We start from the raw sequence: 72,089 nt of genomic DNA on the forward strand, positions 1-72,089 counted from the left end.
CTTTCTGAATTTTGGTTTTCTCAGGGTATATGCCCAGTAGTGGGATTGCTGGGTCATATGGTAATTCTATTTGTAGTTTTCTAAGGAACCTCCATACTGTTCTCCATAGTGGCTGAACCAATTCACATTCCCACCAGCAGTGCAGGAGTGTTCCCTTTTCTCCACACCCTCTCCAGCATTTATTGTTTCTAGATTTTTTGATGATGACCATTCTGACTGGTGTGAGATGATATCTCATTGTAGTTTTGATTTGCATTTCTCTAATGATTAATGATGTTGAACATTCTTTCATGTGTTTGTTGGCATTCTGTATATCTTCTTTGGAGAAATGTCTATTTAGGCCTTCTGCCCATTTTTGGATTGGGTTGTTTGTTTTATTTGTTATTGATCTGCATGAGCTGCTTGTAAATTTTGGAGATTAATCCAGTTGCTTCATTTGCACATATTTTCTCCCATTCTGAGGGTTGTCTTTTGGTCTTGATTATGGTTTCCTTTGCTGTGCAAAAGCTTTGAAGTTTCATTAGATCCCATTTGTTTATTTTTGTTTTTATTTCTATTACTCTAGGAGGTGGGTCAGAAAGGATCTTGCAGTGAGTTATGTCATAGAGTGTTCTTCCTATGTTTTCCTCTAAGAGTTTTATACTTTCTGGCCTTACATTTAGGTCTTTAATCCATTTTGAGCTTATTTTTGTGTATGGTGTTAGGGAGTGATCTAATCTCATACTTTTACATGTACCTGTCCAGTTTTCCCAGCACAATTTATTGAAGAGGCTGTCCTTTCTCCACTGTACATTCCTGCCTCCTTTATCAAAGATAAGGTGTCCATATGTGCGTGGGTTTATCTCTGGGCTTTCTATTCTGTTACATTGATCTGTCTTTCTGTTTTTGTGCCAGTACCATACTGTCTTGATTACTGTAGCTTTGTAATATAGTCTGAAGTCAGGGAGCCTGATTCCTCCAGCTCCTTTTTTCGTTCTCAAGATTGCTTTAGCTATTCGGGGTCTTTTGTGTTTCCATACAAATTGCGAACTTTTTTGTTCTAGTTCTGTGAAAAATGCCAGTGGTAGTTTGATAGGGATTGCATTGAATCTGTAGATTGCTTTGGGTAGTAGAGTCATTTTCACAATGTTGATTCTTCCCATCCAAGAACATGGTATACCTCTCCATCTATTTGTATCATCTTTAATTTCTTTCATCAGTGTCTTATAATTTTCTGCATACAGGTCTTTCGTCTCCTTAGGTAGGTTTATTCCTAGATATTTTATTCTTTTTGTTGCAATGGTAAATGGGAGTGTTTTCTTGATTTCACTTTCAGATTTTTCATCATTAGTATATAGGAATGCCAGAGATTTCTATGCATTAATTTTGTATCCTGCTACTTTACCAAATTCATTGATTAGCTCTAGTAGTTTTCTGGTAGCATCTTTAGGACTGTCTATGTATCGTATCATGTCATCTGCAAACAGTGACAGCTTTACTTCTTCTTTTCCGATTTGGATTCCTTTTATTTCCTTTTCTTCTGTGATTGCTGTGGCTAAAACTTCCAAAACTATGTTGAATAAGAGTGGTGAGAGTGGGCAACCTTTTCTTGTTCCTGATCTTAGTGGAAATGCTTTCAGTTTTTCACCATTGAGGATGATGTTTGCTGTGGGCTTGTCATATATGGCCTTTATTATGTTGAGGAAAGTTCCCTCTATGCCTACTTTCTGGAGGGTTTTTAACATAAATGGGTGTTGAATTTTGTCGAAAGCTTTCTCTGCATCTATTGAGATGATCATATGGTTTTTCTCCTTCAATTTGTTAATATGGTTTATCACATTGATAGATTTGCGTATATTGAAGAATCCTTGCATTCCTGGAATAAACCCCACTTGATCATGGTGTATGATCCTTTTAGTGTGCTGTTGTTGGATTCTGTTTGCTAGTATTTTGTTGAGGATTTTTGCATCTATGTTTATCAGTGATATTGGCCTGTAGTTTTCTTTCTTTGTGACATCCTTGTCTGGTTTTGGTATCAAGGTGATGGTGGCCTCGTAGAAGGAATTTGGGAGTGTTCCTCCCTCTGCTATATTTTGGAAGATTTCGAGAAGGATAGGTGTTAGCTCTTCTCTAAACGTTTGATAGAATTCACCTGTGAAGCCATCTGGTCCTGGGCTTTTGTTTGTTGGAAGGTTTTTAATCACAGTTTCAATTTCAGTGCTTGTGATTGGTCTGTTCATATTTTCTATTTCTTCCTGATTCAGTCTTGGCAGGTTGTGCATTTCTAAGAATTTGTCCAATTCTTCCAGGTTGTCCATTTTATTGGCATAGAGTTTCTTGTAGTAATCTCTCATGATTATTTTTATTTCTTCAGTGTCAGTTGTTACTTCTCCTTTTTCATTTCTAATTCTATTGATTTGAGTCTTCTCCCTTTTTTTCTTGATGAGTCTGGCTAGTGGTTTATCTATTTTGTTTATATTCTCAAAGAACCAGCTTTTAGTTTTATTGATCTTTGCTATTGTTTCCTTCATTTCTTTTTCATTTATTTCTGATCTGATTTTTATGATTTCTTTCCTTCTGCTAGCTTTGGGGGTTTTTTGTTCTTCTTTCTCTAATTGCTTGAGGTGCAAGGTTAGGTTGTTTCTTCGAGATGTTTCCTGCTTCTTAAGGTGGGCTTGTATTGCTATAAACTTCCCCCTTAGAACTGCTTTAGCTGCATCCCATAGGTTTTGGGTCGTTGTGTCTCCATTGTCATTTGTTTCTAGGTATTTCTTGATTTCCTCTTTGATTTCTTCAGTGATCACTTCATTATTAAGTAGTGTATTGTTTAGCCTCCATGTGTTTGTATTTTTTACAGATCTTTTCCTGTAATTGATATCTAGTCTCATGGCATTGTGGTCGGAAAAGATACTTGATACAATTTCAGTTTTCTTAAATTTACCAAGGCTTGATTTGTGACCCAAGATATGATCTATCCTTGAGAATGTTCCATGAGCACTTGAGAAAAATGTGTATTCTGTTGTTTTTGGATGGAGTGTCCTATAAATATCAATTAAGTCCATCTTGTTTAATATATCATTTAAAGCTTGTGTTTCCTTACTTATTTTCATTTTGGATGATCTGTCCATGGGTGAATGTGGGGTGTTAAAGTCCCCTACTATGAATGTGTTACTGTTGATCTCCCCTTTTATGGTTGTTAGTATTTGCCTTATGTATTGAGGTGCTCCTATGTTGGGTGCATAAATATTTACAATTGTTATATCTTCTTCTTGGATCGATCCCTTGATCATTATGTAGTGTCCTTCTTTGTCCCTTTTAATAGTCCTTATTTTAAAGTCTATTTTGTCTGATATGAGAATTGCTACTCCAGCTTTCTTTTGGTTTCCATTTGCATGGAATATTTTTTTCCATCCCCTTACTTTCAGTCTGTATGTATCTCTAGGTCTGAAGTGGGTCTCTTGTAGACAACATATATAAGGGTCTTGTTTTTGTATCCATTCAGCCAATCTGTGTCTTTTGATGGGAGCATTTAGTCCATTTACATTTAAGGTAATTATCGACATGTATGTTCCTATTCCCATTTTATATATTGTTTTGGGTTCGCTACTATAGGTCGTTTCCTTCTCTTGTGTTTCTTGTCTAGAAAAGTTCCTTTAGCATTTGTTGTAAAGCTGGTTTGGTGGTGCTGAACTCTCTCAGCTTTTGCTTGTCTGTAAAGGTTTTAATTTCTCCATCAAATGTGAATGAGATCCTTGTTGGGTAGAGTAGTCTTGGTTGCAGGCTTTTCTCCTTCATCACTTTCAGTATGTCCTGCCACTCCCTTCTGGCTTGTAGGGTTTCTGCTGAGAGATCAGCTGTTAACCTTATGGGGATTCCCTTGTGTGTTATTTGTTGTTTTTCCCTTGCTGCTTTTAATATGCTTTCTTTGTATTTAATTTTTGACAGTTTGATTAATATGTGTCTTGGCGTGTTTCTCCTTGTATTTATCCTGTATGGGACTCTCTGTGCTTCCTGGACTTGATTAACTATTTCCTTTCCCATATTAGGGAAGTTTTCAACTATAATCTCTTCAAATGTTTTCTCAGTCCCTTTCTTTCTTTCTTCTTCTTCTGGAACCCCTATAATTCGAATGTTGGTGCGTTTCATGTTGTCCCAGAGGTCTCTGAGACTGTCCTCAGTTCTTTTCATTCTTTTTTCTTTAATCTGCTCTGCAGTAGTTATTTCCACTACTTTATCTTCCAGGTCACTTATCCGTTCTTCTGCTTCAGTTATTCTGCTATTGATCCTATCTAGAGTGGTTTTAATTTCATTTATTGCATTGTTCATCATTGCTTGTTTCATCTTTAGTTCTTGTAGGTCCTTGTTAACTGTTTCTTGCATTTTGTCCATTCTACTTCCAAGATTTCGGACCATCCTTACTATCATTATTCTGAATTCTTTTTCAGGTAGATTGCCTATTTCCTCTTCATTTGTTAGGTCTGGTGGGTTTTTATCTTGCTCCTTCATCTGCTGTGTGTTTTTCTGTCTTCCCATTTTGCTTATCTTACTGTGTTTCGGGTCTCCTTTTTGCAGGCTGTACTTTCGTAGTTCCCGTTGTGTTTGATGTCTGTCTCCAGTGGCTAAGGTTGTTTCAGTGGGTTGTGTAGGCTTCCTGGTGGAGGGGACTAGTGCCTGTGTTGTGCTGGATGAGGCTGGATCTTGTCTCTCTAGTGGGCAGGTTCACGTCTGGTGATGTGTTTTGGGGTGTCTGTGGCCTTATTATGATTTTAGGCAGCCTCTCTGCTAATGGGTGGGGTTGTGTTCCTGTTTTGCTAGTTGTTTGGCATAGGTTGTCCAGCACTGTGGCTTGCTGGTCGTTAAGTGAAGCTGAGTGCTGGTGTTAAGATGGAGGTCTCTGGGAGATTTCCACCATTTAATATTATGTGGAGCTGGGAGGTCTCTTGTTGACCAGTGTCCTGATGTTGGCTCTCCTACCTCAGAGGCAGAGCACTGACTCCTGGCTGCAGCACCAAGAGCCTTTCATCCAAACAGCTCAGAATAAAAGGGAGAAAAAGTAGGGAGAATTAGTAGAATTATGAGTAAAGAAAGAGGGAAAGGAGGAAAGGAAGGAAGGAAGAAAGAAGCAAAGAAGGAAAGGAAGGAGGGAGGGAGGGAGGAAGGAAGGAAGGAGGGAAAAAAGGAAAAAAGACAGAAAGAAAGATGATACAGTAAAAATAAAATAAAGTATAATATAGTTATTGAATTAAAAAATATTTAGAAAAAAAAAAAAGGGACGGATAGAACCTTAGGACAAATGTTGGAAGCAAAGCTATACAGAGAAAATCTTACACAGAAGCATACACATACACCTTCACAAAAAGAGGTAAAGGGGGAAAAATCATAAATCCTGCTCCCTGAGACCACCTCCTCAATTTGGGGTGATTCGTTGTCTAAAGGAGGGAAGGAAGGAAGGAAAGAAAGAAAGAACGAAGGTAAAGTATAATAAAGTTATTACAATTAAACTTAATTATTAAGAAAAAGAATTTTTTAAAAAAAATCATGGACGGATAGAGCCCTAGTACAAATGGTGGAAGCAAGAGTATACAGACAAGATCTCACACAGAAGCATACACGTACACATTCACAAAAAGAGGAAAAGGGAAAAAAATCATAGATCTCGCTCCTAAAGTCCACCTCTTCAATTTGGGATCATTCCTTGTCTATTCAGGTATTCCACAGATGCAGGGTATATCAAGCTGATTGTGGAGCTTTAATCCGCTGCTTCTGTGGCTGCTGGGAGAGATTTCCCTTTCTCTTCTTTGTTCTCACAGCTCACAGGAGCTCAGCTTTGGATTTGGCCCTGCCTCTGCATGTAGGTCGCTGGAGGGCGTCTGTTTTTTGCTCAGACAGGACGGGGTTAAAGGAGCCGCTGATTCGGGGCCTCCGGCTCACTCAGGCCGGGGGTTGGGGGATGGAGGAAGGAGGGGCACTGCGTGCGGGGCAGGCCTGCGGCGACAGAGGCAGCGTGACGTTGCGGCAGAGGCCGGTGTGACGTTGCACCAGCCTGAGGCCCGCCGTGCGTTGTCCCGGGGAAGTTGTCCCTGGATCCCGGGAACCTGGCAGTGGCAGACTGCACAGGCTCCGCGGAAGAGGGGTGTGGAGAGTGACCTGTGCTCGCACACAGGCCCCTTGGTGGCGGCAGCAGCAGCCTTAGCGTCTCCCGCCCGGCTCTGGGGTCCGCGGTTTTAGCCGCGGCTCGCGCCCATCTCTGGGGTTTGCGCTTTCAGCCGCGGATCGCGCCCGTCTCTGGGGTTCGCGCTTTTAGCCGCGACTCGCGCGCGTCTCTGGGGTTCGCGCTTTTAGCCGCGGCTCGCGCCCTTCTCTGGAGATCCTTTAAGCAGTGCTCGTAAACCCCTCTCCTCGCGCACCAGGAAACAAAGAGGGAAGAAAAAGTCTCTTGCCTCTTCGGCCGGTGCAGGCTTTTCCCCGAACTCCCTCCCGGCTAGTCGTGGTGCACTAACCCCTTCAGGCTATGTTCAAGCCGCCAACCCCAGTCCTCTCCCTGAGCTCCGTCCAAAACCAAAACCCGAGCCTCAGCTCGCAGCCCCGCCCGCCCCGGCGGGTGAGCAGACAAGCCACTCGGGCTGGTGAGTGCCGGCCAGCACCGATCGTCTGTGCAGGAATCTCCCCGCTTTGCCCTCCGCACCCGTCGCTGTGCATTACTCCGCGGTCCCGTAACTCCCCCCTCTGCCTCCCACAGTCTCCGCCCGCGGAGGGGCTTCCTAGTGTGTGGAAACTTTTCCTCCTTCACAGCTCCCTCCCACTGGTGCAGGTGCCGTCCTTATTCTTTTGTCTCTGTTTTTTCTTTTGCCCTACTCAGTTACATGGGGAGTTTCTTGCCTTTTGGGAGGTCTGAGGTCTTCTGCCAGCCTTCAGTAGGAGTTCTGTAGGAGTTGTTCCACGTGTGGATGTATTTCTGGTGTATCCGTGGGGAGGAAGGCGATCTCCGCGTCTTACTCTTCTGCCATCTTCAAGGTCCCCCTGGAGTTCCTTTAAGCAGCGCTCTTATACCCCTCTCCTCGCGCACCAGGAAACAGAGAGGGAAGAAAAAGTTTCTTGCCTCTTCAGCAGTTGCAGGCTTTTCCCCGAACTCCCTCCCTGCTAGTCGTGGTGCACTAACCCCTTTAGGCTATATTCAAGCCACCAACCCCAGTCCTCTCCTTGTGCTCTGTCCAAAACTGAAACCCGAGCCTTAGCTCGCAGCCCCGCCCGCCCTGGCGGGTGAGCAGACAAGCCTCTCGGGCTGGTGAGTGCCGGTCAGCACCGATCGTCTGTGCAGGAATCTCCCCGCTTTGCCCTCCGCACCTGTCGCTGTGCACTACTCCACGTTTCCGAAGCTCCCCCCTCCACCTTCCGCAGTCTCCGTCCGCGGAGGGGCTTCCTAGTGTGTGGAAACTTTTCCTCCTTCACAGCTCCCTCCCACTGGTGCCGGTGCCATCCTTATTCTTTTGTCTCTGTTTTTTCTTTTTTTCTTTTGCCCTACCCAGGTACGTGGGGAGTTTCTTGACTTTGGGGAGGTCTGAGGTCTTCTGCCAGCCTTCAGTAGGTGTTCTGTAGGAGTTGTTCCCCGTGTAGATGTATTTCTGGTGTATTCGTGGGGAGGAAGGCGATCTCCGTGTCTTACTCTTCCGCCATCTTCAAGGTCCCCCCTCTAGAGTATTTTTAATTTCATTTATTGTGTTGTTCATCATTGCTTGTTTTCTCTTTAGTTCTTCTTGGTCTTTGTTAAATGTTTCTTGCATTTTCTCTATTCTATTTCCAAGATTTTGGGTCATCTTTACTATCATTATTCTGAATTCTTTTTCAGGTAGACTGCCTATTTCATCTTCATTAGGTCTGGTGGGTTTTTACCTTGCTCCTTCACCTGCTGTTTGACTTTCTGTCTTTTCATTTTGCTCATCTTACTGTGTTTGTGGTCTCCTTTCTGCAGGTGGAAAGTTTGTAGGTCTCGTTGTATTTGGTGTCTGTCTCCAGTGTCTGAGGTTGGTTTAGTGGCTTGTGTAGGTTTACTGGTGGAGAGGAGTAGTGCTTGTGCTCTGGTGGATGAGTTTGGATCTTGTCTTTCTGGTGGGCAGGTCCACGTCTGGTGGTGTGTTTTGGGGTGTCTGTGGCCTTATTATGATTTTAGGCAGCCTCTCTTCTAATGGTTTGGGCTGTGTTCCTCTCCTGCTAGTTGTTTGGCATAGGGTGTCCAGCACTGTTTCTTGCTTGTCATTTAGTGAAGCTGGGTGTTGGTGTTGAGATGGAGAGCTCCATGAGATTTTTGCCATTTGATATTATGTGGAGCTGGGAGTTCTATTGTTGACCAGTGTCCTGAATTTGGCTCTCCTATCTCAGTGACACAGCCCTAACGTCTGGCTGGAGCACCAAGAGACTGTCCTCCCCATGGCTCAGAATAAAAGGGAGGAAAAAAAGAAAGAAAGAATGGGGATAATATAAAATAAATAAGATAAAATAAAATTATTAAAATAAAAAATAATTATTAAGAAAAAAAATTTTTAAGTAAAAAAAAAAAACGATGGACAGAACCCTAGGACAAATGGTGGAAGCAAATCAATACAGACAAATTCTCACACAGAAGCATATACATACACACTCACAAAAAGAGGAAAAAATAATCTATCCTGCTCCCAAATTCCACCTCCTGCTTCATTCTTCAGTTGTCACTCTGCTTTGGTTTGTTTTTTGGTTTTGTGGTTTTGTCAGTTTTTTTTTTAATTGTTTGATTTAGTTCTTGGGTTCTTTTGTTTATCTGGTTGTTCTCACACTTTTTGATTTATTTGGTTCTGTTTTTTCTTTTGTGTGTGTGTGTGTGTTTCCTTGTTTCTGTTTGTTGATTTTACTTTTTAACCATTTGTCTGGGGTTTTTTTAGTCTTTTTTTTTTTAATCCCCTTTAAACCCAGAATGAGTGACTTGTGGTGTATTGGTCCCTCAACCAGAAGTTGGGCCTGAGACTCTTGTGTGGGAGCACCAAGTCCATGATGCTAGACCACTAGCGATTTCCTGGCCGCATGGGAGATTAATCACCAAGAGCTCTCACAGAGACCTCTATCTGAATTCAAGACCTGGCCCCAACCAATTTCCAGCAGCCCCCAACTTTGGATGACTCACACAAAACAACAAATACAGGAACACAAAACCCACCCATCAGCATACAGAGTACTTGAAATCATACTAAGCTCACAGACTCCCAAAAACACAACTTGACATAGTCCTGCTTACCAGAAGGAAAAGACTCAGCTCCTCCTACAAGAATGCAGGCAGCAGTCCCTCCCATCAGGAAGACTAGGCAAAGCACTAGACCAAATTCACCACTGGGACAGAAAACAGAAATAAGGGGAACTACAACCCGGTAGCCTGGGGAATGGAGAGAAAAAAAATAATACAAATGAGGCAAAATGAGAAGACAGAGAAATATCTTGCAAGTAAAAGAGCAAGATAAAAACCAACAAGACCAAATAAATGAAGAGGAAATAGGCAAACTACCTGAAAAAGAATTCAGAATAATGATAGTTAAAGATTATCCAAAATCTCAGAAACAGAATAAAGAAAATACAAGAAACATTTAACAAGGACCTAGAAGAAGTAAAGACCAAACAAACAATAATGCACAAACCAATAACTGAAACTAAAAATACACTAGAAGTAATCAATAGCAGAATAACTGAGGCAGAAGAACAGGTAAGTGAGCTGGAAGATAGAATGGTGGAAATAACTGCTACAGAGCAGAATAAAGAAAAAAGAATGAAAAGAACTGAGGACAGTCTCAGAGACCTCTGGGACAACATTAAGTGCACCAACATTCGAATTATATGTGTTCCAGAAGAAGAAAAAAAGAAAGGGTCTGAGAAAATATTTGAAGAGATTACAGTCAACAACTTCCCCAACATGGGAATGAAAATAGTCAATCAAGTCCAGGAAGCATAGGGAGTCTCATACAGTATAAATCCAAAGAGAAACACACAAAAACATATTAATCAAACTAACAAAAATTAAACACAAAGAAAAAGTATTAAAAGCAGCAAGGGAAAAGCAAGAAATAACATACAAGGGAATCCCCATAAGGTTAACAACTGATCTTTTGGCAGAAACTCTACAGGTCAGAAGAGAGTGGCAAGATATATTTAAAGTGATGAAAGGGAAAAAACTACAACCAAGATTACTCTAGCCAGCAAGGATCTCATTCAGGTTCAAAGGAGAAATCAAAAGTTTTACAGACAAGCAAAAGTTAAGGGAATTTAGCACCACCAAACCATTTTATAACAAATGCTAAAGGAACTTCTCTAGGCAGGAAACACAAGAGAAGAAAAAGAACTACAAAAACAAACCCAAGATAATTAAGAAAATGGTAGTAGGAACATATATATCAATAATCACCTTAAATGTAAATGGATTAAATGCCCCAACCAAAACACACAGACTGGCTGAATGGACAACACAAAAACAAGACCTATGTATATGCTGTCGACAAGAGACCCACCACAGATGTAGGGACGCATACAGACTGAAAATGAGGAGATGGAAATAAAATATTCCATGCAAATGGAAATTAAATGAAAGCAGAGTAGCAATACTCCTATCAGAAAAAATAGACTTTAAAATAAAGACTCTTACAAGAGACAAGGAATGACACTACCTAATGATAAAGTGATCAATCCTAGAAGAAGATATAACAATTCTAAATATCTCTGCACCCAACATACAAGCACCTCAATATATAAGACAAATGCTAACAGCCATAAAAGGGAAAATTTACAGTAACACAACAATACTAGCTGACTTTAACACCCAACTTACACCAATGGAAAGATCGTCCAAACAGAAAATAAATAAGGAAACACAAGCTTTAAATGACACATTATGTCAGATGGACTTAATTGATATTTATAGAGCACTCCATCCAAAAACAACAGAGTACACTTTCTTCTGAAGTACTCATGGAACATTCTCCAGGATAGATCATACCTTGGGTCACAAATGAAACCTCAATAAATTTAAGAAAATTGAAATCGTATCAAACATCTTTTCTGAACACAACACTATGAGACTAGATATCAATTACAGGAAATAAAAACTGTAAAAAAAACCCAAACACATGGAAGCTAAATGTTATGCTACTAAACAACCAAGAGTTCACTGAAGAAATCAAAGAGGTAATAAAAGAATACCTAGAAACAAATGACAATGAAAACACAATGACCCAAAACCTATGGGATGCAGCAAGAGCAGATCTAAGAGGGAAGTATATAGCTATACAATCTTACCTCAAGAAACAAGAAAAATCTCAAATAAACAACCTAACTTTACAAATAAAGCAATTAGAAACAGAAGAAGAACAATAACAACAATAGAAAAACCCAAAGTTAGCAGAAGGAAAGGAATCATAAAGATCAGATCAGAAATAAATGAAACAGAAATGAAGGGAACAATAGCAAAGATTAATAAACCTAAAGGTTGGTTCCCTGAGGAGATAATATATATAAACCATTAGCCAGACTCATCAGGAAAAAAAGGGAGAAGACTCAAATCAACAGATTTAGATATGAAAAAGGAGAAGTAAAAATTGACCTTGCAGAAATAAAATGGATCATTAGAGACTACTACAAGCAACTACATGCCAATAAAATGGACAACATGGCAGAAATAGACAAATTCTTAGAAAAACACAACCTTCTGAGACTGAACCAGGAAGAAATAGAGAATATAAACAGACCAATCGTGAGCACTGAAATTGAAACTGTGATTAAAATTCTTCCAACAAACAAAAGCCAAAGGACAGTTGGTTTCACAGACAAATTCTCTCAAACATTTAGAGAAGAGTTAACACCTATCCTTCTCAAACTCTTCTAAAATAGAGCAGAGGCAAGAACACTCCCAAACTCATTCTACAAGGCCACCATCACCCTGATACTAAAACCAGAAAAAGATATCACAAAAGAAGAAAATTACAGTCCAATATCTCTGATGAACTTAGATGCAAAAATCCTCAACTAAATACTAGCAAACAGAATCCAACAGCATATTAAAGAATCATACACCATGATCAAGTGGGGTTTATCCCAGTAATGCAAGGATTCTTCAATATACCCAAATCAATGTGATACACCATATTAACAAGTAAAGAATAAAAACAATATGATCATCTCAATAGTTACAGAAAAAGTTTTGGACAAAATTCAACACCCATTTATGATAAAATCTCTCCATAAGGTGGGCATAGAAGGAACTTACCTCAACATAATAAGAGACGTGTATGACAAACCTACAGCCAACATTGTTCTCAATGGTGAAAAACTGAAAGCATTTCCTCTAAGATCAGGACCAAGACAAGGTTGCCCACTCTCGTCACTATTATTTAACATAGTTATGGAAGTTGTAGCCACAGCAATCAGAGAAGAAAACATGTGCCACACCCTACTGACTCCACTCTTCAGATATATGCTCACTAGAGGATATGCACCAAGAGAAATGCACAAGAATGTCCTTAGCAGAATTACTCATAAGAGATGAATGTTCATGAAGAGTGGGAGGGGAACGTTATATAAATTACATACAATGGAATATTCTCCTACACTGTAGAGAAAAAGAACAAACTACAGCTACATGGTTAGGAAACATAATAGTGAGTCCAAGAAGCTAGATGAAAATAATATGTGACATATAATTTGATTGATATTAAACTATAAAACAGGCAAAATGATCCTATGTTAAAAGTCAGTATAATTACCTTTTGGAGGAAAAGGGGAGTAGAGATTGAAAAGGCTGTAATTAGAGATTGGAAGGTGCTGACAATGCTATCTTGACTTCAGTGGTGATTATCCAAGTGTTCACTTTGTGACGAATAATTAAGCAATGTATTTAAGGGATTTTTTGTGTGTGTATTTTTTTTGTTTGTTTTTGTGTGTTCGACTTTTGCGTTTGTGTTTTGTACATTGTCAGTATGTATGTTATGATTTAAATAAAGCAAAACAAACAAAAACTTTTGTAGCAAAACACATTACCCATAGAGGAAAGATCAGAAGGTAGTGGAAATGACTCATCTGATGGTGGGTCAGAAGTCCCTCTTTCTTGGTTTCCAGAGCTCTCTGGATGCTTTTCCTTCCTAAGCCTTAGATTCTCAGGTCTTCCTTTGATTCTGGGAGCTACACTGATTTTTCCAGTAAAGCCATCTGTTGTTTATTTATCAGAATCAGTTTCAGTTGCTAATAACCAAAATGCCCTCTCTTATACAACTTTGAAATGGTATAATTTTATCTGTTTTGAATATCTTCTACTAACAAAGTTCCAACTGAAGATTGTAATTCAGTTATACAAGCTTTTGTATTACACACACATTTAAAATTTTTCATCAATTCAATTTATAAATCAATGTAATTCCAATTAAAACCTCTAGTGAGTGATTTTTGGAGGTTGACACATGATTCCATAGTTTATTGAGATAATTAAGGCCTTCCATTGGCCATAATTTTGAACAAATGGATAGTAAGGAAGCAATTCTCTACTGAACATTAAAATATTTGCAGTGCACCAGTAATTCAAACAGTAAAACAAGGAGAGAAACAAAATATATCTGAGGAGTAAACAGTCAATCCTAGTCTGATTTTAGATTCTAAAAACGTTTCATTATACAGAGAGTAATTAGTGGATGAATGAGAATCATTCATAAAAAACTGTTCAAATAACATTGTTTGGGAAGGTAATAAATGAAGATCTATACCTCACACCAAAGCAATCTAAAAGTAGATTTCAACTTTTAAGAGTAAAGGTAATTATAAAATTACCAGAACAAAATATAAATCAATAATAATATTTTCTTGGGATTAGGAAGGACCTATTCTTTATTTTCAAAGGTAGAAACTGTAAAAATGAAAGAATTACTGATTTGACGTCAAAACATTAAATGTTTTTGTACAGGACAAAACGCTATAAATTACATTAAAAGACAAAAACTCAATAAGAAAAAATATTTTCTCCACATACCCCTGACCAAAGATTTATATCTTTAATAGAATAAAACTTACTCTAGGCAATAAGATTAAAAAGGGACATATCCATAGAAAATAAGTAAAACACAAAAAAGAGAAAATTATAAAAGCAGAACCACAAATTTTTGGTAAATATTAAAAATACTCAACTTCTTCATTAATAATATTAATCAGAGAAACCCACATGAAAAAAAAGTTTTTTCCTCAAGATGAGCTTCCAGCAGCCATATCTCTATAACATGCAACTACCCTTGGGTTCAGAGCATTCACAGGTGGATGTTTAACTTATACTGGGAATTTGTCCTTCTTGAACAGTCAGAAGTCAGGAAGCCTGGAAGTTACACGTAAGAGACAGAATCTAAGAGTAATTTGATCTGAGCTGCAACCAATCACTGTGTTCTCCATAGAATACTTACAGACTGCTGCTGTAACCAAGGGACCACTCAGCTCTTTGTACTTGTTAAGATTATTATTTTTTTTAATTGGGTGAAATTTCCAGCAATCTTTACTTTTCCCCACTATATGTTACTCAATTATTTGTCTCCTGATAACCTTGACTAACAAGAATACCCACATTGTTTTTACCTCAATATGCTATAGGGTTTCTAATTAAGTTTTGGTTATTTTTCTAATGTTGGTCCAACCCAGAAGACAAAATATGTTAAAAGCACTTTGCTATATGGAGATTTGCAATCTCAATTACTCACATTTGATTTCTTTAAGTTCATGATTCTGGGCTCCTTCCTCCATGAGGACACATTTTCTTCCAGAAAACTCTTCAGTCTTTGTGCAGTGTCAAATGCCCTCTCCCTCAATATCACCAACACAACCTGTTGATAAAATAGGCTATTCATCTCTTACAACAGTAAATGAGAATCCTACCTGGGCAGACCTTTGGAATGTCACCAAAGGGAAAAAGCAAGGAAGGGATTTATTAAGAATGTGAAGTTTGGTTTAAGACAAATATTTCAAAGTGGGAATTTGATTAGGATTCGAGAAGTCCTTTTGATGATGGCCATTCTGACTGGTATGAGGTGATACCACACTATAGTTTTACTTTGCATTTTCTAATAATTAGTGATTTTGAGCATATTTTCTTGTGCTTTTTGGCCATCTATATGTCTTCCTTGGGAAAATGTCTATTTAGGTCTTCTACCCACATTTTGATTGGGTTGTTTGCTTTTTGATATTTAGCTACATAAGCTGTTTGTATATTTTGGAGATTAATCCCTTGTTGTTCATTTCATTTGCAAATATTTTCTCCCACTCTGTGGGTTGTCTTTTCATTTTGTTTATGGTTTTCTTTGCTGTGCAAAAGTTTTTATTTTCACTACTCTAGAAGATGGATCCAAAAAGATATTGCTGTGATTTATGTCAGAGAGTGTTCTATGTTTTCCTCTAAGAGTTTTACAGTATCCAGTCTTACATTTAGGCCTTTAATGTATTTTGAGTTTATTTTTGTGTACTGTGATAGAGAGAATGTTCTAATTTTATTCTTTTACATGTAGTTTTCCCAAAACCACTTATTGAAGAGACTGTCTTTTCACCATTTTATATTATTTCCTCCTTTGTCATAAATTGACCTTAGGTGTGTGGGTTTATCTCTGGATTTTGTATCCTGTTCCATTGATCTATATTTCTATTTTTGTGCCAGTAACGTACTGTTTTAATGACTGTCGCTTTGTAGTACAGTCTGAAGTCAGGGAGCCTGATTCAGCCAGCTCTGTTTTTCTTTCTCAAGATTGCTATGGATATTTGGGGTCTTTCGTGTTTCCATACAAATTGTAAAACTTTTGTTTTAATTCTGTGAAAAAAACTATTGGTAATTTGATAGGAATTTAATTGAATCTGTAGATTACTTTGGGTAGTATTGTCATTTTGACAATATTGATTGTTCCAATCCAAGAACATAGTGTATCTCTCCATCTGTTTGTGTCATCTTTTGTTTTGCTCATCAGTATCTTATAGTTTTCTGAGTACAGGTATTTTACCTCCTTAGGTGGGTTTATTCCTAGGTATTTTATTTTTTGATCTGATAGTAAATGGGATTGTTTCCTTAATTTCTCTTTCTGATATTTTGCTGTCAGTGTGTAGGAATGCAAGAGATTTCTGCACATCAATGTTCTATCCTGTAACTTTACCAAATTCATTGATGAGCTCTAGTAGTTTTCTGGTAGCATCTTTAGGATTTTCTATGTATAGTATCATGTCATCTGCAAACTGACAGTTTTACTCCTTCTTTTCCAATTTGTATTCCTTTTATTTCTTTTTCTTCTGTGATTGCTGTGGCTAGGACTTCCAAAACTATGTTGAATAATAGTGGCAAGAGTGGACATCCTTGTTTTGTTCCTAATTTTAGAGAAGTGCTTTCGGTTTTTCACCATCAAGAATGAGGTTAGCTGTGGGTTTGTCATATATTGCCTTTATTATGTTGATGTAGGTTCCCTCTATGCCCACTTTCTGGAAAGTTTTTATCATAAATCAGTGTTGAATTTTGTTTAAAACTTTTTCTGCATCTATTGAGATGATGATATGTTTTTTGTTCTTCAGTTTGTTAACGTGGTGTATCACACTGATTGATTTGCAAATATTGAAGAAGCCTTACATCCCTGGGATAAAAGCCACTTGATCATAGTGTCTGATCCTTTTAATGTATTGTTGGATTCTGTTTGCTAATTTCTTGAGGATTTTTGAATCTATGTTCATCAGTGATATTGGCCTGTAATTTTCTTTTTTTGTAACATATTTTTCTGGTTTTGGTATCAGGGTGATTGTGGCTTCATACAATGAGCTTGGGAGTGTTCCCTCCTCTGTAATTTTTGGAGGAGTTTCAGAAAGATAGGTGTTAACTCTTCTCTAATTGTTTGATAGAATTAATCTGTGAAGTCATCTGGTCCTGGACTTTTGTTTCTTGACAGTTTTTAAGTCATAGCTTCAATTTCAGTACTTGTGATTGGTCTATTCATATTTTCTATTTTTTCCTGGTTCAATCTTGATAGGTTGTAACTTCTAAGAATTTGTCCATTTCTTCTAGGTTGCCCATTTTATAGGCATACGTTTGCTTGTAGTAGTCTCTGATTATCTTTTGTATTTCTGTAGTGTCAGTTGTAATTTTTCATTTCTAATTTTATTGATTTGAGTCCTCTACTTTTTTTTCTTGATGAGTCTGGCTAAAGTTTTATCCATTTAGTTTATCTTCTCAAAGAACCAGCTTTTAGTTCATTGAGCTTTGCTATTGTTTTCTTTCTCTCTATTTCATTTATTTCTGCTCTGATCTTGATGATTTCTTTTCTTCTACTAACTTCAAGTGTTTTTGTTTTTTTTTTTTTTCTTCTTTCTCTAAGGCTACAAACAATAAATGCTGGAGAGGGTCTGGAGAAAAAGAACTCTCCTACCCTGCTGGTGGGAGTGTAAATTGGTATAGACGCTATGGAAAACAGTATGGAGGTTCCTTAAAAAACTAAAAATAGAGCTACAATATCAGGCAACAATCCCACTCCTGGGCATATACCTGCAGAAAACCATAGTAGAAAAGATACATGCACCCCAATGTTCATCATAACACTTTTAACAATAACCAGGACATGGATTCAACCTAAATGTTCATTGATGGTTGAATGGATAAAGATGTGATACGTATATACAATGGCCTATTGCTCAGCCATATAAAAGAATGAAATAATGCCACATGCAGCAACATGGATGGATCTAGAGATTGTCATTCTGAGTGAAGTTACTCAGACAGAGAAAGACAAATATCATATGATATCACTTACATGTGGAATGTAAAAAAAAAAAAAAAACTGGTACAAATGAACCTATTTACAAAACAGAAATAGAGTCACAGATATAGAAAAAAAGAAAACAGTTATGGTTACCAAGTAGGAAAGGGGATAGGATAAGTTGGGAGATTGAGATTGACATATACACACTATTATATATAAAATAGATAACTAATAAGGACCTAATGTATAGAACAGGGAACTCTACTCAATACTGTGTAATGACCTATATGGGAAAATAAGCTAAATAAGAGTGGATATATGTATATATATATAACTGATTCACTTTTCTGTACAGCAGAAAATAACAAAACATTGTAAATCAAGTATATTCCAATAAAAATTTATTTCAAAACAGATTAGAAAAGGATTATGGTAGCATGGGAGAACTGATGAAAATAAAAAGGCAAAATTCAATTGAAAAGTTGATGAGTCTTTTGAGGAGTTCTTGTAATGAATAATCAGGTAATTTACATGAGGGAGAATTTCCTGGAATAATATTGTTATGCTAATGAGGAAAACAGAATAGTAATGTCATGTTTTATAGTCAGTAAGCTGGTGGTGGGAGAGAGTAGGTTCCTTCAGTCCTTAGTGCCCATCTGTTTATGGGGATATATGAGTTTGTTTGAGCTATAGGCTTCTAGCATCCTGATCTACCAAGTTTTCCAGACATAATATAATAGCCCTAAACTCCTCTTTAGGCTCATTCTAGAACTCTCGTTACTGACGGCTTTGAGAGAGAGAGAGAGAGAGAGAGAGAGAGAGAGAGAGAGAGAGAGAGAAAGATAATTTTCTAGCATGAAAGAACAATTACACACAAGGGTGTAGAGTGAGAAATTAAAAGTATTTTGCTAAGGACAATGTGAATCGAATAGCCACAATGGAACCTTTATTTAGGGAAATAAACAAAATTAATGAAAATATGATACAGTACACCTGCCCATATTTTACCACTAATTTTCTATATGAACTTAAATGTTTGAGTTCTTGACATTAGGTAAAATTTTCCACAATTGCAAAAGAAATTCTTCAGACTATATTTCCTTTTAGTTTTGCTATGCTCCAGTAGCTTATGAAAGCTAATATTCTGGTAACAGTGAATACCTTCCAGATGGGCATTTGGCCAAACATTATTTTTCTCTCTTTCTATCATAAGTATTTTTATTGACTAAAGGAGGAAAATAGTATCCCAACAACAGATAAGCAATGTTTCAGTTTATTGCCAAAGGTTATATTTTAATACTTTGGAAAAGGGAAGTCAAGTTAACTATAAGGTTTTTTCTGATTAATATGATGAAAATCTAAAAACATCTGACCTAGCTCATTAACACCTTGATGAAGACAGAAGAATCTCTTATACTCAATTTCCAGAGAACAAGTGCTGTTTGTGGCATTTTGATTTTTCCAGCTAGAGAACAGTGAGGTCCATAAAGTAAAATTTGCATGTCTATAGGTCAGTGTGAATGTGGCAATCGTCAACAAAAGAATTGGGGTACTAAGGACCTTATGGATTACCTTATGAAAGGCAAATTGCCAGTTGGTACTGTATCTCTTCCTCTCTTCTATTTTCCTCTTCTCCCTCTCAATACAGCTCTATCATTGCCTTGCAAGTACACAATATAAGTCTACTACTACCTAAAAGACAGGTGCCCAATGAAGGTGGTTTAGAATGCCAAATATTATATTTATTGAGAAAATTATTCTTAGAGATCATCAAAGTTGATAGAAACACTGAGAAAAAAAAAAACATAATCTTTACTCCTGGGAAGCCAAAGGATTTAGCTGATTATGATGAAAAGGAGTTTATTAGAAAATTTTTTTAGATAGCCCATAGAATTGTTAGGAAGGCTGGAGAACCAGGCTCAAACAGCCAGGACCACAACAAGATGCTGAAATATGTCCCCCTGTGTTTATGAGCTAGGAGTTCCACGTTTAAGTCTCTGATTCTCTTACTTCCAGAGATAGAAAAAGAGCTACCATCAGGTTCCTCTTAAGCTCTTGAGTCAAAGTCTTGACTGTGTGTCTGATTTATGGGATCCAGTCCACTTTCCCAGACCACAGATGTGAGATAACTTGAAAAGCAGATAATCCAGTATTTTTATCTTTCATAGGGGGACATATTTTCTCCCACGAAGCGTCACAAAGTAGGAAATCCCCCAAACAGGTAATGTTGTCAGATTTCTAACGGTCAAAATGAATGGTGCATGTTTACAGGGAGTTTACAGTTTACACTTTGGTGGACAAAAAATCAAAGGCCTGGGTAAAGTTGTAACAGTGTAGAAACTGCTGTTAGAAAAAAGAATGATTGACTCAGACTGAAGTAGTAAAGAAATAATACCTGTAGTATGGAACAGGTAAAGCAAATACGAATTATTAAGAGTATCATCTAGATAAATAACTTAAGAAAGGACATTTCAAGAAAAGGACATAGCACAAGGAAAGACACAGTGGCCTGAAGCAATAGGTGGAGAAGTGTCCAATTTTACATTATTCTTTTAATGGGTTGCATGACTTACTTGATTATATCTATTAAGGACAAGAAACAATTGAATCTTAAAATGCACCCTGAAGGACATTTGGTATTATGGTAAAAACTGTCACTGAAATGCAGTTGAAAATTCACATGTTGTAGGACCTATATAAAAGAGCTATGTGAAACTGAAATTGATCAAAAAGATTGGATTTTTGCTTTCAAGAAGTTTATTTTGTCAACACAAGACAGCATGAAACCCACAGTAAATATTAATTTGACATAAGGATTCTCTGTTTCTTGAACTTCATATCTGTAATTATATTTTCTCAACATACCCTTTTTTGCTACTATAAATAATCATATTTTATATTTAAACATGTATTTCTATACCTAAAATGTTTCCTATCCCTGAATGCCAAATAGATTCTTACCTAGTATTCTGAATATATTCTTCAATTAGGAGTCTTTTGTGGATTCTTTTATGGGCTCCTGACTTGGAATTTTATTGGGTTCTTCTAGTGTGACCAAGAATGTTCTTAAATTTTGGATCTGTTAGATGTTATCAACTCAAGCATGCAAGATGCTAATGTGTAAACTGATTATCTGATTTTTGCAAATTTATGTAAAAAATATCTGTGATATTGCCTTTTTCACTGGAGACTCTTAATGGCTCTATACTTTAAAGTCAAATAATGTTTTCAGTGAAAGAACACTAAGACTGATTGGAGCTTTTGGCGAGTGCTGTTTGTCTGGTGACTTATGAAATTAAATTGTCTAGGAAAATTACTTTCTTCACCATTTTAGAAAGTTATAGTCATAAATGAATTTGACCTTTTAATTTTTCTCCTTGTTGTCAGCCTAGCAAAGAAAAGAATGTTTGTAAATTGTCTATCATTTTGCCCCTACAAAACAGATGAATCTAGGAAACAGATCAAGAAGGCTAAGATGATAAAAAGCCAGCTTGATAAGGTATGCACAGTCTATATATACAATTATCAAAGAAGATGACACTTGGGATAATAACTTATTGATATAGAGTTGAATTAGCCTGATACAGAGTGTTAGAGATAATCACATGCCAGAAGAAGATAATGTAATATGAACCAGTTTTCTAAGAGAAAGAGTGAAACTTCTAACATGTGAACCTACAATCATCTGAAAAATACCAGAGTAAAGCCTAGAAGGAAATAAACACTGTTATGTGTCAGTAAGCCTAACCAATTATAAATTTATGAGTTGACCATGATTAGACTTGGACCATCAATAAATATTGATAGAATAAGAAAATAAATGGTTCATGAAATGAATGAATAGATGCACTCAACATATATTTACTGTCTTCTATGTTCTGCCTTAAAAAAATGCACAACATGAGAGTTGTGAGTTCAGTTTTACTTTGGGCAAAATGAGGACTATAACCCAGGAGACAGCATCTCAGATAGCTCTGAGAAACTGCTCCAAAGAGGTAGGGCAGAGGGTCAGTATATATGTGATTTTGGTGAAGGGGGCGTACATGCAATCAAACACATATTTTTTTGCAGAAGGTTTCTGCTAGTCTCATGAAGGTTACTGCTAGTCACAAGGAGCAGACGTCACCATGAAGGATTTTCATGCCTTTTTAGACACGATGAGATGTAAGAATTGGCCTCATAAGGTCATCTCCTGAAAATATTTAACTATCTGAAGACCTTTTCTGACAGTTTTTCCCAGAGCACAGAGTGCCTGATTTCTGCTTTCCACCCTGAACTCCTTTCAGGGGTTGTTGAAAGTCAGTGGCTGCAGCAGCTCATGACTTAATCCTTATAGAGTTAGATGCCAAGTGCCAATGGTAAGTGCCCATTTGTAGTTGACATATGGCTGCACAAAATGCCCAGTTTTAAAGGCAAATTGATGAGATAAACATACTTCATTTGGTGTTTTTAAACAGTTTAAATTGAAACATGTTTAAGATATTATTCTATTGACACAGAAATGATATGTCAGAATTTATGCCTTAGTTCTCATATCTACTTACAATCATCCTGTGGTGAGTTCATCCACACAAGTTTACATATCATCTATATGCTTATAGTTCCCAAATACATAGCTGCAAACCAGAACTTTCTTAAACAAGTAAAAATCCAATTGCCCACTCAACATCTTCTCTCAGTCTGATAGACACTTAAAACTTAGCATGCCCAAACTAATTTCATGATTATTCCTTTCAAATAATATGTGTGTTAAAGGATAATTTTCAAAATATAGTAAAATAATGACTTTCATAGAGATATAAAATGACCACCTGTTAAACAGTGTATTTAACTCATTATTAATCAGGTAATCAGTAGGATGTTACAAGCAGTTCAAAGGATAATACAATGAGTAGACACATGTATGCATCAGGAATATTGAAAGTAATGTGCAAATTAAGGCATAACTATCTTCCAGCAGGAAAAGAAAGTCAACTGAATCGCTACTGGACAGAGTTTGTATGTCCACAGACAAGTGTTATTTTGCAGGACTATCATTTATACACAACTTAGGAAGTTTTAAATTCATTTAAAGCTCAAAAGCTTAAAAGACTCAAATCCAACCCTAGAATCAGAATCAGATAACCTGCAGGAATGTTCTCTAGAGTGCATAGTTAAGAATGAGGGAAAAAGAGGGGGAAGGTGGCAGAAGAGTAAGACACGGAGATCACCTTGCTCCCCACAGATACACCAGAAATACATCGACACGGGGAACAAATCCTACAGAACACCTACTGAATGCTGGTAGAAGACCTCAGACCTCCCAAAAGGCAAGAAACTCCCCACGTACCTGGGTAGGGCAAAAGAAAAAAGAAAAAACAGAGACAAAAGAATAAAGATGGGACCAGCACTACTGGGACGGAGCTCTGAAGGAGGAAAGGTATCCACACACTAGGAAGACCCTTTGTGGGCGGAGACTGTGGATGGCGGAGGGGGAAGCTTCGGAACTGCGGAAGACAGCACAGCAACAGGGGTGCGGAGGTCAAAATGGAGAGATTCCCGCACAGACGATAGGTGCCAACCTGCACTCACCAGCCCGAGAGGCTTGTCTGCTCACCTGCCGCGGAGGGCAGGGCTGGGAGCTGAGGCTTGGGTTTCGGTAGGAGCTCAGGGAGAGTACTGGGATTGGTGGCATAAACACAGCCTGCAGGGGTTTAGTGCACCACAGCTAGCCGGGAGGGAGTCCGGGGAGAAGTCTGGAGCTGCCGAAGTGGCAAGAGACATTTTCTTCTCTTGCGCGAGGAGAGGGGATTAAGAGCGCTGCTTAAAGGAGCTCCAGAGATGGGTGCAAGCCGTGGTTAACAGTGTGGACTGCAGAGACGGGCATGAGATGCTAAGGCTGCTGCTGCCACCACCAAGAAGCCTGTGTGCCAGCACAGGTCACTTTCCAGACCTCCCTTCCAGGGAGCCTGTGCAGCCCTCCACTGCCATAATCCCGGGATCCAGGGAAAATTTCACCAGGAGAATGCATGGCGCACCTCAGGCTGGTGCAACGTCCCACCAGCCTCTGCCACCTCAGGCTTATCCCGCATCCACACCCCACCCCTCCCAACCCCCGGCCTGAGTGAGCCAGAGCCCCCGAGTCAGCTGTGCCTTTAACCCCGTCCTGTCTGAGCAAAGAACAGACGCCCTACAGCGTACTACACGGAGATGGAGCGAAATCAAAAGCTGAGCCCCGGACGCTCTGAGAACAAAGAAGAGAAAGGGAAATCTTTTCCAGGAGCAGCAGATTAAATCTCCACAAACAACTTGATGTACCCTGCATCTGTGGAATACATGAATAGACAACGAATCATCCCAAATTGAGAAGGTGGATTTTGAGAGCAAGATTATTTTTTCCCCTTTTCCTCTTTTTGTAAGTGTGTATGTGCATGTTTCTGTGTGAGATTTTGTCTATATAGCTTTGCTTTCACCATTTGGCCTTTGGTTCTATCCATCTGGTTTTAATTGCTTGTTTATGTGTTTTTTTACTTACAAAATTTTTTAATACTTATTTTTTATTTTAATAACATTACTTTATTTTATTTTATCCTCTTTCTTTCTTTCTTTCTCCTTTCTACGTTTTCTCCCTTTTATTCTGAGCTGTGTGGATGAAAGGCTCTTGGTGCTGCAGTCAGGAGTCAGTGCTGTGCTTCTGAGGTGAGAGAGCCAACTCCAGGACACTGGTCCACAAGACGCCTCCCAGCTCCACGTAATATCAAATGGTGAAAACTTCCCAGAGATCTCCATTTCAACACCAGCACCCAGCTTCACTCAACGACCAGCAAGCTACACTTCTGGACACTTTATGCCAAACAACTAGCAAAACAGGAACACAACCACACCCATCAGGAAAGAGGCTGCCTAAAATCATAATAAGTCCACAGACACCCCAAAACACACCACGAGACGTGGACCTGCCCACCAGAGAGACAAGATCCAGCCTCACCCACCAGAACACAGGCACTAGTCCCCTCCCCCAGGAAGCCTACACAGCCAACTGAACCAACTTTAACCAGTGGGGACAGACACCAAAAACAACGGGAAGTACGAACCTGCAGCCAGCAAAAAGGAGACCCCAAGCACAGTAAGATAAGCAAAATGAGAAGACAGGAAAATACACAGTAGATGAAGGAGCAAGATAAAAACCCAGCAGACCTAACAAATGAAGAGGTAATAGGCAGTCTACCTGAAAAAGCATTCAGAATAATGATAGTAAAGATGATCCAAAATCTTGGAAATAGAATAGACAAAATGCAAGAAACAGTTAACAAGGACCTAGAAGAACTAAAGAGGAAACAGGCAACAATGAACAACACAAAAAATGAAATTAAAAATAATCTAGATGGGATCAGTAGCATAATATCTGAGGCAGAAGAACGGATAAGTGACCTGGAAGATAAAATAGTGGAAATAACTACTGCAGAGCAGAATAAAGAAAAAAGAATGAAAAGAACTGAGGACAGTATCAGAGACCTTTGGGACAACATTAAACGTCCCAACATTCGAATTATAGGAGTTCCAGAAGAAGAAGAGAAAAAGAAAGGGACTGAGAAAATATTTGAAGAGGTTAAAGTGGAAAGCTTCCCTAATTTGTAAAGGAAATAGTTAATCAAGTCCAGGAAACACAGAGACTCCCATACAGGATAAATCCAAGGAAAAACCCACCAAGACACATATTAATCAAACTGTCAAAAATTAAATACAAAGAAAATATATTAGAAGCAGCAAGGGAAAAACAGCAAATAACACACAAGGGAATCCCCATAAGGTTAAAAGATGATCTTTCAGCAGAAACTCGGCAAGCCAGATAGGACTGGCAGGACATATCTAAAGTGATTAAGGAGAAAAACCTACAACCAGGATTACTCTACCCAGCAAGGATCTCATTCAGATTTCATGCAGAACTTAAAAACTTTACAGACAAGCAAAAGCTAAGAGGATTCAGCACCACCAAGCCAGCTTTACAACAAATGCTAAAGGAACTTCTCTAGGCAAGAAACACAAGAGAAGGAAAAACTCTACAATAACGAATCCAAAACAATTAAGAAAATGGGAATAAGAACATACATATCAATAATTACTTTAAATGTAAATTGATTAAATGCACCCACCAAAAGACAAAGACTGGCTGAATGGATGCAAAAACAAGGCCCATATATATGCTGTCTACAAGAGACCCACGTCAGACCTAGACACACATACAGACTGAAAGTAAGGGGATGGAAAAAGATATTCCATGGAAATGGAAACCAAAAGAAAGCTGAAGTAGCAATCCTCATATCAGACAAAATACACTTTAAAATATAGACTATTAGAAGAGACAAAGAAGGACACTACATAATGATCAAGAGATTGATCCAAGAAGAATATATAACAATTGTAAATATTTATGCACCCAACATAGGTGAACCTCAATACGTATGGCAAATACTAACATCCATAAAAAGGGAAACTGACAATAACACATTCATAGTAGTGGACTTTAACACCCCACTTTCACCAATAGACAGATCATCCAAAATGAAAATAAATAAGGAAACACAAGCTTTAAATGATACATTAAACAAGATGGACTTAATTGATATTTATAGGCCATTCCATCCAAAAACAACAGAATACACATTTTTCTCAAGTGTTCATGGAACATCCTCCAGGATTGATCATATCTTGGGTTACAAATCATGTCTTGGTAAATTTAAGAAAATTGAAATCATATCAAGTATCCTTTTCGACCACAACACTATGAGACTAGATATCAATTACAGGAAAATATCTGTTAAAAATACAAACACATGGAGGCTAAACAATACACTACTTAATAACGAAGTGATCACTGAAGAAATTAAAGAGGAAATCAAAAAATACCTAGAAACAAATGACAATGGAGACATGATGACCCAAAACCTATGGGATGTAGTGTGGGAAGCCGTTGTTCTGCCTGTCGCAGATAACGGGAAGCCGTTGTTCTGCCATGTCACAGATAACGGTTATCAGGGAGTAGCCCAAAGGCTATGTGGCACACATGCGCCACGACGAGCCAATATGCTAATAAAGGCTCAGAATTGCAACCAATAAATTGTGAACAGCACATATCTTGTTGAGTTAACCAGCCAACCACAGGGTGCCACAGGTTATAGTGCATTATAAAAAGCCAGTGTGAACAAAGCTCGGGGTCTTCCTTCCATCTGTCTGAAACCAAGCTGTACTCCAATAAAGTGTGATACGAGAAGAATCTAGCGTGTGGTGACTCGTCATTCTGCTGGTCAGAAGCGGCTTGCCGCAAGTGGTGCTGAAACCCGGGACTTCGCACCCCGCGTGGGAGACCGATTCAGAACTCGACACACGGAGTGGACCGTCGGTGAGTAGTCCAGGTATGTTTTGATCCCATGACGCTCAAGATTTTTATTGTTGCTTTCGTCCTTTTGTGGTTCTCGCATTTTTGTCTGCGTGTAGCTGCGGGTCCATCGGCCTGACCGAGTGTGTCTCCCCTGGCCATTAGATAGATCAGAGACGTTATGGGGAACAGTTCATCTACGGAACCGTCTGCTGGATTTCATGAACCCATTCAAGCTCTTTTGAACAGCCGAGGACTTAAGCTTTCGCACAAAGCTATTAGTAAGTTATTGCAGGATATTGATGGTGCCGCTCCATGGTTTGCGGTATCCGGAAGCCTGACTGTTCCATCTTGGGAAAAATTGGGGAAGGACCTAGCTGATCGTCATAAAATGGGGGAACTCTCTCGAGGCACGGTTCCGTTATGGAGAATGATACATTCGTGCTTAAGAGAAGGGAAATGCGAAGATATTGTACAGATGGGCTGTAAAGCTCTTAGCATATATCAAGATAGTGCGTCAGAAAGTGAAAATATAGGGACTACGGTAGATAGGCCTAAGAATCCTAGGAAAAAGAGAGAAGAACAAAGAGAAAAATCGGATGCAACGCCAGGATTGTATCCACTTTTAGATGAATTTAAAGTGCTTTATTTGTCTCAGGATGAGTTGAATCCCAAGGAGGAGGCGGATCTGGAAGAAGCAGCTGCCGAATATGAAAGAGGACGAAATGGCGGTTCCCCATGTGCTCGTCCGCCATTTTGTGCCTCTGCGGGTGCTCGTCCGCCATTTTGTGCTTCTGCTAAATCAAAAGCTTTAACATGTACTCAGACTTCCGCTTTTACTGCTAGCGCCCCCCCCTGGTGCTGCGGTACGGGAATCGCCAAAGTGTACATTCATACCCAGAGAAGTCTTGTCTCAGGTACCCACAGCTTTTCCGGTGTTTGAAGACCCAGCCACGCGTCAAAGACATTATGAGATGGTGGATCATAAAATACTTAAGGATCTTGCAGAGGCTGCCAGGGGATATGGGATTACTGCTAATTATACCTTGATGCTATTGCAGCGCCTTACACGAAATGCATTGACGCCCACAGATTGGCATGATATTGCTCGTGCTTGCCTGTCCATGGGGCAATATTTAGATTGGAAATCAATTGTGGCTGACTTGGCGTACAGCCAGGCGAGAGAGAATGCCGCCAATGGGCAACCTGCCTGGAATGCCGAGATGCTGCTAGGACAGGGCCAGTGGTTAAATAATCAGACGGTGTTTCCGACAGAGGTTTATGGCCAAATAAACCAGATTGGCATGCAAGCATGGCGTGCCCTCCCAAATAAAGGAGAAGTTACAGGGAATTTGACTAAGATTATACAGGGAAGCACCGAGCCATTTTCTGATTTTGTAGCTAGGATGATGGAAGCTGCGGGCAGGATTTTTGGAAGTATAGATGATGCTTTGCCTCTAGTAAAACAGTTACTTTATGAACAAAGCACAAAGGAGTGCCGCAGGGCAATAACGCCTATTAAAGGAAAGTCTTTGGAAGCATGGATGAAGATGTGTAGAGAAATTGGAGGGCCTTTATCTAATGCTGGGTTAGCGGCAGCAGTAATGGCTGCCACCAATAATGCAAAGCCCTCTGGAAAATCAGGGGTTTGTTTCCAGTGTGGGAGGCCTGGACACATTAAGAGACAATGTAGAGAAATGAGCAAAAAACCAAATATGCCACCTCAAAAGACTCCAGGAACCTGTCCTAGATGTAAAAAAGGGAAGCATTGGGCAAATGAATGTAGATCCGTTAAGGATATTAATGGACAACCCATCCCGTCCGCTACAGCGTTTGCAGACTCAAGGAATGCTTATGCCTCCAGTTCAAAAAACGGGATGAAGGGCCCCCGGTCTCAGGGCCCGAAAATTTTTGGGGCCCACGAGATTGTGAGTTTTCAACCACCCAAACCCCGAGGCGAGCCACGTCAGGATCCGCAGGGTTGGACCTCCGTGCCACCTCCAGAATGGTACTAACAATGACTATGGGTGTACAGCCTGTGGAGACCGATATGAAAGGACCACTACCTAAAGGGACGGTCGGATTGGTGTTGGGCCGATCCTCCTCTGCTCTAAAAGGGCTCATAGTCTTACCCGGGGTAATTGATTCTGATTATACTGGAATAATTAAGGTCATGTGCCAATCCCCAAAAGGAGTAGCTATTATAAATCCCGGTGATCGAATTGCCCAATTGTTGGTGTTGCCATCTCTTCATGAAAAATACCCTGCTCACTCCAAGGACCGAGGAGATCGCGGATTTGGATCTACTGGGGTTGATCTGGCCTGTTTATCATTGTCTCTTGATGATCGTCCTATGATGGATTTAATTATAGAAGGAAAGGTATTTTCCGGTCTGGTTGATACCGGAGCTGATCGCAGTATTATTACTGCCACCTACTGGCCAAAATCCTGGCCTTTACAGACCTCCTCTCAGACCTTACAGGGTTTAGGATACGCCAAAGCACCCCGAATTAGCTCTAAAACACTGACCTGGATTTTTGAAGATCAGAAAGGGAAGTTTCAACCCTTTGTGGTTGAAGGATTGCCACTTAATCTGTGGGGAAGGGATGTGCAAAGCCAGATGAAATTGAAACTTACTAATGATTATTCCGAGACTGCACAGCAAATGCTGCTTAGGTCTGGTTTTATACCGGGCAGAGGGATAGGGAAAAATTTACAAGGTATCGCTGCTCCTATAGAAGCTCAGGGAAACCCCTGTCGCAGGGGGCTGGGTTTTTCTCAGGGGTCACTGAGTTAATGATTCCTATTACATGGAAGACCACGATGCCCGTGTGGATTCCTCAGTGGCCGTTGTCTAAGGAGAAATTGGAAGCAGCGTCACAACTTGTGGAGGAACAATTACAATTGGGACACTTGGAACCCTCTCAATCACCCTGGAATACTCCTATTTTTGTTATTAAAAAGAAGTCGGGGAAGTGGCGCTTACTCCATGATTTGAGAGCAATAAATCAACAAATGCAAATTATGGGACCCATACAGCGCGGTCTACCGGCCTTGACAGCCATCCCGCGAGGGTGGCCTGTTATAGCTGTTGATATAAAAGATTGCTTTTTTTCCATTCCATTGAATAGCAAAGACAAAGAGAGGTTTGCCTTTACATTACCCTCAATTAATCATGAAAGGCCTGATAAGAGGTATCAATGGGTCATGCTTCCTCAGGGTATGGCCAATAGCCCTACCATGTGTCAACTTTATGTTGACACTGCCTTACAGCCAGTACGGGATAAGTTCCCGGATGTTAAAATTATTCATTATATGGATGATGTTTTGCTGTCAGCCCCTAGCATGACACTGCTTGAGCAGGTTTTAGGAGATTTATCAATGAATTTGGAGACTAGAGGTTTATATTTGGCCCCTGAAAAAATTCAAAAGGGAGATGCCATTAACTTTTTAGGAGCTGTTATAAACAAAACCAAAATAGTGCCTCAAAAAATTGAAATTAGAACCAGCCATTTGGTAACTTTGAATGATTTTCAGAAATTGCTTGGGGATATTAATTGGCTTCGACCGTATTTGAGTCTGACTCGCTTTGAATTACAACCCTTGTTTGCTGTATTGGAAGGTAATCCTGATCTTAATTCCCCGCGTCAGTTGACCCCCGAGGCCCGAACAGCTCTTCAGAAGGTGGAACAGGCTCTTATGAAAGCACAATTACAGCGTTATGACAGTACCTTGCCTATTTGGATGTGTGTTCTTCCAACCTTAGGATTTCCAACAGGTGTTCTTTGGCAAGATGGGCCCTTGCTTTGGATTCATACCAAGTCCCTAGGGATGAAGACACTGTCTCACTATCCATCTATGGTTGCTGAGGTTGCCTTCTTGGGTATTAAACAATGTGTTTCCGCCTTTGCAATGTTGCCGGAAAAACTTGTAGTTCCCTATACTAAGGATCAAATAGAAATATTAACTGCTACCACCTCTGAGTGGTCTATACTTATTTATACCTTTTCTGGAACTATTGATAACCATTTGCCCAAGAGTGAAATTTTGAAATTCATTATCCAGCAACCTGTCATTTTTCCAAGGGTCACTGTAGAGCGACCACTAAATGATGCCCTGACCATTTATACGGACGGATCAAAATCCGGAAAAGGGGCTTATATGGTTCAGGGTCAGCATCCTGTCGTTATAGACTATCGACCTGATGCTCCTCAAGTGGTGGAATGTCATGTGGTTTTGGAAGTTTTTCAACGCTTTCAAGAACCCTTTAATTTGATCTCTGATTCATTGTATGTGGTTAACGCAGTGAAACATCTCGAAGTGACCCCCCATATTCGATCATCCAGCACAGTGGCATCCTTGTTGGCTGGGATAAGGTTTCAGATATTGCGCCGCCAACACCCCTTTTATGTTACCCATATACGGGCTCATTCCCTGTTGCCTGGTCCAATGGCAAAAGCCAATGAACAAGTTGATGTGGCGACACGTGTTTTCTTATCCTTGGATCCAAAGCAACAAGCACAAGACTTTCATGAGCTATATCATGTATCATCTGCAGTGTTGAGAAAGAAGTTTTTCATTACTAGAGCCGAGGCCAGACATATTGTTAAGTCTTGTTCCACTTGTGCCCAATTTTTGCCGGCCCAAAAGACTGGTGTAAATCCCAGAGGTTTGTCCCCAAACGAGCTGTGGCAGATGGATGTCACTCATGTTCCCTCCTTTGGGAAGCTCCAGTATGTTCATGTGTCTGTGGATACCTATTCCGGGGTGGTACATGCTACCCCTCTCTCTGGAGAACGGGTTCAACATGTTATTACTCATTGCCTTGAAGCCTGGGCAGCCTGGGGCAAGCCTGCTAAACTAAAGACAGATAACGGCCCAGCTTATAGTTCCAAGAGCTTTGCTCTCTTTTGTCACAAAATGCAAATAGAACACGTTACGGGCCTGCCGTACAATCCACAAGGCCAAGGTATAATAGAGCGAACTAATCGCACGCTTAAAGACTTACTTTTAAAACAAAAAGGGGGAATAGCGGAGAATTGCACCCCGAAGCAGAAATTGTCCCTTGCCTTATTTACTATTAATTTTTTGAATTTACATGATGAGAAAGAAACTTCTGCTGAACGCCATATGATACGTGAACAAAAGGATTACGGCAGAGTGATGTGGAAAGATGTGTTGTCTAATCAATGGAACGGCCCGGATCGCGTTGTTGCGCGATCCAGGGGATCTCTTTGTGTTTTTCCGCAGGATCAAGATCCAATTTGGGTCCCAACAAGATTAACAAGAGTCGTGGAAGAGGATCCCAAGGGCGATGATGCTGAGCTGGATGGTGTTGATGAGCCTTTCCCTACTCAAGGCGGAGGACAAGATGTTTTGGGGAATTAGCCGGTCCTGGCCAGTTCCTCTACCGGTCCATTCCCATAGCAGAGTGCTTCCAATATTTTATTCCACCAGTTGTGAGATGAATACAGCCTGCACTGTATCGTTAGATGATAAATGGGTGCACTATAATGCTACAAATTTTGTTGTAAATAATACCCTTTGTTTTAGTTGGAATGCCTCTGTGGACTGCATTCATTTAGCTCGAAAAACCTTGACTGCCTGGAATAACCCGCTTACGGGAAATCAGGTTCCTCTGCCTATGCTAAATGAAGCCTTGACCAAAATATCACAGGGTCAACTTTCTGGCTCTGGTACAGGGAACTCTAGCCAGGATGCAGTGAATGTTACCACCTTACTTTTGAGACATGATGGCGTGGTCCCCCTACCGAACAATACAAAAAATTGCACTGAGTCTAACCGGACCAGGATTGCTCCTTACTGCGCTGCCATTGTCAATACACCTCCAATTTTTACCCCTTGCCAGGCACAAACTTATGCTACATGTCAGCGTACCTCTGGATTTCAGTTTTTCCCAGGTTTGAAGTCTTATGTAGGGAGAAAAAAGACAGATAATAAGACGGTCTGGTACTATGAAGGGTGGCCTTTCTTTTCTTGGCTATTGAGAAATCAAGTAGGGGCAAGTACAGACATTTCCCCTTTTGCTATGTTACAGGATAGTAATGGCACCCTTTTTAATGTTAGTGGAGTGGCAAAAATGTCCAAGGGGACACGATACAAGCTTAATGTGACCTCTTATGTATCTGAGTTATATAATTATTCCAGAGCAGCAGCTTCGGTTTGTGTACAGTCGCCATTTATGTTTTTATTAACTAATGATAGTCAGGATTGTCGTAACAACAGTGTATGCTGGCTATCACAATGTTGGAATGGCTCTGTGACGCAGACCGCCTTATTGGTCAGGGTACCTACCTTTGTGCCCATCCCAGTCCAGGCAGACCCCAATAATTTTCCTCTTTTGAATTTACTGCGCGAAAAGCGAGACTTTGGCATAACAGCTGCCATAGTCGCCGCGGTCGCGATATCTGCTGCTGCAGCGGTCACCGCTGGAGTGACCATGGCTAATCAAGTACAAACTGCACAGGCGGTAAATACTATAGTCTCCCAAACCTCCCGGATCTTGGAGAATCAAAATAAATTTAATAATCTTCTGATGAATGGGATTTTATCACTTAATCAGCGAGTAGACTTGCTGGAAGAAACCGTGGAGGATGTTTACAGCATCCTACAAGTAGGATGTGTACAAAAGCTGGAACATTTCTGTATCACGCCTCTTCCTGTTTCAGATGCCCTGAACCGGAGCAGGGAGATTGGCAATTTCCTGGGAGGCAATTGGTCCCGAGAGGCTGAATTGATGCTGTTAAACCAGAAGATACAGATTAAGACTTTAAATGCTACTAGGCTAGACCCCGTTATGCTTGGGGACTTTACTACCTGGCTGTCCTCTACCTTTACCTTCTTTAAGGAGTGGGTCGGTGTAGGGATGTTTGCAGTGTGTTGCATGGCAGGACTTGTGGTGTGCCTGTGGTTGGTATGTCGTTTGCGAACTCGGACAAAGCGAGATAAGATGTTGTTCACGCAGGCATTGGTGGCCATTAGTAAAGGCGACTCCCCTGGCGCCTGGATCTCCATCTTGAACGACCCGTAGTGATTGCCCTTGCACAAAACGGTTTATGACCATTGCACTTTTGATGGGAATCACGAGGCACATCAGCCCCTGCACTCCGCGGTCTGTATGGACATTGCACGACGGGGAGGGTGATGAGCCAGCTTCTCGAACTAACTCTTGCTCAGCGAGCATCCCATGGGGTGAGCGCTTGTGCGGGCATTGTTTGAGTTCAGCTCCTGGGTCTAAGAAAACAAAAAGGGGGAGATGTGGGAAGCCGTTGTTCTGCCTGTCGCAGATAACGGGAAGCTGTTGTTCTGCCATGTCACAGATAACGGTTATCAGGGAGTAGCCCAAAGGCTATGTGCCACACATGCGCCACGACGAGCCAATATGCTAATAAAGGCTCAGAATTGCAACCAATAAATTGTGAACAGCACATATCTTGTTGAGTTAACCAGCCAACCACAGGGTGCCACAGGTTATAGTGCATTATAAAAAGCCAGTGTGAACAAAGCTCGGGGTCTTCCTTCCATCTGTCTGAAACCAAGCTGTACTCCAATAAAGTGTGATACGAGAAGAATCTAGCGTGTGGTGACTCGTCATTCTGCTGGTCAGAAGCGGCTCGCCGCAATGTAGCAAGAGCAGTTCTAAGAGGGAATTTTATAGCAATACAAGCCCACCTTAAGAAACAAGAAACATCTTGAATAAACAACCTAACTTTGCACTTAAAGAATTAGAGAAAGAAGAACAAAAAACCCCAAAGTTAGCAGAAGGAATGAAATCATAAAGATCAGATCATAAATAAATGAAAAAGAAATGAAGTAAATGATAGCATAGATCAATAAAACTAAAAGCTGGTTATTTGAGAAGATAAACAAAATTGCTAAACGATTAGCCAGACTCACCAAGAAAAAAAGAGAGAAGAATCAAATCAATAGAATTAGAAATGAAAAAGGAGAAGTAACAACTGACACTGCAGAAATACAAAAGATCATGAGAGATTACTACATGCAACTCTATGCCCGTAAAATTGACAACCTGGAAGAAATGGACAGAGAGTTTGAAATGCACAACCTGCTATGACAGAATCAGGAAGAAATAGAAAATATGAAGGGACAAATCACAAGCACTGAAATTGAAACTGTGATTAAAAGTCTTCCAACAAACAAAAGCTCAGGACCAGATGGCTTCACAGGCAAGTTCTTTCAAACATTTACAGAGTTATCAAACTCTTCCAAAATATAGCAGAGGGAGGAATACTCCCAAACTCATTCTATGAGGTGACCATCACCCTGATACCAAAACCAGAGAAGGATGTCACAAAGAAAGAAAACTACAGGCTAATATCACTGATGAACATATATTTAAAAATCTGCAACAAAGTGCTAGCAAACAGGGCTTCCCTCGTGGTGCAGTTGTTGAGAGTCCGCCTGCTGATGCATGGTATAAGGGTTTGTGCCTCGGTCCGGGAAGATCCCAGATGCCACAGGGCTGCTGGGCCCGTGAGCCATGGCCACTGAGCCTGCGTGGCCAGAGCCTGTACTCTGCAGTGGGAGAGGTAACAACAGAGAGGCCTGTGTACCACAAAAACAAACAAACAAAAAAACACTAGCAAACAGAATCCAACAGCACATTAAAAGGATCATACACCATGATCAAGTGAGGTTTATTCCAGTAATGCAAGGATTCTTCAATATACGCAAATCAATCAACGTGATACACCATATTAACAAATTGAAAGAGAAAAAACATATGATCATATCAATAGATGCAGAGAAATCTTGTGACAAAATTGAACCCCCATTTATGGTAAAAACAGAAGAAGTAAAGCTGTCACTATTTGCAGATGGCATGATACTATACATAGAGAATCCTAAAGATGCTACCAGAAAACTATTAGAGCTAATCAATGAATTTGGTAAAGTAGCAGGATACAAAATTAATGCATAGAAATCTCTTGCATTCCTATACACTAATGATGAAAAATCTGAAAGTGAAATCAAGAAAACACTCCCATTTACCATTGCAACAAAAAGAATAAAATATCTAGGAATAAACCTACCTAAGGAGACCAAAGATCTGTATGCAGAAAGTTATAAGACACTGATGTAAGAAATTAAAGATGATACATATAGATGGAGAGATATACCATGTTCTTGGATTGGAAGAATCAACATTGTGAAAATGACTCTACCACCCAAAGCAATCTACAGATTCAATGCAATCCCTACCAAACTACCACTGGCATTTTCCAAAGAACTAGAACAAAAAACTTCACAATTTGTATGGAAATACAAAAGACCCAGAATAGCCAAAGCAATCTTGAGAACGAAAAAAGGAGCTGGAGGAATCAGGCTATACTATAGACTATATTACAAAGCTACAGTAATCAAGACAGTATGGTACTGGCACAAAAACTGGAATATATATCAATGGAACAGTATAGAAAGCCCAGAGATAAACCCACGCACATAGGGTCACCTTATATTTAATAAAGGAGGCAAGAATATACAGTGGAGAAAAGACAGCCTCTTCAATAAGTGGTGCTGAGAAAACAGGGCTGGTATATGTAAAAGTATGAGATTAAAACACTCCCTAACACCATACAAAAAAAATAAGCTCAAAATGGATTAAAGACCTAAATGTAAGGCTGCAAACTTTCAAACTCTTAGAGGAAAACATAGGCAGAACATTCTATGACATAAATCACAGCAAGATACGTTTTGACCCACCTCCTAGAGAAATGGAAATAAAAACAAAAATAAACAAATGGGACCTAATGAAACTTCAATGCTTTTTCACAGCAAAGGAAACCATAGAGAAGATCAAAAAACAACCTTCAGAATGGCAGAAAATATTTGCAAATGAGGCAACTGACAAAGGATTAATCTCCAAAATTTACAATTAGCTCATGCATCTCAATAAGAAAAAAACAAACAACGCAATCCAAAAATGGGCAGAAGATCTAAATAGACATTTCTCCAAAGAAGATATACAAATTGCCAACAAACACATGAAAAAATGCTCAACATCATTAATCATTAGAGAAATGTAAATCAAAACTACATTGAGATATCTCACACCAGTCAGAGTGGCCATCATCAAAAAGTCTAGAAACAATATATGCTAGAGAGGGTGTGGAGAAAAGGGAACACTCTTGCACTGCTGGTGGAAATGTAAATTGGTACAGCCACTATAGAGAACAGTATGGAGGTTCCTTAAAAACTACAAATAGAACTACCATATGACCCAACAGTCCCACTACTGGGCATATACCCTGAGAAAAGCATAATTCAAAAAGAGTCATGTACCAAAATGTTCATTTCAGCTGTATTTACAATATCCAGGAGATGGAAACAACCTAAGTGTTCATCATTGGATGAAGGGATAAAGAAGATATGGCACATATATACAGTGGAATATTACTCAGCCATAAAAAGAAATGAAATTGAGTTATTTTTAATGAGTTGGATGGACCTAGAGTCTGTCATACAGGGTAAAGTAAGTCAGAGAAAGACAAATACCATATGTTAACACATATATATGGAATCTAAGAAAAAAAAGAATGTCACAAAGAACCTAGGGGTAAGACGTGAATAAAGACACAGACCTACTAGATAATGGACTTGAGTATATGGGGAGGGGGAAGGGTAAGCTGTGACAAAGTGAGAGTGGCATGGACATATATACACTACCAAACATAAAATAAATAGCTAGTGGGAAGCAGCCGCATAACACAGGGAGATCAGCTCAGTGTTTGATGACCAGCTAGACGAGTAGGATATGGAGGGTCGGAGGGAGGGAGACACAAGAGAGAAGAGATATGGGAACATATGTATATGTATAACTGATTCACTTTGTTATAAATCAGAAACTAACACACCATTGTAAAACAATTATAGTCCAGTAAAGATGAAAAAAAGAAAAGAATGAGGGAAAATAAAGACATAATCAGATACATTGGGAAAACAAAGCTTACCATTCTCACATCCTTTGCATAAACAATTACTGAAGTATTCACTTCAATTAAAAAAAAATAACTTTGGAATGTTATGGGACAAAAGAAAAAACAAAAGCAAAGAATTAGTAAATCAATTATGTAGACATTTAACTGTGACTATAAAAATTAATAATAATTAACTATGTATAATAAATGTAAAACTAAAGCTACAACTAGCAATGAAAAGGTAAGGAGGGAGGTTTTTGATGGTTAGGTGAAACATGTTTAAGCTCCTTGTGCTGGTCAAGGACAAGGAATTTAAATTTTTAGAAGTATATTATTTAAAAATATATGTTAAACATTTTGTGCTAAATAATTAAGAGACCTGCCTAACTAACTAGAAATATAATCTATAATTCTTAAACCAAAAGAGACTTAAGAGAGTAGAATATGATGAAAATTTCATGCAGACGTAGGACAGTAGAAGAAATTTTTTTTTAAGTTGAAGCAAAGGAAAACAAATAAAAAACAAATCATACTCCAGTAAAAATAAATTAAAATATATCAATAATAACAGTAAATGTAAAGAAATTATTTAATCCTCCCAAATGATTTAGTTTGAAAAAAACTATATAAAAATGATGAAAATCAAGGGAGACAGAAAACTAATCTATGCAACATTGACCTAAGAATGTTGATGCAAAAATTGTAATAACATACAAAAGATACCTTAAAGTAGAATTCCTTATAATAAATATATCATTACATTAATGAATGAGAAAATGTACAAAGAAAATATGTTAATGTAAGCTGACAAAAAACCTTCAAATACATAAGGCAAAATTCTCAGGATTATTTTACAATAGTTTAGTAAATCCATTATCAACTTCAAATATTTTTAAATTCATTTTTATTGTAAGCTATGAATTCTTGCTTATACAAAAATTTAGCAAAGAAATAGAAGAATTGATTATCACAATTAACAACTTAATATATGTTTACATGTGGCCACTTTACATAAATTGATTACATAATAGATTTCAAAGGAAGCTTCAAGCTATATCAAATAATTGATAGCTCATATATAACACATTACTGTAAATCAATTAAATTTGGAACTGACAATTGAGGTTTTTTCCCCAAACACAAATGTTTACAAACTTACAAAAACATTACTAAGTAACTTATGGGTTAAAAAGCATATCAAAATAGAAATTCCAAATAAATAGAAACAAATGAAAATGAAAGTACTTGAGATGCAGCTAAAGTCATTTAAAAGTAAATGCATAGCTTTAAATGAGCTGTGCATTGACTTCAAGAAGCTGAGAAAATGACATGATGTAATTAAACTGGGTATGAAAAATATAATACTAAAGATATGTAGGAATTAATGAAATTTAAAGCCAGAAATAATACAAAGAAGCACCAAAATTACAAGCAGGTTCTTTGTAAATTAAAAAAAATAAATGTATATACTTCTACCAGGATGAATCATTTGTACTTTTTGTCAAAAGTATAAATAAACAATATTAAGAATTAATAAATAGATATAAAACAAAAAGAATAGAATATTTTTAAAATATGATAGTAAAATAAAATCTTTATGATGAATTTGAAAACTTACATGAGATGATTTATTGTCTAACAAAATAATAATAATTACCAATATTGATTTGAGTAGAAATAGAAACTCTTAATACAACCATGGATATTTATGTAGTTGGACCTGTAAAAATAAGATATTTTCCTTTAAAAAGAAGGCAAAATACAACTGGAAAAGATAGTTTTGCCAATGAGTTTGAACCCAACTTCAAGGCAAAGACAATCCCTCTCTCAGAGAGTTAAACAATGAGGGACATACATCCAAATAATTTATCACGAGTGTATAACTTGATTGTAAAACAAGCAAAATGCTTGTGTAATAAAAGAAAACTATAGGTAAATATTACCTATTAACATAGATGTAATATTCCTAAAGGAAATTCTAAGAATGTACTTTTGTATAATGGAAAATACATCATAGTTAAGTAATATATCTTAGGAATTCATTGACAGAAAAATTTTTTATCTTACTTTCCATAGATTAAAAGAAGGAAAGAAACATGTCATTGTAAGAGATATTTTAAGACATTTGAAAAATTCATAACCCATTTATGATTAAAAAAGTCTCAAGTAACAGGGAATAGAGAGAAATATTGTAATATTTAAAAAAATCTTTACCAATAGCATTCATTATACTTATGGTGACACTCTAAATATTTCCATTAAATTGGGACAATAAAGGGAGGCCCATTAGTTTTGCCTCTAAGTCACACTCTACTGGCTGTTCTAATCAATTCAATAAGAAATATGCATTGAATTTATATTCAATATTAATGATCTGAGAGAATTAAGAAGTATAAAAAACAATAAAATAGGTCAGCATGTTTGTGGACTGAAAGCCAACACAGCGACATGAATGGACTTATTAGAGTGTAGAAATTATCTTCTTTTTTACAGATAAAAACTCCTAATTAACAATATAAGGTAACTAAGTATAAATTCAACAAAAGATGTATATGTTTATTTTGGAAAAAATCACAAAGAGTTAAACACAAAGACAGAAGACTTGAACCGTAGAGAAATCCCTTACACATAGAAAGTCTAGTACATTATTCCTGAATGTAAGCTATCAACTACTGTGAAGCACCTACCCAGATCAGGTTTTTTCTTTTAACTATTCTTTCACTTGGGAATGGACATCCCAAGAGACACATTTGTCTTAATAGTAAATGACTTTGTCACCAATGGATAACATCCAGTCAGGAAAAGAAAAAAAGGTCAAGGTGGTGGGAGAAGATTCCCCAACAGTGCAGGAAATAGGGGTGCTTTGCTTTTAGAAATAAGAAAAAGACTGTAATTACTTTACATTTTTTGATCATCATAAGCCAGAAATTAGAACATTTTCAGTAACAAAATTCTCTTCTTCTCCCCAAATAATGTTATTCTGAGGTTTAAACTTTTTGCAGTGGTTACTGAGTTATAATAATATATATGAGCTTTTAATTTAGCACATTTGTTATTTCTTATCTTTAATTAATATTGAATATTAAGGGGAATTTATTTTTTTTAATTCTCTCTTTAACAGTGGCCATCAAAACAGATTTGGTTACATTAATTTGTTTCTAAATATGTTTTTAGGAGTTCAAAATTGTTCCAACTCCCTTCACCTACAATTCACGACTGTGACCCACAGTGGTACCACAGTGATAATAAAAATGAAGAATCAGAACTTGAGTTACTTCAAGTTGTCTAAGTGACTACTTGGAGATGTTATCTGTTTAAAGTGCTTACAGAGACATCTAAAAGTCAGTCAGATCACTCTCCATTAGATTTTTAATTTTTAAGTTTTTTATGCAATTTTTAAAGTTTACTTTTCCTTTACAGTTATTACAAAATAATGGCTGTATTCCCTGTGTTGTACAATACATAATTGAGCTTATCTTACATCCAGTAATAGTTTGTGTCTCCCACTTCCCCACTCCTATATTGCCCGACAGTACTGGTAACCACTAGTGTGTTCTCTATATCTGTGTCTATTTCTTTTTTTGTTATATTCACTAGTTTGTTGTATTTTTTTTAGATTCCACATATACGTGATATCATACAGTATTTGTCTTTTTCTGTTTGCTTATTTCACTTAGCATAATAGCCTCCAAGTCCATCCATGTCACTGAATATGGCAAAATCTCATTCTTTTCTATGGTTAAGTAGCATTCCATTGTATATATGTACTACATCTACTTTATCCATTCATCTGTTGTGGACACGTAGGTTGCATATCTTGGCAATTGTAAATAATGCTGCTATGAACATTGGGTGCATGTATCTTTTTGAATTAGTGTTTGTATTTTTTCACATAGGTACCCGGGAATTGAATTGCTGGGTCATACAGTAGTTCTATTTTTAGTATTTTGAGAAACCTCGATAGTATTTTCCAAAGTGGCTGCACTAACCTACATACCCAAAAACAGTGTACAAGTGTTCCCTTTTCTCCATAGCCTCACCAATAGTTGTTATTTGTGTTCTTTTTTGATGATAGTCATTCTGGCAGGAGTGAGGTGATAAAACCACAATCTCATTGTGGTTTTGATTTGCAATTCTCTGATGATTATTGATGCTGAAACATATTTTCATGTGCCTGTTGGCCATCTGCATTTCCTCTTTGGAAAAATGTCTATATGGTTTTTCTGACCATATTGTAATTGGGTTTTCTGGTTTTTTTTGTTTGTTTGTTTTATTGTGTTTTTTTTTTGTGGTATGTGGGCCTCTCAGTGTTGTGGCCTCCCCCGCCATGGAGCACAGGCTCCAGACGTGCAGGTCCAGTGGCCATGGCCCACAGGCCCAGCCACTCTGTGGCACGTGGGATCCTCCCAGACCGGGGCATGAAACCGTGTCCCCTACATCGACAGGCAGACTCTCAACCACTGCGCCACCAGGGAAGCCCGGGTTTGTTTTTTTTTTAATGTTGAGTTGTATGAGCTGTTTATATATGTTGGACACTAATCCCTTATTGGTCATATTACTTGCAAATATTTCCTCCCATTCAGAGGGTTGTCTTTTCAATTTGTCAATGGTTTCCTTTGCTGTGAAAAAACTTTTAAGTTTAATTAGGTTCCATTTGTTTATTTTTGCTTTTATTTCCTTCATTTTAGGAGACAGATCCAAAAAAAATATTGCTATGATTTATTTCAAAGAGTGTTCTCCCTATGTTTTCCACTAGCAGTTGTATACTATCCAGTCTTACATTTAAGTCTTTAATCCATTTTGAGTTTATTTTTGTGTATGCTGTTAAAGAATACTCTAATTCCATTCTTTTACATGTAGTTGTCTAGTTTTCACAGCACAAAGTATTGAAGAGACTGTATTTTCTCCATTGTATATTCTTGCCTCCACTGTCATAGATTAATGGAGCATAAGTGCATGTGTTTATTTCTGGGCTTTCTACCCTGTTCCATTGATCTATGTGTCTGTTTTTGTGCAAGCACCATAATGTTTTGATTACTGTAGCTTTGTAGTATAGTCTGAAGCCAGGGGGGCATGAGTCCCTCCAGATCTGTTCTTTATCAAGATTGTTTTGGATATGTGGGGTCACTGTTTTGTTCCCATTTAAAATTATTTGCTCTGGTTCTGAGAATAAAAAAGCCTTTGGTGTTTTGATAGGTATTGCAGTGAATCTGTAGATGCCTGGGGTAGTATGGTCATTTTAACAACATTGATTCTTACAATACAAGAACATGGTATATCTTTCCATCTGTTTGTGTTGTCTTCCATTTCTTTCATCAGTGTCTTATAGTTTTTGTAGTACAGGTTTTTGCCTCCTTAGACGGGTTTATTCCTAGGTTTTTTATTCTTTTTGATGGAATCATAAATAGGATTGTTTTCTAATTTCTCTTTATGATATCTCATTGTTAGTGTATAGAACTGCAAGAGATTTCTATGTATTAATTTTGTATCCTGCCAATTTACCAGTTTATTGATGAACTCTAGTAGTTTTCTGTTGGTTTCTTAAGGATTTTCTATGTAAAATATTATGCCATCTGCAAACAGTGACATTTTTAGTTCTGCCTCTCCAATTTGGATTCCTTTTTCTTCTCTGATTGCTGTGGCTAAGACTTCCAAAACTATGTTGAATGAAAGTGGCAAGAGTGGGCAGCCTTGTCTTCTTCCTGATCTCCTAGGGAATGCTTTCATCTTTTCATCATTGAATATGATGTTAGCTGTGGGTTTGTCATATATGCCCTTTATTATGTTGAGGTATGTTTCCTCTATACTCACTTTCTGAAGAGTTTTTATCACAGATGGATGTTAAATTTTACCAAAAGCTTTTTCTGCATCTATTGAGATGATCATATGGATTTTATTCTTCAGTTTGTTAATGTGGTGTATCACACTGATTGATTCGTGGATACTGAAAAAACCTTGCCTCCCTGGGATAAATGCCACTTGATCATGGTGTATGATCCTTTTAATGTATTGTTGGATTCAGTGTTCAAGTATTTTGTTGAGAATTTTTGTATCTATGCTCATCATGACATTGGCCAGTACTTTTCTTTTTTATATCTTTGTCTGGTTTTGGTATTAGAGTGTTTCTTGTTTCATAGAATGAGTTTGGAAGTGTTCCTTCCTCTGCAGTCTTCTGGAATAGTTTCACAAGGATAGATATTAACTCTTCTCTAAATATCTGGTAGAATTCACCTGTGAAGCCACCTGGTCCTTGACTTTTCTTTGTTGGGAGATTTTATACTACTGATTTATTTTCATTACAGGTAATTTTTCTGTTTATATTTTATATTTCTTCCTTGTTCCTTCTTGGGAGATTGTACCCTTCTTTGAAGTCGTCTATTTATTCTAGTTGTCCATTTTGTTGGTGTATTGTTAATTGAGGTAGTGTCTTATGATTCTTTGTATTTCTATGGTGTTGGATGTCACTTTACCTTTTTTATTTCTGATTTCATTTATTTGAGCCCTCTTCCTTTCTTTCTTTGAGTCTGACTACAGTTTTATCATTTTGTTTATCTTTTCAAAGAACCAGATTTCAGTTTCATTGATTTTTTTCTATTTTTTGTCTCTATTTCATTTATTTCTGCTCTTATCTTTATGATTTCTTTCCTTTTACTAACTTTGGGTTTTGTTTGTTTTTCATTTTTTAGTTCCTTCGCGGTTAGGTTGTTTGAGCTTTTTCTTGTTTCTTGAGATAAGCTTGTATTGCTATAAACTGCCCTCTTAGAACTGCTTTTGTTACATCCCATAAGTTTTGGAATGTTGTGTTTTCATTTTCATTTGTCTATAGATACCTTCTTATTTCCTCTTTAATTTCTTCATTGATCCATTGGTTGTTTAGTAGCATATTGTTTAGTCTCCACGTGTTTGTACATTTTTTTTAAACATCTTTATTGGAGTATAATTGTTTCACAATGGTGTGTTAGTTTCTGCTTTATAACAAAGTGAATCAGCTATACATATACATATATCCGCATATCTCCTCTCTCTTGTGTCTCCCTCTCCCCCTCCCTATCCCACCCCTCTAGGTGGTCACAAAGCTCTGAGCTGACCTCCCTGTGCTATGTGGCTGCTTCCCACTAGCTATCTATTTTACATTTGGTGTGTTTGTAATTTTTACAGCATTTTTCTTGTTGTTCATTTCTAGTCTCATAGAATGGTTGTCATAAAAAATGCTTGATATGATTTCAATTTTCTTAAATTTACTGAGGCATGTATTTTGGTCTAGCATGTGATCTATCCTGGAGAATGTTCCTGGAGAAAAAAGTGTGTATTCTACTGCTTTTAGATGGAATGCTCTATATATACCAATTAAGTTCATTTGGTCTAATGTGTCATTTAAGGCCTTTGCTTTCTTATTGATTTCCTGTCTGGGTGATCTGTCCATTGATGAAAGTGGGATGTTAAAATCCCCTACTATTATTGTGTTACTGTGGATTTCTCCTTTTATGTCTGCTAGTATTGAGGTGCACCTATGTTGGGTGCATATATATTTCTAATTGTTATATCTTCTTCTTGGATTGATCCCTTGATCATTATGTAGTGTCCTTCATTTCTTGTAACAGTATTTTAAAGTCTATTTTGTCTGATATAAGTATTTCTACTACAACTTTTTGTTAAATTTTCATTTGCTTGGAATATCTTTTTCTATCTCCTCACTTTCAGTTGATATATGTACCTAGATCTGAAGTGGGCCTTTTGTAGACAGCATATACATGTGTCTTGTTTTTATATCCATTCAGCCAGTCTATATCTTTTGATTGGATTATTTAATCCATTTACATTTAAGATAATTATTGATATGTATGTTCTTATTACTGTTTTGTTTTTATAGGGTTTTTTTTTTTTTGCCTTTTTTTTTTCTCTCTCTTGTGATTTCATGACTATCATTAATGTTGCGTTTGGATTACTTCTTATTTTTTTTGTGTGTATCTATTGTAGATTTTTGATTTGTGGTTACCATGAGATTTATATATAGCAGTCTATATATATGCAAGACTGTTTTAAATTGCTGTTCTCTTAATGTCAAATACATTTCTACATTTGTTCTGTCCTCTTCTCATGATTGCTGGTTTTGATATCAAATTTGTGTGTGGATGATTTCCTACCTTTACTGTATGCTTGCCTTTTGAAATACATTTTAAAAACCCTGCATTTGTACTCTCCTCCTCTCATGATTATTCTTTTTGATATCATATTTTACAAACAATTGTTTTGTGTAACCCTTAACTGCTTATTATGCATATTGATGATTTTAGTAATTTTGTTTTTTACTTCGCTAGTAACTCTGTGTGTGAATGATTTCATATCTTTACTGTATGTTTGTCTTTACCAGTGAGATTTATTATGTTATACTTTTCTTGTTCCTACTTGTGGCCTTTTCTTTTTATGCCTAGAGAAGTTCCTTGAACAACTTTTGTAAAGCTGGTTTGGTGGTGCCAAACTCTTTTAGCTTTTGCTTGTCATTAAAGCTTTTGATTTCTCCATCAAATCTGAAGGAGAACCTTGCTGGGTAAAGTACTCTTGGTTGTAGGGTTTTCCCTTTCTCTTCACTTTAAATATATCATGCCACACACTTCTGGCCTGCAGAGTTTCTGCTGAAAAATCAACTGATAGCTTTATGGGAGCTTCCTTGTATGTTATTTGTTAATTATCCCATGCTGCTTTTAGTATTCTCTCTTTATCTTTACATTTTGTCATTTTTATTATAATACTTCTTGGTGTGTTCCTCTTTGGGTTAATCCTGTATGGAACTCTCTCCCCTTCCAGGACTTGGGTCACTTTTCCTTACCCAGGTAGGGAAGTTTTCAGCTATTATGTCTTTAAACATTTTCTCAGACTCTATCTCTCTCTCTTCTCCTTCTTGAACCCCTATAATGTGATTATTATTGTGTTTGATGTGTGCCAGAGGTCTCTTAATCTCTCCTCTTTTCTTCTCATTCTTTTTTACTATTTATTTTCAGTGACAGTGATTTCCACTACTCAATTTTCCAGCTCACTGATCCATTCCTCTGTATGATTTAGTCTCCTGTTGATTCCTTCTAGAGTATTTTTAATTTCAGTTATTATATTGTTCATCTCTGTTTGGTTGTTCTTTATGTTTTCTAACTTTTGTTAAAAACCTCTAACATATTCTGTGCATCCATTCTTCTCCCAAGATCTTTGATAATCTTTATGATTATTACTTTGAACTTTTTCTCAGGTAGCTTGCCTATCTCCATTTCAGTTAGTTCTTCTTCTGGGCTTTTATCTTTTTCCTTCATCTGGAATCTCTCTCTCTGCAGACTCATTTTATCTAAGTTGCTATTTGTATTTGTTTTTCTTAAAAATCTTTACTGGAGTATAATTGCTTTACAATGGTGTGTTAGTTTCTGCTTTAAAACAAAGTGAATCAGTTATACATATAAATATGTCACCATATCTCTTCCTTCTTGTATCTCCCTCCCTCTCACCCTCCCTATCCCACCCATCTAGCTGGTCACAAAGCACTGAGCTGACCTCCCTGTGCTATGCAGCTGCTTCCCAATAGCTATCTATTTTACATGTGGTACTGCATATATGTACATGCCACTCTTTCACTTTGTCCCAGCTTACGCTACCCCCTCCGCGTATCCTCAAGTCCATTCTCCAGTAGGTGTGAGTCTTTATTCCCATCTTGCCCCAAGGTTATTCATGAGAATTTTTTTTTTTTTAGATTCCATATACATGTGTTAGTGTACAGTATTTGTTTATCTCTTTCTGGCTTACTTCACTGTCTATGACAGTCTATAGGTCCATCCACCTCACTACAAATAACTCAATTTCCTTCCTTTTTATGGCTAAGTAATATTCCATTGTATATATGTGCCACATCTTCTTAATCCATTCGTCTGTTGACGGACACTTAGGTTACTTCCATGTCCTGGCTATTGTAAATAGAGCTGCAATGAACATTTGGTACAAGATAATTTTGAATTATGATTGTCTCAGGGTATATGCCTAGTAGTGGGATTGCTGGGTCATATGATAGTTCTATTTTTACTTTCTTAAGGAACCTCCATACTGTTCTCCATAGTGACTGTATCAATTTACATTCCCAGCAACAGTGCAAGAGTATTCCCTTTTCTCCACACCCTCTCCAGCATTTATTGTTTGTATATTTTTTGATGATGGCCATTCTGACTGGTGTGAGATGATATCTCACTGTAGTTTTGATTTGCATTTCTCTAATGATTAAGGATGGTGAGCATCCTTTCATGTGTTTGCTGGCAATCTGTATATCTTGTTTGGAAAAATGACTATTTAGGTCTTCTGTCCATTTTTGGAATAGGTTGTTTTTTTGATATTAAGCTGCATGAGCTACTTGTAAATTTTGGAGAGTAATCCTTTGTTTGTTGCTTCATTTGCAAATATTTTCTCACATTCTGAGGGTTGTCTTTTCGTCTTGTTTATGGTTTCATTTGCTGTGGCAAAGCTTTTAAGTTTCATTAGGTCCCATTAATTTATTTTTATTTCCATTTCTATAGGAGGTGGGTCAAAAAGGATCTTGCTGTGATTTATGTCATAGAGTGTTCTGCCTATGTTTGGCTCTAAGAGTTTGATAGTGTCTGGCCTTACATTTAGGTCTTTAATCCATTTTGAGTTTATTTTTGTGTATGGAGTTAGGGAGTGTTCTAATTTCATTATTTTACATGTACCTGTCCAGTTTTCCAGCACCACTTATAGAAGATGCTGTCTTTTCTCCACTGTATATCCTTGCCTTGTTTATCAAAGATAAGGTGACCATATGTGTGTGGGTTTATCTCTGGGCTTTCTATCCTGTTCCATTGATCTATATTCCTGTTTTTGTGCCAGTACCATTCTGTCTTGATTCCTGTAGCTTTGTAGTATAGTCTGCAGACAGGGAACCTGATTCCTCCATCTCCATTTTCCTTTCTCAAGACTGCTTTGGCTATTCGGGGTCTTTTGTGTTTCCATACAAGTTATGAATTTTTTTGTTCTAGTTTCTGTGAAAAATGCCAGTAGTAATTTGATAGAGATTGCATTGAATCTGTAGATTGCTTTGGGTAATATTGTCATTTTCACAATGTTGATTCTTCCAATCCAAGAACATGGTATATCTCTCCATTGATTTGTATCATCTTTAGTTTCTTTAATCAGTTTCTTATAATTTTCTGTCTAAAGTTCTTATCTCTCCTTCAGTAGGTTTATTCCTAGATATTCTATTCTTTTTGTTGCAATGATAATTGGGAGTGTTTTTGAAATTTCATTCTCAGAATTTTCATCATTAATATATAGGAATGCCAGAGATTTCTGTGCTTTAATTTTGTATCCTGTTACTTTACCAAATTCATTCATTAGCTCTACTAGTTTTCTGGTGGCATCTTTAGGATTCTCTATGTATAGTATCATATCATCTGCAAACAGTGACAGCTTTATTTCTTCTTTTCCCTTATATAATAGTGGTGAGAGTGAGCAACCTTGTCTTCTTCCTGATCTTAGTAGAAATGGTTTCAGTTTTTCACCATTGGGGACAAGGTTGGCTATGGTTTGTCATATATAGCCTGTATTATGTTTAGGAAATTTCCCTCTATGCTTTCTTTCTGGAGGGTTTTTATCATAAATGGGTGTTAAATTTTGTCAAAAGCTTTCTCTGCATCAATTGAGATGATCATATAGTTTTCCTCCTTCAACTTATTAATATGGTGTATCACATTGATTTGCATATATTGAAGAATGCTTGCATTCCTGGGATAAAACCCACTTGATCATGGTGTATGATCCTTCGAATGTACTGTTGGATTCTGTTTGCCAGTATTTTGTTTAGGATTTTTCTATCTATGTTCATCGGTGATATTGACCTGTAGTTTTATTTCTTTGTGACATATTTGTCTGATTTTGGTATCAGGGTGATGGTGGTCTCAGAGAATGAGTTTGGGGGTGTTCCTCCCTCTGCTATATTTTGGAAGAGTTTGAGAAGGATAGGTGTAAACTCTTCCCTAAATGTTTGATAGAATTCACCTGTAAAGCCATCTGGTCCTGGGCTTTTGTTTGTTGGAAATTTTTAATCACAGTTTCAATTTCAGTGCTTGTCATTGGTCTGTTCATATTTTCTCTTTCTTCCTGGTTCAGACTCAGAAGGTTGTGAATTTCTACAAATTTGTCCATGTCTTCCAGGTTGTCCATTTTATTGGCATATACTTGCTTGTAGTGATCTCTCGTGATCCTTTGTATTTCTGAAGTGTCACTTGTTACTTCTTGGTTTTCAATTCTAATTCTATTTATTTGAGTCTTCTCCCTTCTTTTCTTGATGAGTCTGGCTAATGGTTTATCAATTTTGTTTATCTTCTCAAGGAACCGGCTTTTAGTTTTATTGATCTTTGCTATGATTTCCTTCATTTCTTTTTCATTTATTTCTGATCTGATCTGTATGATTTCTTTCCTTCTGCTAACTTTGGGTTTTTCTGTTCTTTCTCTCATTGCTTTAGGTGTAAGGTTTGGTTGTTTATTTGAGATGTTTCTTCCTTTTTAAGGTAGGATTTTATTGCTCTAAACTTCCCTCTTAGAACTGCTTTTGCTGCATCCCGCAGTTTTGGGTTGTGTTTTCATTGACGTTTGTTTCCAGGTTTTTTTTTATTTCCTCTTTGATTCCTTCAATGATCTCTTGGTTATTAAGGTATATATTGTTTAGCCTCCATGTGTTTGTATTTTATAAAGATTTTTTCCTGTAATTGATATCTAGTCTCATAGCATTGTGGTCAGAAATGATACTTGACACAGTTTCAATTTTCTTAAATTTACCAAGGTTTGATTTGTGACACAAGATATGATCTATAATGGAGAATGTTCCATGAGCACTTGAGAAGAAAGTGTATTTTGTTGTTTATGGTTGGAATGTCCTATAAATATCAATTAAGTCCATCTTGTTTAATGTATCATTTAGAGGTTGTGTTTCCTTATTTATTTTCATTTTGGATGATCTGTTCATTGGTGCAAGTAGGTGTTAAAGTCCCCTACTATAATTGTGTTACTTTCGTTTTCCCCTTCTATTGCTTTTAGTATTTGCCTTATTTATTGAGGTGCTCTTATGTTGGGTGTATAAATATTTACAATTGTTATATCTTCTTCTCAGATTGATCCCTTGATCATTATGTAGTGTGTTTCTTCATCTCTTGCAACTGTCTTTGTTTTAAAGTCTATTTTCTCTGATATGAGAATTGCTACTCCAGCTTTCTATTGATTTCCATTTGCATGGAATAACTTTTTTTTTTTTTTTTTTTTGCTGTACACGGGCCTCTCACTGCTGTGGCCTCTCCCGTTGTGGAGCCCAGGCTCCGGACGTGCAGTCTCAGCAGCCATGGATCACGGGCCCAGCTGCTCCGCGGCACGTGGGATCTTCCCAGACTGGGGCATGAACCCGTGTCCCCTGCATCGGCAGGCAGACTCTCAACCACTGTGCCACCAGGGAAGCCCATGCATGGAATATCTTTTTGCATACCCTCACTTTCAGTCTGTATGTGTCCCTAGGTCTGAAGTGTGTCCCTTGTATACAGCATATATATGGGTCTTGTTTTTGTATCCATTCAGCCTGTCTATGTGTTTTGGTTGGAGCATTTAATCCATTTACATTCAAGGTAATTATCGATATGTATGCTCCTATTCCCATTTTCTTAATTGTTTTGTGTTTGTTATTGTAGGTCTTTTCCTTCTCTTGTGATTCCTGCCTAGAGAAGTTCCTTTAGCATTTGTTGTAAAGTTGGTTTGGTGGTGCTGTATTCTCTTTGCTTTTGCTTGTCTGTAAAGGTTTTAATTTCTCTGTCAAATCTGAATGAGATCCTTGCTGTTTACAGTAATCTTGGCTGTAAGTTTTTCTCCTTCATCACTTTAAATTATGTCCTTCTGACTTGCCACGTTTCAGCTGAAAGATCAGCTGTTAACCTTATGGGGATTCCTTTGTGTGTTATTTGTTGTTTTTCCCTTGCTGCTTTTAATAATTTTTCTTTGTTTTTAATTTTTGGTAGGTTGATTAATATGTGTCTTGGCATGCTTCTCCTTGGATTTGTCATGTAGGGGACTCTCTGTGCTTCCTGGACTTGCTTAACTATTCCTTTCCCATATTAGGGAAGGTTTCGACTATAATCTCTTCAAATACTTTCTGAGTCCCTTTCTTTTTCTCTTCTTCTTCTGGGACCCTTATAATTAGAAATTTGGTGCATTTAATGTTTTCCCAGAGGTCTGTGAGACTGTCCTCAAGTCTTTTCATTCTTTTTTCCTTTATTCTCCTCTCTAGTAGTTATTTCCACTATTTTATCTTGCAAGATAAAATAAAATAAAATCCTTTATTTTGCCTAAGTTATTCTGCTATTGATCCCTTTTAGAAAAATTTTAATTTCATTTACTGTGTTGTTCATCTCTGTTTGTTTGCTGTTTAGTTCTTCTATGTCTTTTTTAAACGCTTCTTGTATTTTCTCCATTCTATTTCCAAGATTTTAGATCATCTTTAGTATCATTTTTCTGAATTCTTTTTCAGGTAGACTGCATATTTCCTTTTCATTTGTTAGGTCTGGTGTGCTTTTACCTTGCTCTTTCATCCACTGTGTGTTTTTCTGTCTTCTAATTTTGCTTATCTTACTGTATTTGGGGTCTCCTTTTTGCAGGCTGAAGGTTCATAGTTCCCGTTGTTTTTGGTGTCTGTCCCCAGTGGCTAAAGTTGGTTCAGTGGGTTGTGTAGGCTTCCTGGTGGAGGGGCTAGTGCCTGTGTTCTGGTGGATGAGGCTGGATATTGTCTTTCTGGTGGACATGTCCACGTCTGGTGGTGTGTTTTGGGGTGTCTGTGGCCTTATTATTATTTTAGGCAGCCTCTCTGCTAATGAATGGTATTTTGTTCCTTTCTTCCTAGTTGTTTGGCATAGGGTATCCAGCACTGTAGTTTGCTGGTGATTGAGTGCAGCTGGGTCTAGGCTTTGACATGAAGATCTCTGGGAGACTTTTGCTATTTGATATTACATAGAGCTGAGAGGTCTCTTGTGGACCAGTGTCCTGAACTTGGCTCTCCCACCTCAGAGGCACAGCCCTGGCGCCTGGCTGGAGCACCAAAAGCCTGTCATCCACACAGCTCAGTATAAAAGGGAGCAAAAAAAAAGAAAGAAAGACGGAAGAAGATAATATAAAATTAAATAAAGTAAAATAAAATAAAGTTATTAAAATAAAAAATAAAAATAATTATTAATTTTTTAAATAATAAAGAAAGAAGAGAGCAACAAAACCAAAAAAGAAATCCATCAATGAGAAATGCCAACAACTATACTAAAAATACAAAAAAATTTTAAAAACCCGACAGACAAAACCCTTAGACAATTGGTAAAAGCAAATCTATACAGAGATAATCACACAGAGAAGCTTATATACACACACACTCACAAAAAGTCAAAAAGGGAAAAAATGTACATATATATTGTTGATCCCAAAGTCCACCTACTCAATTTGGGATGATTCGTTGTCTATTCAGGTATTCCACAGATGCAGGGTACATCAAGTTGATTGTGGAGGTTTAACCTGCTGCTCCTGAGGATGCTGGGAGAAATTTCCCTTTCCATTGTTTGTTCTCACAGCTCCTGGGATTCAGCTTTTGATTTGGCCTGGCCTCTGTGTGTAGGTCACCTGAGGGCGTCTTTTCTTCACTCAGACAGGACAGGGTTAAAGGAGCAGATGATACGGGTGCTCTGGCTCACTCAGGCCAGGGGGAGGGAGGGGTACAGATGTGTGGTGAACCTGAGGTGGCAGAGGCTGGTGTGATGTTGCACCAGCCTGAGGCACACCGTTTGTTCTCCCAGGGAAGTTGTCCCTGGATCATGGGACCCTGGCAGTGGCAGGCTTCACAGGCTTCCAGGAGGGGAGGTGTGGATAGTGACCTGTGCTTGCACACAGGCTTCTTGTTGGCTGCAGTAGCAGCCTTAGCGTCTCATTCCCGTCTCTGGGGTCTGCACTGATAGCCGTTGCTGGAGCCTGTCTCTGGAGCTCCTTTAAGCAGTACTCTTAATCCCCTTTGCTCGTGCACCAGGAAACAAAGAGGCAAGAAAATACTCTTGCCTCTTCAGCAGCTCCAGCCTTTTTCCCGGACTCCCTCCCAGCTAGCTGTGGCACACTAGCCCCTTCAGGCTGTGTTCACGCAACCAACCCCTGTCCTTTCCCTGGGATCCGACCTCTGAAACCCAAACCTCAGCTCCCAGCCCCCGCCTGCCGCTGCAGGTGAGCAGACAATCCTCTAGGGCTGGTGAGTGCTGGTCGGTACTGATCCACTCTGTGCGGAAACCTCTCTGCTTTACCCTCCGCACCCCTGTTGTGCTCTCCTCCGTGGCTCTGAAGATTCCCCCTCCGCCACCCACAGTCTCCACCTGCTAAGAGGCTTCCTAGTGTGTGGAAACCTTTCCTCCTTCACAGCTCCCTCCCACTGGTGCAGGTCCCGTCCCTATTCTTTTGTGTCTGTTTTTTCTTTTGCCCTTCCCAGGTATGTAGGGAGTTTCTTGCCTTTTCATAGGTCTGAGGTATTCTGCCAGCTTTCATTGGTATTCTGTAGGAGTTCTCCTGTATGTAGATGTATTTTTGATATATTTGTTGGGAGGAAGGTGATCTCCATATCTTACTCTTCTGCCATCTTGAAGCTCCTCTGCTATTTGTTTTTTTTTATGTATGTGGTAGGTTTGCTACATTTCCCAACCTTGGAGAAGTCAGCTACTGTAGGAGATGTCTTTGTGTCCCAGTAGTGCACACCCATCTTATCACCCATGCTATATCATCTAGGGATTCCCCTTAAGAGAGCTACATGTGCCTTTCTGTAGTGGTGTGCTCACTATGTGGGTAGTCTGGTAGATTTTATTGGCCCCTATCCTGATTTTTTTCTAGGCCCTGCCTTGTGCGGATGCTGCTGGCTGCTGGTTAGCAGGCCCTGTCCACAAGGCATTGGGTTACAGAATCCTAGGGACCCTGGGACCAGAGATGGCTCACTGGTGAGCAAAGTCAGGGTCCTGAAGACTCCAGGACTCTTGCCCACCCACTGGTGGATGAAGCCTGGTCCTGCGATTAGTGCAGGCACTGGCAGTCAGAGTCAGTTCCTGGAGTCTGGATCCCGGGCCAAGAGATCCCAAAGTTCATTTCAGATCCCTGAGGATGTGGAATGGCTGTTCCTGACACAGTTGTTTATGGGGGCTGTGGTGTCCTGATGCTTGCATTGGCCTCCTAGTGGACAAGGCCAGGGCCCAACTTGTCCCAGTTTAGGGTCTGGCCTTCTGTAAGGGACTGGGTCTAGAGGACTCAGGATTGTTTTTTTCTTGCATCTAGTGTCTGCTCCCTGGTGGATGAGGCTGGTCTAGTGCAGGCTTCCTGCAGGGAAGAGCTTGTGCCTGTCCACTTGTTGGTGGAGATGGGTCTTAGCTGTCAATTGAGCAAGGTTGTGTCAAGGGACATGTCTAGAGGTGGCTGTAGGCTCAAGAAATCTTTAGGTAGCCTGTCTGCTGGTGGGTGGGGAAGCGTTCCGGCCCAGTTAGTTGTTTGGCAGACACCAGCAGCAGTGTTCAAGCAGTAGTATTGTTTCAAATATGACAGCCACTAGTTTCTATGTTCCCAGGGTGATCTGCATCTGCCCCCTACCTCTCCAGAAGACTCTCTAAGACCAGCAGGTAAGTCTGTTGCATTGCCCTACAAAATTACTGCTTTTGCCTTGGGTCCCAGTGAACATGAGATTTTGTGTGTGCTATTTAAGGGTGACGTCTCTACAGTAAGTTTCCCCTACATATAAATGAGTTCCATTCCAAGAGCATGTTCATAAGTCCAATTTGTTCATACATCCAGCAAAGTTAGCCTAGGTACCCAACTAACACAATCAGCTATGTAGTACTGTACTGTAATAGATTTATAATACTTTACACAAAAATAATACATAAAAAACAAACACAAAAAATAAAGAAAACATTTTTAATATTACAGTACAGTACCTTGAAAGGTACAGTAGTACAGTACAACAGCTGGCATACAGGGGCTGGCATCGAGTGAACAAGCAAGAAGAGCTACTGACTGGAGGAGGGAGAGGAGGTGGGAGATGGTAGAGCTGAAGAATCATCAGCGAAAGGAGACAGAGGGCAATCTTCAATTTCACTCACACCTGACATTGATGGCACAGGTTCTGGTTCCTTGCTGGATTCAATTCTATCCACCCTCTTGAAAAAACAATCCAGTGATATCTGGTTAGTAGCTCTCTTTTTCTCATCATAGATGACATAGTAGCACTGGATTGCATTCTGAACGGCTACTGCAACCTTCATATACTGTTCTATGTTCGGGTACTGTGCCTCAAAAACTGTCACTTCCTGTGTCATGAACCTCTTCAGTTCTTCAGTTACTTCTTCCTCTTGTCTCTCTTTGTCCTTTCTTGGTGCTTGGCATTTCTTAGCAGTACCAGGTACATCACTGCTGCTACTATGCTTGCTTCCGGAGACATCCTAGCCTTGAAATAAAGATACTGTACTACTCTACTCTATACAGTACTGTACAGTAAAGTACACAAAAGCACAACTACTTATAGAGGATGCATGCATGTGACAATGTATGCCAGACACGTGAATTAACTTGCATGATTGGACATGAACACATATTCACATCTTTGAAAGTTCTCAACTTGAAGGTTCATATGTAGGGGACTTAACTATTTTTCTTCTACTATTTTTCCTCTGGTCCTGTGGCGCTCCCAAAATTAAGCCCTGCTGGATTTCAAAATAAAATATTTTGAGGAATCACCTTCCTGTTGCAGGACCCATGGGGCTGCGGAGACCAACGTGTGGCTCAGAATTCTCACTCCTGTGGGAGAAACTCTGCAATATAATTGTTCTCCAGTTTGTGGGGTTGCCCATCCAGGGGCACGGTATTTGATTATATCATGAGTCTGCTCCTCCTACCCATCTTATTGTGGTTCCTTCTTTATGTCATTAGTAGCAGATCTTTTTCTAGTAGGTTCCACTCTTTTTCATCGATGGTTGTTCTGCAGATAGTTGTGATTTTTTTGTACTTATGAAAGGAGGTGAGCTCAGAGTCTTTCTACTCTGCCAAATTGGCCAAGGTCTCTTGGATCAGTCTTTAAGATTCATTCAGTAGATTTGAAATTTCAGGAATTTTTAGTAAAATGATATTTTTGTGGAATTCTGCCAAACTTTTGTACACATTTGAGGATTTTCTTAGCTTTTTGTGTATTTGCTGTTCCATGTAAAATAAATTTTAGAAATTAGAGTTAATGAAAAAGTGATTTTATCAACTATGAACAAAAATAGAGTAACAAATATGGCTTCACTGTCTATTGAACATGAATAGAAGAAAAAATTCTACAATGTCATGACATACTTACAAGACATAAGACTCAAAACCAGAAACTCTAATGTTCTTATCCTTCACTTAGACCAATATATAGGTATAAATGTTTTATCTCTTCTAAAATCTATACATTAATGTAGTTCAAAAAGTATTGATTCATTTCTTTTCCCCATTTTGGTGTCTGTAATATTTATTTTATATACAGTTGGTTCATTTTATTTTATATACATTTGGTTAACTTTCATCAGCAAGATTATATACACATAGATCAATAGAAATGTTTTTCACTGGCCACAATTCTTCTTTCCATTAATATTATTTATTTTATTTCATGATCACTACTAAAATTCATTTGGTATATAATAAGAAAGAAGTCTTAAAAATTAGCTTCTGCACATGCCAACCACATAGTTTCTCTCTCTGGTATTGTTCTATTTGGACTTCAAATTCCATTTCTCACATCAAATGGAGCATATGAACAGTCATGACAGACTAAGGAATAGGAATTATTTTCTCTGTATACAGTTAATGAAAACCAGTATTCAGACAGATGAACTGAGAGAAATGACTTGGGTTCTTTATGTCTTTTCAGTTTTTTATTCCAAGTATTGTTTGAGACTTTTTTTTCCATATTACTGTTAAAAATAATATATTCCCTCATTTCTTGCTAAAGAGAGCTGACTATGTCTTCTATTTCATGGGACAAAAACGACCAAAGATATTTGAGCTCCATATCCTTAAAAATTCAGAGAATGGTGAGTGTATCTTAGAAAGATACACTTTCTAAGTGAAGGGGAAAGTGCAAGGGTGGGTTTGTACTTGGGGGCTGGGGAAAGAAGTGGCTGGGATGAGGAAACTGCACTGTATTTGTCTTGCCAGCTTCTCCATGACTTATATCTATCCCCAGAAGAGAAGAGTTGATTTTTACAAGGAACTATGTAGCACATGGGGTCCTTTGCATTAATGATTTGGAAGCCAGCGGACAAAGTGAGAAGATTTGATCTTGCAATATTGTAGCATATTTGGGAAGACACAACTAAATATTTGGTATAATACTGTTGCCGAAATCTTGGCTTCTGTACACGGGTGCTGAATAGAAATATGGAGACAGAATTTAGGGAGAAAGATAAAATGTGGCTTTACTTCTTTGCTAAGCAAGGAGGGAACACAGTGGGCTAGCACCTCCTGCAAACTGTGCCCCCTTCCCTGGGGAACTGAGAGAGGTTATATAGCTGGGGCTCGTGGTCTATGGTAGGTGATAAGGCTCAAATTAATGAAGGTCTTCTATTCTTCTTCCTGCATTACTGCAAAACAGTCACAGCTGACATCAGGCAGCCTGGTAATTGTGTCCATTTGTCTCTGGGTTGTTGACCTGTGACCTTTTGTTTCTGAAATGCAAATGCTACAAGGGGGTGCAGGATGTAATTCACATAGTGTCAAAGAGTGATGGGTTAACTTTGTGAAGTACAAATCTAGTTACAGACACTACAGATTAGTAACAGTTAAAATAAAACTAGGAGTGATTAACTCTTTCAGGCCAGGTCATGTTTCTTCACTAGCCTGTTCACTCTTCCCTTGTTTTCTTTGTTTATCAGAAAAGTATCATTTCTATTTTTGCTGCAATACCTTCGGGCATTTCCCGTTTTCAATGATTAATATTCCTCTTTACATCTAGCTGTCTATACATTGATTCACTGGCAAATACAGGTACATTGAGTTGTCACTATATGTGATAAAATCTGAATCTAAGGTAACACATTGCTGTTTTCCCTCATGGTTTACATTGTTCATAAAAATCATACGCTCTTCTCCAGCAATAGTGCTTTAAGCTGTGATTAATAAACAGCTAATCTGAATTTCTTCTTAAACACAGTACACAAATTTAAAGGCATAAATATTGTTTTTCAAAACTTGCATCATTATATTTGATCTCTTACTGACAGGGGGACAAAGGATCTCTATTTCTGGGTTTTTAGCTATCTTGTCAGAGAAGAAAATACCTTCACTGCGCTGGGATATTGTCTATTTTTTAGAGATAATGAAATCAGAAATAACTAATAATTGACTAAAGTTACTTTTATTAGAATACATGACTGAATATACAAGGACCAAATTCCAAACACACTAATATTTCTTCTACATTATTGTTTTACTCAAGAGTAATATTATGAGTCAGCCATTTTTCTTAGTTCACTTAACAATAAGAAAAATATATATCATTTGTTCAGTCATGTCAGTCAAAATGTGTGGATGAAGCAAGCTGGTATCCAATGTTTACAGAAATAAAACCAGTATTGACCCCAACTTTTACCCTTGAAAATGTATAATTTTGATGAAGGTAAAATTTAACGTCTTTAATCTCTCAGTTAAATTTGCTGTGTTTCACTTCCTTGCTTCTTTGATTCTTCCCAGAATCATTTGGTCAGTGTTTTGTCATTGTGAAGTTAAGATAGAGCATTACTATCTTCATGAAAGTTCCATGTGTTTTAAGTATTTTGTGTCTAATATTTGCTTGTAGAATGAAAAGTCTTATTTTCTAAAATAGGATTGAAGGAGACTTGAAGGGGAATTTTGGGAAGCACTCATTTTCTTGATGTCCTTAGCTATTGCCTATTCTACTTATATGTGAGGTTTGACTTGAATTAGATCCTTTAGTGATGCCAGGGGTATAGAACAAGCAAGTCACACCATGCTATCACAATAATAGCATAGAAAGGAACAGAAAAAGGCATTGTAACTGTAATCTAAAAATCAGTGTCAAATAATGCAAACAATTTATAAAAGAAAGCTATAAACATCTTGGTTTCTTCTAGTGAAAATCCACTCCCTTCTTCAAGCTCTTATTGTATGTACTGGGCCTGACACACAGATGACGGCTCAGATTTGATTTTAAGAACACAGAGGTGACCTCTGCAACTTCAAACATTTCATTCTGTTTTGGTATCTGAAGTTTTCATCATCTCACTTACTTCTTAAATTATAAATCCTTGTGCCTAATGGGTTCTAATAGTTAATTATAAGAAAATAAATATTAATCTCAATTTAACTATTCTTCTTCTTCTAAATGAAAATGAAGGAAAATAAAACTAAAAGTTTAAGCTGAAGAAAATCTAGAGCTTGGGTCACTGATATAATTGGAACAATGTGTGTGTGGGGGAGTTCTGGGGGGAAAGACAGAAATGGGTTGGAGTTACTCTCTTAATTTTCTTGGGTGGATGGAGTCACAGGAAAGAGAGACAAGCAAAATGCATGTGAGAGATATCTTAATAATTTTATTCAAGAGATGGCTTTGTGTAGTCTGTCTGGATTTCTTTTGAACTAAAGATATATGTACGGATCAGAGAACTATTTGGTTAATTTGCTTCCCACATAAATAAATGAATGAATAAATAAATAAATAAGTTGTTTATTCTTTGAAGACACCGGAAAACTCATTTACTTTATTCACTCACAGACCCTTTTCAAAGTATTATCTGAACATTTTTAGCAGCACCAAGGAGCTGTTTCGAGCTAAACACACTGAGGGGTCAGGCTCCCCACACTTAAGGACTCTCACAGATAAGGAAATTCATGTTAAAATGATTTTATTTCTAAATCAGTTAAAAGTCATAAATTTTATTTCAAAGTGAAAATTTATTTTTCAGATTAGGAAATAAAATTCCTGGAAATATAACTATGTTACTTGTTTGGGAAAACATCATGTCTTCACAGAAGTTTAGAGACTTTTCTTCTTTCAACCTTAATCATATTTCCCAAATCAAATTATTTTGTATCACAAGATGAGATTATATTTTGCTTCTCTTGAAAGAGACATATATATTCCACCAGGATTCTTAATAAGCAGATGGCACAATGTGTTGGAGATTGGGAAAAAATCCCTATGCCAAAATATCTCTCTGTGGCTTAAATCATTCCCCAAAATTTGATGAATATAACCAGTTGCTTGAAGACATTGCATTTAATATAAATTTCAATAAAATAATAATATACAAGGTATTAGTAAACTATAACTCATAGCTTTGTGGAGATTATCAAATTCTTTCCAAAATAACACTAAGCTAAGTGAGTTTAGAATAAAAAATAGGGTCAGTTTTGGAATGAAGGGGTGGATTAAGAGGATGTCAGCTCCCTTCCCCCCATAAACTTTATTGACCCTGTACGATCCACCTGAATAACACACTGTTATTTTCAAACAGGCCTCTTTTGCCCTCAAATAAGTTTATAAGTCCCAGCTTCTCATCCCAAACAGATTTCTGCCCTAACCCACCTGAAGTAGCCTCTACTTAAGTAGAAGGCTACAGAGAACCTGCTGAGTTTAGTTGAGATCATCTTCCTCAGAAACCATGCCCTTCACAGCCAGGCTTTCAAAGAGGTGGTTGATTGTTCTCTTGGGTCTAGATGAGTATGAGCAGAGACTCATCCTAAAATCTAATGCCCAGGAAGCCTAAGGGATCATTGTCATTTTGCCTATTGCTGCTCTAGAAATTTACCTCCAGTGTCCTGATGTTTCTTGTGCTTGCCACTTATGCTTACTCTGAAAGTATATTAACTGAGGATTTAAAATAATTCTGAGAATTTATCCCACCTCATCTTTTTTTTTTGAAATAAGAAGTTTATTGCCATCTCCTCTTTTAATTTGATTTATATTTCACCTCCATAAAAACTATGTTCTGAAAAGTCAGCAATGGCTCTCTATAACATGTCTGTTTCTCAGTCCATGTTCTCTTCCAAGGCATGACAAACTAAGGATTCCTTCCTTCTGAATATTTTTTCTCTTTATTTATAAAAATGTTTATTCAACAGCAATTTATTGAAACTTGTCTAGGTTCTGATCTTGAATTTAAGTACAAAGATAACCTCACACTTTGTGGTTACACTCTGCTACCTTGTTTCTTACCATTTAAACTTCTCCATTGCCTGTTTTCACACAAAATTTCTTTAAATATTTTCAAGCTTCTATTTCCCTTATTTTTTTTTAAGGCTAGGCTCCCTAATTCCTTTTATTGTATCTTTCTAAAAATATTTTTATTGAAGTATAGTTGGTTTACAATGATGTGTTCGTTTCTGGCATAAAGTGATTCAGTTGTATTTAAATCAACCAATCAATTAATAAGAATATATATATGTATATATGAATTCTTTTCCATTATATTTTATGACAATGTATTGAATATAGTTCCCTGTGCTATAAATACTTGTTGCATATCTGTTTTATGTGTATTAGGTTGTACCTGCTAATCCTATGCTCCTAATTTATCCATCCCCACCATTACATTTGGTAAGTATAAATTTGTATTCTATGTCTGAGTCTCCTTCTGTTTTGTAAATAAGTTCATTTGTATCATTTTTTAAGATTCCAAATACAAGTAGTATCATATAATATTTGTCTTTCTCTGTTTGCCTTCACTTAGTATGATAATCTCTAGGTCCATTTATGTTGCTGAAAATGACATTTCATTTTTTTAAGACTGAGTAATATTCACTGTATATATATATATATATATATATATATATATATGTATATACAATGGACAATTAGGTTGCTTCCATGGCTTGCTACTGTAAACAGTTCTGCTCTGAATATTGGGGTGCATGTATCTTTTCAAATTATGGTTTTCTCTGGATATATGCTCAGGAGAGAGATTGCTGGATCATATGTTAACTCTATTTTTAGTTTTTTAAGGAACCACCATACTGTTTTTCATAGTGGCTACACCAATTTATGATCCCACCAACAGTGTAGGAGGGTTCCCTTTTCTCCACACCCTCTAAAGCATTTATTATTAGTGAACATTTGGATGATAGCCATTCTTACTGGCACAGAACGATACTTCGCACTTACACTTCTCTAGTAATTAGCAATGTGGAGCATCTGTTCATCTGCTTGTTGGCCATCTGTATGTCTTATTTGAAGAAATGTCTATTTAGGTCTTCTGCTCATTTTTTGATTGGCTTGGTATTTTGTTTGTTTGTTTTGTTTTGTTAATGAACTATATGGGATGTTTGTATATTCTGGAAATTAAGCCCTTGTTGGTAGCATTATTTAAAATATTTTCTCCCATCTCATACATTGTCTTTTCATTTTGTTTTTGGTTTCATTTGCTGTGCAAAAGCTGATAAATTTGATTAAGTCACACTTCTCTATTTTTGCTTTAATTTAGTTTGCTTCAGGGGAATGAAATAAGAAAACATTGGTACGATTGATGTCAGAGAAGGTTTTGCTTATGTTCTCCTCTAGGGGTTTTATATTGTCATGTCTTATAACTAAGTCTTTAAGTCTTTATGAGTTTCTTTTCGTGTATGGTATTAAGGTATGTTCTGTCTTCATTGATTTATATACGGCTGTCCAACTTTCCCAAAACCACTTGCTGAAGAGACTGTCTTTGTATACTCTTGCCTTCTTTATTCAAAATTAATTGACCATAAGCGTGCAAGTTTCTTTCTGGGCTCTCTATTATGTCCAGGTAATCCATATATCTGGTTTTGTGTCCCTACCATACTGTTTTGATTACAGTAGCTTTGTAGAATTGTCTGAAGTCCAGAAGGGTTACACTTCCTGCTTTGCTCTGGATTTTTTATGGTCTTTTTTAAAAAGGTAGTTTATGGTTCCTTACAAATTTTAGGATTATTTATTCTAGTTCTGTGAAAAATGTCATGTGTAATTTGATAGGGATCACATTAAATCTGTAGATTGCTTTGGGTAGTATGGCCTCTTTAACAATATTAATTCTTCCAATCCAAGAGCATGGGTTATCTTTCCATTTCTTTGAATCATCTTCAATTTTCTTTATTAATGTTTTATACTTCTTATCATCACCATATAAGTATTTTGCCTCATTTGCCAGGTTTATTACTAAGCATTTTAAATGCGATTTTAAAAGGTTTTTTTTTTTCTTACACTCGCTTTCTGATATTTCACTTTTAGTGTAAAGACATGCAACAAATTTATGTATGTTACTCTTGTATCCTGCTACCTTGTCTGATTGCTGTGGCCAGGACTTCCTATATTATGTTGAATAGAAGTGGTGAGAGTGGACATCCTTGTCTTGTTTGAGATTTTAATGAGAAGGCTTAAAACTTTTCACCCATAAGTATTATGTTGGTTGTGGGTTTATCATAAATGGCTTTTATTATGCTGAGATACATTCTCTTTATACTAAATTGGTAAGAGTTTTTATCATAAATGGATGTTGAATTTTATCAAGTGATTTTTCTGAAGTTATTGAGGTGATCATGTGTTTATTGTCTTTTGTTGATGCTGTGTATCACATGAATTAATTTACATATGTTGAACCATCCTTCTGACCCTGGATGAATCCAACTTGATTATGGTGTACAATCTTTTTTATGTATTGTTGGATTTGGTTTGCTTATATCTTTTTTTATTTTTGCAGTACATGGGCCTCTAACTGTTGTGGCCTCTCCTGTTGTGGAGCACAGGCTCTGGACGTGCAGGTTCAGTGGCCATGGCTCATGGTCCCAGCCATTCCATGGCATGTGGGATCTTCCTGGACTGGGCCACAAACTCGTGTCCCCTGCATCAGCAGGCGGACTCTCAACTACTGCGCCACCAGGGAAGACCTGCTTATATCTTCTTGAAGATTTTTGCATCTATATTCATCAAAATATTGACCTATAATTTTCTTTTCTCATAGTGCCTTTTTAGTTTTGGTATCAGGATGATGGTGGCTTCATAGAATGACTTTGGAAGTAATCCTTTCCCTTCAAATTTTGGAATAGTTTGAGAAATATTGGTACAAGTTCTTCTTTGTATGTTTGGTAGAATTATTCAGTGAAGGCATCTGATCCTGGATTTTATTTTCAGGGAGTTTTATTTATTTATTATTTATTTATTTATTACAGATTCTTTTTCACTTCTAGTGATCAGTCTGTTCAAATTATCTATTTCTTCTTCTCCTTCTCCTCCTCCTCCTCCTTCTTATTCTTTTTCTTCTTCTTCTTCTTCTTTGTGTGTGTGTGTGTGTGTGTGTGTGTATGTGTGTGTGTGTGTGTGTATCTCTGTCTTTCTTCTTTTTCAAAAAACATCTTTATTGGAGTATAATGGCTTTACAATGGTGTGTTAGTTTCTGCTTTATAACAAAGTGAATCAGTTATACATATAAATATGTCCCCATATCTCTTCCCTCTTGCATCTCCCTCCCTCCACCCTCCCTGTCCCACCCCTCTAGGTGGACACAAAGCACCGAGCTGATCTCCCTGTGCTATGTGGCTGTTTCCCATTAGCTATTTATTTTACATTTGGTAGTGTTTATATGTCCATGCCACTCTCTCACTTCGTCCCAGCTTACCCTTCCCTTTCCCCGTGTCCTCAAGTGCATTCTCTACATCTGCATCTTTATTCCTATCCTGCCCCTAGGTTCTTCAGAAGCATTTTTTGTAAGATTCCATATATATGTGTTAGCATACATATTTGTTTTTCTCTTTCTGACTTAATTCACTCTGTATGACAGACTCTAGGTCCATCCACCTCACTACAAATAACTCAATTTTGTTTCTTTTTATGGCTGAGTAATATTCCACTGCATATATGTGCCATATCTTCTTTATCCATTCATCTGTTGATGGACACTTATGTTGCTTCCATGTCCTGGCTATTGTAAATAGAGCTTCAATGAACATCTATTTCTTCTTGAGTCAGGTTTGGTGGACTGTATATTTCTAGAAACTTGTCCATTTCTTCTAAGTTGTACAATTTTTTGCCATATAATTGTCCATAATATTGTCTTATGATGTTTTGTATTTCTGCAGTGTCAGTAGTTATTTCTTCTCTTTCAATTCTTATTTGTTTATTCGGGTCCTCTCTTTTCTTCTTGGTGAGATTTGCTGGAGGTTTGTTGATCTTCCTTATCCTATCAAAAACAAGCTTTGGTTTTATTGATTTTTTTCTATCATTTTTTAAATTTTTTATCTGTTTCCTATCTTTATTATTTCCTTCCTTCTACTGACTTTTGGTTTTGTTTTTTCTTCTTTTTCTGATTTTTTTTAGGTTGTAGGTTTTTCTTATTTTATGAGGAAGGCTTATATCACAATGAATTTCCCTCTTGGGACTGTTTTTGCTGCATACCATAGATATTGTATGGTTGTGCTTTCATTATCATTTGTCTTGAGGTATTTTAAATTTCGTCTTTGATTTCATTGTTGACCTATTAATTTTTTTTTTTTTGTGTGTGGTACGTAGGCCTCTCACTGTTGTGGCCTCTCCCATTACAGAGCACCGGCTCCAGATGTGCAGGCTCAGTGGCCATGGCTCACAGTCCCAGCTGCTTCGTGGCATGTGGGATTTTCCCAGACCAGGGCACAAACCCATGTCCCCTGCATCGGCAGGCAGACTCTCAACCACTGCGTCACCAGGGAAGCCCAGATCTATTAATTTTTTAATAACATGTTTTTTACTCTCCATGTAATTGGCTTTTTTTTTTTTCTTGCCTTATTTTTCTTTCTGTGGATGCTTTCAACTTTCATGCCATTGTGGTCAGAAAATATGCTTGAAATAATTTCTATCTGCTTAAATTGGTTGAGGCTTGTTTGTGTCCTACTATGTTGTCTATATTAGAGAATGTTCCATGCACACTTGAAAAGAATATGTATTCTGTATTTTGGATGTAGGGTCCTATATATAGATATCAATTAAGCCAATTGTTTTATTGTGTCATTTAGGGTCTCTGTTGCTTTGATTTTCTGTATGACAAGATCTGTCCATTGATATCAGTGGCATTTTAAAGTCTCCTACTGTTATTGTATTCCTGTTAATTTATACTTTATGTCTGTTAATATTTGTTTTATGTATTTAGTTGCTCCTATATCAGGTGCACATTTGCTAATAAGTATAATATATTCTTCTTGTATTGATCCTTTTACCATTGTATAGTGTATTTATCTTTCTTTATGGCCTTTATTTAAAATTCGATTTTATCTAATATGAGTACTGCCACCTCTCTTCCCTGTCATTTCCATTTTCATGAAATATCTTTTTCCATCACGTCAATTTCAATCTATATATGTCCTTCACCCTAAAGTGGGTCTACTGTAGGCAGCATATTGTAGGTTCTTGTGTTATTATCCAATCTGTCACTCTATGTCTTTTGATTGGAGCATTTAGTCCTTTGACATTTAAGGTAATTATTTTTATGTTTGTGTTTATTGTCATTTTAAATATTATGTTCCAGCATTTTGGTATTCCTTCTTGTTCCTTTCTTTTTATTTTATTTATTTTTTAACATCTTTATTAGAGTATAAATGCTTTACAATGGTGTGTCAGTTTCTGCTTTACAACAAAGTGAATTTGTTATATATATATACATATGTCCTCATAACTCTTCCCTCTTGCATCTCCTTCCCTCCCACCCTCCCTATCCCACCCTTCTACATGGTGACAAAGCACCGAGCTGATCTCCCTGTGCTATGCAGCTGCTTCCAACTAGCTATATATTTTACATGTGGTAGTGTATATATGTCAATGACACTCTCTCACTTTGTCCCAGCTTACACATCCCCCTCCCCGTGTCCTCAAGTCCATTCTTTAGTAGGTGAGGGTCTTTATTCCCATCTTGCCCCTAGGTTCTTCATGACAATTGTTTTTTTTAGAATCCATATATATGTGTTAGCATATGGTATTTGTTTTTCTCTTTCTGACTTACTTCACTCTGTATGACAGACTCTAGGTCCTTCCACCTCACTACAAATAACTCAATTTCGTTCCTTTTTATGGCTGAGTAATATTCCATTGTATATTTGTGCCATATCTTCTTTATCCATTCATCTGTTGATGGACACTTAGGTTGCTTCCATGTCCTGTCTATTGTAAATGGAACTGCAATGGATATTTTAGTACAAGACTCTTTTGACTTGTGGTTTTCTCAGGGTATATACTTAGTAGTGGCATGGCTGGGTAGTATGATAGGTCTATTTTTAGTTTTTTTAAGGAACCTCCATATTCTTCTCCATAGTGGCTGTAGCAGTTTACATTCCCACCACCTGTGCAAAAGGGTTCCCTTTTCCCACACCCTCTCCAGCATTTATTGCTTGTAGATATTTTGATGATGGCCATTCTGACCGGTGTGAAATGACATCTTATTGTAATTTTCATTTGGATTTCTCTAATGATTAATGATGTTGAGCATTATTTCACGTGTCTTTTGGCAATCTGTGTATCTTCTTTGGAGAAATGTCTATTTAGGTCTTCTGCCCATTTTTGTATTAGGTTGTTTGTTTTTTTTGATATTGAGCTACATGAGTTGCTTTTATGATTTGGAGATTAATCCTTTGTTTGTTGCTTCATTTGCAAATATTTTCTCCCATTCTGAGGGTTGTCTTTTTGTCTTGTTTATGGTCTTCTTTGCTGTTAAAAAGCTTTTAAGTTTCATTAGGTCCCATTTGTTTATTTTTGTTTCTATTTCCATTTCTCTAGGAGGTGGGTCAGAAAGGATCTTGCTGTGATTTATGTCATAGAGTGTTCTGCCTATACTTTCCTCTAAGAGTTTGATGGTGTCTGGCCTTATATTTAGGTCTTTAATCCATTTTGAGTTTATTTTTGTGTGTGGTGCTCGGCAGTGTTCTAATTTCATTCTTTTAAATGTAGCTGTCCTGTTTTCTCAGCACCACTTATTGAAGAACCTCTCTTTTTTTCCAATGTATATTCTTGCCTCCTTTATCAAAGACAAGGTGACCATATGTGCATGAGTTTATCTCTTGACTTTCTATCCTGTTCCATTGATCTATATTTCTGTTTTTGTGCCAGTACCACACTGTCTTGATAACTGTCACTTTGTAGTATAGTCTGAAGTCAGGAACCCTGATTCCTCTAGCTCCATTTTTCTTTCTCAAGATTTCTTTTGTTATTCAGGGTCTGTCGTGTTTCCATATAAATTGTGAAATTTTTTGTTCTAGTTCTGTTAAAAATGCCAGTGGTAGTTTGATAGGGATTGCATTGAATCTGTAGATTGCTTTGGGTAGTAGAGTCATTTTCACAATGTTGATTCTCCCGATCCAAGGACATGGTATATCTCTCCATCTACTTGTATCATCTTTAATTTCTTTCAGCAGTGTCTTACAATTTTCTGCCTACAGTTCTTTTGTCTCCTTAGGTAGGTTTATTCCTAGATATTTTATTCTTCTTGTTGCAATGGTAAATGGGACTGTTTTCTTAATTTCACTTTCAGATTTTTCATCATTAGTATTTGGGAGTGCAAGAGATTTCTGTGCATTAATTTTGTATCCTGCTATTTTACCAAATTCATTGATTAGCTATAGTAGTTTTCTGGTAGCATCTTTAGGATTCTCTATGTATATTATCATGTCATCTGCAAACAGTGACAACTTTACTTCTTCTTTTCCATTTTGGATTCCTTTTCTTTCTTTTTCTTCTCTGATTTTGTTGACTAAGACTTCCAAAACTATGTTGAATAATAGTGGTGAGAGTGAGCAACCTTGTCTTATTCCTGATCTTAGTGGAAATGGTTTCAGGTTTTCACCATTGAGGATGATGTTGGCTGTGGGTTTGTCATATATGGCCTGTATTATGTTGAGGAAATTTCACTCTATGCCTACTTTCTGGAGGGTTTTTGTCATACATTTGTGTTGAATATTGTCAAAAGGTTTCTCTGCATCTATTGAGATGATCGTATGGATTTTCTCCTTCAATTTGTGAATATGGTGTATCACATTGATTGATTTGCATATACTGAAGAATCCTTGCATTCCTGGGATAAATCCCACTTGATCATGATGTATGATCGTTTTAATATGCTATTCGATTCTGTTTGCTAGTATTTTGTTGAGGATTTTTGCATCTATGTTCATCAGTGATATTGGCCTGTAGTTCTTTCTTTGCGACATCTGTGTATGGTTTTGGTATCAGAGTGATGGTGTTCTTGTAGAATGAGTTGGGAGTGTTCCTCCCTCTGCTATATTTTGGAAGTGTTTGAGAGGATAGGTGTTAGCTCCTCTCTAAAAGTTTGATAGAATTCGCCCTTGAAGCCATCTGGTCCTGGACTTTTGCTTGTTGGAAGATTTTTAATCACAGTTTCAATTACTGTGCTTGTGACTGGTCTTTTTGTATTTTCTATTTCTTCCTGGTTTAGTCTCAGAAGGTTGTGCATTTCTAAGAATTTGTCCATTTCTTTAAAGTTGTCCATTTTATTGGCATAGCGTTGCTTGCAGTAATCTCTCATGATCCTTTGTATTTCTGCAGTGTCACTTGTTACTTCTTATTTTTCATTTCTAATTCTATTGATTTGAGCCTTCTCCCTTTTTTCTTGATAAGTCTGGCTAATGGTTTATCAATTTTGTTTACCTTCTCAAAGAACTGGCTTTTAGTTTTATTGATATTTGCTCTCATTTCCTTCATTTCTTTTTCATTTATTTCTAATCTGATCTTTATGATTACTTTTCTTCTGCTAACTTTGGGGTTTTTCTGTGCTTCTTTCTCTAATTGCTTTAGATGTAACATTAGGTTGTTTACTTGAGATGTTTCTTCTTTCTTAAGGTAGGCTTGTATAGTTATAAACTTCTCTCTTAGAACTGCTTTTGCTGTATCTCATAGGTTTTGGGTCGTTGTGCTTTCATTGTCACTTGATTTTAGGTATTTTTTTCATTTCTTCTGATTTCTTCAGTGATCGCTTGGTTGTTAAGTAGTGTGCTGTTTAGCCTCCATGTGTTTGTATTCTTACAGATATTTTCCTGTAATTGATATTTCATCTCATAGCATTGTGGTCAGAATAGATACTGTATATGATTTCAATTTTCTTAAATTTACCAAGGCTTGTTTTGTGACCCAAGATATGATCTATGATGGAGACTGTTCCATTAGCACTTGAGAAGAATGTGTATTCTGTTGTTTCGGGGTGGAATGTCCTATAAATATCAATTAAGTCCATCTTGTTTAATGTATAACTTAAAACTTCTGTTTCCTTATTTATTTTCATTTTGGATTATCTGTCCATTGGTGAAACTGGGGGGTTAAAGTTCCCTACTATGATTGTGTTACTGTTGATTTCCCCTTTCATGGCTGTTAGTATTTGCCTTATGTATTGAGTTGCCCCTATGTTGTGTACATAAATATTTACAATTGTTAAATCTTCTTCTTGGATTGATCCCTTGATCATTATGTAGTGTCCTTTTTTATCTCTTGTAACTGTCTTTGTTTTAAAGTTTATTTTGTCTGATATGAGAATTGCTACTCCAGCGTTCTTTTGATTTGCATTTGCATGCAATATCTTTTTCCATCCCCTCACTTACGTCTGCATGTGTCACTAGGTCTGAAGTGGCTCCCTTGTAGACCGCATATATATGGGTCTTATTTTTGTATCCATTCAGCCAGTCTATGTCTTTTGGTTGGAGCATTTAATCCATTTACATTTAAGGTAATTATCGGTATGTATGTTCCTAACACCATTTCCTTAATTGTTTTTAGTTTAATATTGTAGATCTTTTCTTTCTCTTTTGTTTCCTGTCCAGAGATGTTCCTTTAGCATTTGTTGTAAAACTGGTTTGGTGGTGCTGAGTTCTCTTAGCTTTTGCTTGTCTGTAAAGCTTTTAATTTCTCCATTAAATCTGAATGAGATCCTTGCTGGATAGAGTAATCTTGGTTGTAGGATTTTCTCTTTAATCACTTTAAATATGTCCTGCCACTCCCTTCTGGCTTGGAAAGTACCTGCT

This window comes from Phocoena sinus, chromosome 14 (genome assembly GCF_008692025.1).
Source record: "Phocoena sinus isolate mPhoSin1 chromosome 14, mPhoSin1.pri, whole genome shotgun sequence".
NCBI lineage: Eukaryota > Metazoa > Chordata > Mammalia > Artiodactyla > Phocoenidae > Phocoena > Phocoena sinus.